This window comes from Acomys minous (genome assembly GCF_964271855.1).
Source record: "Acomys minous genome assembly, chromosome: 6".
Lineage (NCBI taxonomy): Eukaryota > Metazoa > Chordata > Mammalia > Rodentia > Muridae > Acomys > Acomys minous.
In genome coordinates, this window is record NC_140487.1 from 69,917,025 (window position 1) to 69,989,113 (window position 72,089).

At 42.8% G+C, this 72,089-nt stretch overlaps 1 protein-coding gene across 2 annotated transcripts; it reads right to left on the reverse strand.

Moving 5' to 3' along the window:
• Positions 1-14,104: 14,104 nt before the first annotated feature.
• Positions 14,105-52,910, reverse strand: AKR1D1 (aldo-keto reductase family 1 member D1). Of its 2 annotated transcripts, XM_084787618.1 has the most exons (9): positions 52,740-52,910; positions 48,904-49,068; positions 45,857-45,973; positions 27,615-27,692; positions 22,240-22,362; positions 19,572-19,681; positions 18,641-18,806; positions 16,490-16,572; positions 14,105-14,194 (listed from the first exon to the last, which is right to left on the reverse strand). In XM_084787618.1, exons 1-9 carry the CDS (start codon positions 52,830-52,832, stop codon positions 14,152-14,154), a joined length of 978 nt encoding a protein of 325 aa, XP_084643744.1. In that variant the 5' UTR covers positions 52,833-52,910; the 3' UTR covers positions 14,105-14,151. The 2 variants fall into 2 exon arrangements, with proteins under 2 accessions (XP_084643744.1, XP_084643745.1); XM_084787619.1 differs by lacking the exon at positions 27,615-27,692.
• Between the last annotated feature and the right edge of the window lie 19,179 nt (positions 52,911-72,089).

A 72,089-nucleotide genomic window follows, 5' to 3' on the forward strand; every position in this document is an offset into this window, starting at 1 on the left:
GCCAGCCAAACATTGGGAGGAGCTTAGGGAATCCTGCAGAAGAGAGGAAGGGAGGACTATAGGAGCGAGATGAGTCAAGGACACCACAAGAAAACCCACAGAATCAACTAACCTGGGCTCACAGGGGCTCACAGAGACTGAACCAGGGAATCTGTCTGGGCCTGACCTAAGCCCTCTGCATATATGTCATGGTGTATGGCTTGGTTTTCTTGCGTGATGCTAAAGGTGGGAACAGGGGTGTCTTTTACCTGCTTTTGAGACCCTTTTCCTCCTGCTGTGTTGTCTCGTTCAGCCTTCATATGAGGGGAGGTGACAAATATTACTGCAACTTGACATGCCATGTTTGCTTGATATCCTTTAGAGTCTACTCTGAGTGGATCAGAGGAAGGGGGTGGAGGAGAAAGGGACTGAGAGGGGAGGAAGGAGAAAAAAAACTGGATGTAATATATATGAGAAGAATAAGTTTTAAAAAAATAATAAAAGGGTTTGTGTTAGCAAGGTGTGGAAGCCTCTTCCTGACAGATATTTGGGGCTGGATAATTCTTCATTTTAAGAACTGCCTGTCCGGCAAGGGTTGGGGGTGGGGATGAGGGTGGGCTAGAGAGATGGCTTGGTGGTTAAGAGCATGGTCTGCTCTTCCAAAGGACACAGGTTCAAGTCCCAGCCCCCATACGGCAGCTTACAGCTGTCTGTAACTCCGGTCCCAAGGGATCTGAAACTCTTATACAAATACATATAAAAATATGAAATTAAAAAAAAACTTAAAAAATTAAAAATAGACAATTGCCTGACAATCGGAAAGTATTTAGTAATGCTTTTGCCTCTACCTCCTAGGATCCCATTCCATTTCTATGTACCTGCCCCTCAACTCCAGTTGTGACAAGCTGAGACATTCTCAGACATTGCCAAGTGTCTCTGTAGGATGATAGGACAGACTGCTCCTGGGTAAGAAGCAGGGTAGAAAAGGAGTGAAATCACTCACCCAGTGTGGCTGTTCCAATATCAGAGGTAAAAACTAATAACACAGAACAATACAGCTAGAATATCCAACTCAAGACTTTAGAACAGACTATAGATTCTCCCAATCTCATGTGAAAAGCACTGGTCCATGATATATCTGAATTCAGCATGGTTAAAAGTAGACTACAAGCTCAGGAAGACGAAACTCTCATATTAGCAATTAAAATAAAAAATCTTGCAAATGCCTATTAGATATTTACTCTTTGGTTTACTTTTGTTATTTGTGTGTGAGTGTGTATCTATGTGAGCGTGTGATGTGTTTGCACATATGCCTGAGGAGTCCAGAAGAGTATGCTGGATCTATGGGAACGGGAGTAACAGGTGGTTGGGAGCTGTTTGGTGTGGCACTGGGAACTGAGTTCAGGTGCTCTGGAAGAGGAGTAAATGGTCCTAACCAGTGAGCCATCTCCCCAGCCCTCTGTAAAATGCTATTAATGAAATGGATTAATTAAAATATGAGTTTAGAGATCCAAGATGGTGGCAAGCAGTGTGGACCGTGTTTAGAAGCCCCAGCAAACAATTCAGGGAATTGCACAGATTTCTGAACCAGGACCACCGAGGTCCCCACACCATGGCAGCAGGAGTGCTCCACGGTTCGAAGGGACCAGGGTGCAAAAGACCTGTGCACCCCTGCACATGGGAGGAGCACAGATTTTCTTGGATTGGAGCAGCAGCGGCGGCAGCAGCAGTGGTGGCAGCAGCAGTGGCAAGAGCGGCAGCAGCAGCAGCAGCTGTTTGCAGCTCAGAGCCTTCCAGTGGAGGCGATTGGTGTAGTGGCCTGTGGGAGTTGCTGCAGGAGAGGGGACTCTGGGCAGGATTTGGGTCACACGGTGCCTTGAGACCCAAACTGGACTCGGCGGACAGTTCAGCCCCTGAGTCCCAAGTTCAGCTCAGTGCCCAGTGCCATGGAGACATTAGCTCAGCTCAGCAAGCAGTTCTGCCCGAGGCACTAGCTCAGCTCAGCCACAGCTCCCCTGCTGTAATGCAGGCTGGGTGGGGTGCTCAGTTCCACCGGAGACACTAGCTCAGCTCAACGAGCAGTTCTGCTGCTCTGACTCAGGTTGAGGTCAGCACGCAGATTCGGCCCAGAGTCCCTAGCTGGATTTGCCGGGCAGATTGGGCCCAGAGACTCTAGCTGAGCTTTGCGCACAGGATTGGTGGCCCTGAGACTCTGGCTGGACTCTCCACACAGTTTAGGCCTGGAGTCCCGGGCTGAATTCAGTGCATAGTGTGGGTTCAGAGTCCCTGGCTGAGCTTGGTGCACAATTCCACCCCGGAGACTCGGGCGGAGCTCGGCGTGCAATTTGGGGCCAGAGTCCCTAACTATGTTTGGCAGACAGTTGGTCCCAGAGACTCTAGCTGAGCTTTTGGCACAGTCCTGGCTCTAAGACTCTGGTTGGACACAGTGTGCAGTTTGAATCCAGAATTCCTGGCTGAGCTTGGTGGACAGTTCGGGCCCTGAGTCTCTAGCTGACCACAGCATGCGCTTTGGGCCAAACGCCCCTAGCTGAGCTTGGTGCACAGTCCCAGCCCAAAAATTCTGGCTGGACTCTGCGTGCACTTTGGGGCTAGAATCCCTAGGTGAGCTCAGTGCATGGATTGGGCCCAGAGTCCCTAGCTGAGCTCAGCAGATGGTTCGGGCCCTGGGAATCTAGCTGAGCTTGGCGCGTGGTTTGGGCCCAGTGTCCCTGGGTGGACTTGGTAGGGGATCCAGAAGGCTGTGGATACTTTGGCCTGACCTAACGCTCATTCAGAGACCCAGAATGATTGCAGGACCCACAGTACAGGGGAGCTGAGGATCACTGGCTGTGAGAGTCCAAAACGACAAGGCTAGCCTCCTGCCATCCACACCAGTGAAGCATCAGAGCTTCCAGCCTACGGAAATTGTGAGAAAACAAGTGAATCTATCATCGGACTCCCTCCACCCAACTCTGGAAGCTACCCAACAAAAACAGAGATGGCAAGATGTCTAAAGGACAGCATAAAAGCATATGCAAAAAACCCCAGAACAACATGGCGTCTCCAGTTTCCAGCTATCCCAAAGAAAACAACCCAGAGAATTCAAACACAATGGAAATACAAGAAAATGACCTCAAATCCTTAGTAATGAGGATGATAATGGAGGAAACAAATAAAATTCATAATCAAATGCAGGAAGACGCAGCCAAACAGGTGAGAGACATAAAAGAAGCACATAGACTGGAACTGGAAAAATTTCAGGAAAATGCAAACAACCAGATGAAAGAAAGAAATAAAACGGCTCAAGCTCTGAAGACCTATAAAGAGGCAATGGAAGAAACTCAGGAATATACAAACAATCAGATGAAATAAGTCAAAAAATCAGTTCAAGATCTGAAGAGGAAAATGGATTCAATGATAAACACACAGACAGAAGAAAAACGAGAACTTGAGACCTCAGAGAAGAAGGCGAGCAACACAAAGGTGAGCTTTTCTAACAGAATCCAAGAGATGGAAGAACGAATCTCAGGACTAGAAGATACAATCACAGATCTTGAAGAAACCATTAAAGAAAATGCCAAATTGGGAGAACTCCTGACAGAAAACATTCAAGAAATCAAGGACACCATGAAAAGAAGAAATCTGAGGATAATAGGCATTGAAGAAAGAGAAGATATCAGATTCTAAGGCCCAGAAACTATTCTCAACAAAATCATAGAAGAAAACTTTCCCAATCTAAAGAAGGAGAAGCCTATAAACATACAAGAGGCCTACAGAACACCAAATAGAATTGACCAGAAAAGAAAAACTGCTCGTCACATAATAATCAAAACACAAAACATACAGAATAAAGAAAAATATTAAAAGCTGCAAGGGAAAAGGGCCAAGTAACATTTAATGGCAAGCCTATCAAAATTACACCCGACTTCTCAGCAGAGACTATAAAAGCCAGAAGGGCCTGGACAGAGTTCCTGCAAACCCTAAGAGACCACAGATGCCAGGCCAGACTACTTTACCCAGCAAAACTATCAATAACCATTGATGGAGAAAACAAAATATTTCGTGACAAAAACAAATTCAAACAGTACCTATCCACAAATCCAGATTTACAGAAGGTACTAGAAGGAAAACTCCATCCCAAAGGGTCAAGCTACAACCAAAACTACTCAGGAAATAGATAACTATACCATGGCAAAAACACAACTACACAAACGCTCGACGGGAACCAACATCAAAATTAAGACTCTTAACAGTCACTAGTCATTAATATCTCTCAATGTCAATGGTCTCAATTCTCCAATAAAAAGACACAGACTAACTGAATGAGTGCATAAACAAGAGCCAACATTCTTCTGCATTCAAGAAACACATCTCACCCATAACGATAGGCATTATCTCAGGGTAAAAGGTTGGAAAAAAATATTCCAAGCAAATGGTCACAAGAAGTAAGCAGGCGTAGCCATTTTAATATTGAACAAAATAGACTTTCAACCAAAATTAATCAAAAGGGATGAGGACGGACACTTCATATTCATAAAAGGTAAAGTCAACCAAGATGACATCACAATTCTGAACATCTATGCTCCCAATACAAGGGCACCCACATTTGTAAAAGATCTGCTAAAAATGCTTAAACCACACATCGATCCCCACACAATAATAGTGGGAGACTTCAACACCCCACTCTCACTGAAGGATAAGTCATTGAAACAGAAATTAAACCGAGAAATAACATCATTAACCAATGCCATGGGTCAAATGGACCTAACAGATATTTATAGAACCTTTCACCCAAACAAGAAAGAATATACCTTCTTCTCTGCACCCCATGGAACCTTCTCCAAAATTGATCACATCGTAGGTCACAAAGTAGGCCTCAACAGATACAAGAGGATTGAAATAATACCTTGTATCCTATCAGATCACCATGCTCTTAGACTGCAATTCAACAACAACAGAAATAACAAAAAGCCTACGTGTATGTGGAAACTAAACAACTCTCTGCTAAATGACACCTGGGTGAGGGAAGAAATAAAGAAAGAAATCAAGGAGTTTCTGAAATTCAATGAAAATGAAGAAACAACGTACCCAAACTTGTGGGATACATTGAAAGCAGTGCTAAGAGGAAAATTCATAGCACTAAGTGCCTTTAAAAAGAAATTGGAAACATCGCACATAAGCATCTTAATGACACAACTGGAAGCCCTAGGAAAAAAAGAAGCAGAAACACCCAAAAGGAGTAGATGTCTGGAAATAATCAAACTCAGTGCTGAAATTAACAAATTAGAAACTAAGAAAACAGTCCAAAGAATCAACAAAACCAAGAGTTGGTTCTTTGAGAAAATCAACAAGATAGACAGACCGTTAGCCAAACTAACTAAAAGGCAGAGATACAGTATTGAAATCAACAAAATCAGAAATGAAAAGAGAGACATAACAACAGACACTGAAGAAATACAAAGAATCATAAGATCCAACTTTGAAGGCATATATGCCACAAAATTTGAAAATCTAAGGGAAATGGACAATTTTCTTGATCAATTTCACTTGCCAAAGTTGAGTGAAGAACAGATAAACAAGCTAAATAGTCCCATTTCCCCTACAGTAATAGAAGCAATCATTGATAGTCTCCCAACCAAAAAAAGCCCAGGGCCAGATTGTTTCAGTGCAGAATTCTACCAGACCTTCAAGGGTAGCTAATACCGATACTCTTCAAGCTACTCCAAAAGATAGAAAGGGATGGAACATTACCAAATTCATTCTATGAGGCCATAGTCACATTGATACCTAAACCTCACAAAGACTCAACAAAGAAAGAGAATTTCAGACCAATTTCTCTTATGAACATTGATGCAAAAATACTAAATAAAATACTTGCAAAACGAATACAAGAATACATCAAAGATATCATTCATCATGACCAAGTAGGCTTCATTCCAGGCATGCAGGGATGGTTTAATATACATAAATCCATCAATGTAATCCACCATATAAACAAACTGAAAATAAAAAACCACATGATCATCTCCTTAGATGCAGAGAAAGCATTTTATGAAATCCAACACCCATTCACGTTTAAAGTTTTAGAGAGTTGGGGATACAAGGAACTTTTCCCAACATAATAAAGGCTATATACAGCAAGCCAATAGCCAAAATCAAATTAAATGGTGAGGTACTCAAGGAAATTCCTCTAAAATCAAGAACAAGGCAAGCCTGCCCACTCTCTCCATATCTCTTCAATATAGTACTCAAAGTTCTAGCCAGAGCAATAAGACAACAAAAGGAGATCAAGGGTATCCAAATGGGAAAGGAGGAAGTCAAATTATCCCTATTTGCAGATGATATGATAGTCTACATAAGTGACCCTCAAAATTCCACCAGAGAACTCCTATAGCTGATAAACACCTTCAGCAAATTGGCTGGATACAAAATTAACTCAAAAAAGTCTGTAGCCTTCCTATACACAAATGACAAGCTTGCAGAAGAAGAACTTAGGAAAACCACACCCTTCACATTAGCCACAAGCAATATAAAATATTTAGGAGTTACTCTAACTAAGCAAGTGAAGGACTTGTTTGAAAAAAATTTTTCAAAACTCTGAAGAAAAAGATTGAAGATGACATGAGAAGATGGAATGATCTTCCTTGCTCATGGATTGGGAGAATTAACATAGTAAAAATGGCCATCTTACCAAAAGCAATCTACATATTCAGTGCAATCCCTATCAAAATACCTACACAATTTTTTAAAGACATTGAAAGTTCAATTCTGAACTTCATATGGAAAAACAAAAAACCCAGAATAGCTAAAACAATCTTGTACAATAAAAGATCCTCTGGAGGAATCTCCATACCTGATCTCAAACTGTACTGTAAAGCAATAGTAATTAAAACAGCATAGTACTGGCACAGCAACAGGCTGGTTGATCAGTGGAATCGAATCAAAGACCCAGATATGAATTCACACACATATGGTACTTGATTTTTGACAAAGAAGCCAAATCCATTCAATGGAAAAAGGATAGCATCTTCAACAAATGGTGCTGGTCTAACTGGATTTCTATGTGTAAAAAAATGCAACTGGACCCATATTTGTCACCTTGTACAAAACTCATATCCAAGTGGATCAAAGACCTCAACATAAAACCAGAGACACTAAGTCACTTAGAAGAAAAAGTGGGGAAGAGCCTGGAACATATTGGCACAGGAGACAACTTCCAGAATAGAACACCAACAGCTCAGGCCTTAATCTCAACAATTAATAAATGGGACCTCATGAGGCTGAGAAGTTTCTGTAAGGCAGGAGACACTGTCAAAAGAACAAAGCAACAGCCTACAGACTGGGAAAAGATCTTCACCAACCCTGCATCTGACAAAGGTCTAATATCCAAACTTTATAAAGAACTCAAGAAATTAAATACCACCAAACCAAATAACCCAATTGAGAAATGGGGCTTGGAACTAAACAGAGAATTCTCAACAGAGGAATATCAAGTGGCTGAGAAACACTTAAAGAAATGCTCAACCTCCTTAGTCATCAGAGAAATGCAAATCAAAACAACTCTGAGATTCCATCTTACACCCATCAGAATGTCTAAGATCAAAAATTCAAGCGACACCACATGCTGGTGAGGATGTGGAGAAAGAGGAACACTCCTTCATTGCTGGTGGCAATGCAAACTAGTACAACCACTTTGGAAATCTATCTGGTGCTATCTCAGAAAACTGGGAATAGGGCTTCCTCAAGGCCCAGCTATTCCACTCCTTGGAATATACCCAGAAGATGCTCCAGCACACAACAAGAAAATTTGCTCAACCATGTTCATAGCAGCCTTATTCACAATAGCCAGGACATGGAAACAGCCTAAGTGCCCCTCAGTAGAAGAATGGATAAAGAAACCGTGGTACATATACACTATGGAATACTACTCAGCTATTAAAAACAAGGAATTCCTGAAATTTGTGGACAAATGGATTGAGCTAGAAATGATCATAATGAGTGAGTTAACCCAGAAGCAGAAAGACTCAAATGGTATATACTCACTTGTATCTGCATACTAGCCAAGGGGCAGTCCTATGAAAGCCTTCACTTACCAGGAAACTGGGACAGAGGGGAGGACTTCCTATTGGGACTCTAGATGAGAGAAGCATGGGAGAATAGCAAAGTAGAAGGATTCAGAGGGTCCTAGAAACCTACAAGTAGAACATTATGATAGGCAGATTTGGGCCCAGGGGTCCCGCTCAAACTAAGGCAGTAGCCAAGGACAATACAGGCGGTAAACTTTAAACCCCTACCCAGATCTAGCCAATGGACAGAACATTCTCCACAGTTGAGTGGAGAGTGGGGTATGACTTTCACATGAACTCTGGTGCCTCATATTTGACCATGTCCCCTGGAGGGGGAGACCTGTTGGCACTCAGAGGAAGGATAGTAGGCTACCAAAAAGAGACTTGATACCCTATGAGCATATACCGGGGTAGGAAATCCCCCTTAGGAACAGTCATAGGGGAGGGGAATAAGAGGAAAATGGGAGGGAGGGAAGAATGGGAGGATACAAGGGATGGGATAACCATTGGGATGTAACAAGAACAAATTAATAAAAAATTAAATAAAAATAAAAAAATGAGTTTAGAAAATACATAGGAACAAAACTAAAAACATGTTTATGAAATCTTAACAGCAACAGTACGTAGAAAAAAATTCACTAAGTTCAGTGTCTATATCATAAAATAAAAAAAATAAACTTGAAAACACTGGTCAAAAGGCAATTTAACCTATAAAGTTAGGATACTATTGATATGCTGAGAAAAACAGATGAAAAATGATAGAAAGAGAAAATGAAATATTAGTGAATGAAAACACAAAACAGATAATATTTTTCCTTTCTTTTGCAAATTTATTGTAAATGAAACCAAGAAAGAAAACAGAAAGGAATAAAAAAACATAATTAAGCACAAATTAATTGAGCAAGCAATAAGAATAAGAGTAAGAAAGAAAAAAAAAATGGGCATGGTATAGGAAAATTAATAGTCCTTAAGGAGAAAGAACGGAAGTGTTGAGAATCAGATTTTTGTTCCGTCCACAAGCTTTTATTGTATTGTGCTACATTGTTGTGTAACCCCAGAAGCTAGCTAAGCACTCAAAATATGCGCTGGATAAATTAACAACTATTCTTTTCCTATTCTATGTAACAATAGTATATTGTGAGAAATAGATGAATTTGCAAAATTGGTCTTTGATGAAAAAGCCTTTCTATGCACAGTGATAAAATTCTGAGGCAAACATCCATAACACATTTTTACATTTCTTTTTTACATATGTATGTATGTCAGTATGTATTTATTGTGAATATATATATTTGTATTCATGTGTGTGGCCATTGTGGAGGTGACAAATGCCTTTCCTATTCCTCAATTCTCCACCTTATTTTTGAGGCAGGGACTCTCATTGAATCTGGAACTTGCTAATTCTGCTAGACTAGTAGTTGTCCAGAAAGGCCTGGGGCTCTTCTTGGTTTGGCTTCCCAGCAATGGGATTTGAATGCAGGGTTGTACTGCTGTGGTAATGGCAGGTGAATTCAAATCCTCATGGTTGTGTGCCAAACACTTTACTTACTGAACTCAAGCAAATGCTCATCACTTGATCTGCATGTCAGGAGCGTGGGTAGGTATAAATGTGAAAAATATCCCTGAGCTGCATGCTGCAAATTCATAGACTCCATGTGCTTTGCTCTGTGTGTAGATATGTCCCAGTATGTTGTGACCTTACTATGAAGAACTTGCATGTGGTTTAACTCAGAGGCAGGGCTGTTGCGTGTTCTAGCATTACTCGCTTTTACTAAGTGCTTTCTTGTGAGTTTCTTTGCTTGTTTCCTGTAAGGAAATTTCATGCAGTGTCCTCAACACTATAGTGCCTCTGCTTATAGAGCAGGTGAGTGTGTAATGTGACCCTGAAAGTACCGTTGTATCTTTCCATCTCTGCCCCAGGTCAGCAAGAACGCAAGAATGCGGATTCACTTTGAGGTGTTTGTAAAGATCACCCAGTGTTTGAAAAGAGGAAAAGGAACTGAACTGTGCACTTTGGGTGCTATGGAGCACTGTCCAGCAGGTTTTCTCAGAGCCTACCCGGTTCCCAGGAAACCCTGTGTGTGCATGTGTGTAGTTCATTTGGTTCTATTTTTTGACATGGAGTCTCACTTCGCAACCGATGCAAGCCTCAAACTCACTGAAATCCTCTTGCCTTGGGCTCCCAAATCTTCGGATTACAGGAATGGGCCGTCATACCCATGTAGTATACCTGATGTTCTGTTAACTATTTGTGGTAAGGGACCCCTAGGTCTACCCTCAGACTCAATGACTCTTACAGTAAGTCGTAGAACAGAGGAGAGCAGCCATACTTGTGGATATGGCTAATGATAATGTAATGCAAGGGTATAGGCTATAACCAGCCAAGGTACAAGAAACATAGGCCAGAATCTATGTGGGAAATTAGCCACAGGCTCCTACTGTTTTCTCCCAGTGGGATTGCATAGATAGTGCTTAATTGCCCTAAACAATCATGTATGACAATTTATACACACTACTGCCAGCCAAGAAAATCCATCTGAGGGTTGAGGTCCAGAATTCTTGTTCTAATCAGCCACTTAGGCATGCAGCCCTAGTATGGCTGAGCCTGATCTGTATCCAGACTCTGTAGGACACACTAAGACCATGTGGTTGAAAGTTCTCACGTCATCACTTATTACCATAAAGTATCCAATGTCCCCAATGGCCCAGATACAATGACATTCTTGTCAAGAATGCTCTCCCAGTGTCATCTTGAGTGGGTAAAGGACAGATTTGGGATGTGTGCTGTAGGAGCATCCTACTTCTCCTGAGTCAGCCACCCGAGAGAAGCCTTACACTTGGGGAGGACAGTGGCTTCTCACTGATGAGCTGGTGGTGATGATCACGGTGATCATTTGGCAAAGGGTGAAGGATCTTCATGCATGGAGAAGTGATTAAATCTGGTAGGAAAAGTAAACTCAGAGATCTCATGGCTTTGCAGTTCTTGAGAACACTGACCCACTTGTTGATGCTTGGTTTTAAACTCTCTTTTATTTGGGGTACTGATGCCTCTGTCTCCCTTCCACCAACCCCTTAACCCTGAGTATGAGAAAGAACGTTAATGGGGAGAGGGGGCACAGACCCCTTTACTTCCACTGGCTGTTTAGGGTCAATTGAGTTTGGGGTGGGGGCAGGCAATACCAATCTCAGTCAACAGTAAAGGCAGCAAGCAGTCTCCCCTGAGCCACTGTGTTGAAAGGTCTCTCTCCCTCTGCCACTCCAGTCTGGTATATCTAAACTGCTACAAGCCACATGCCACCAGCTACACCTTCTCTCTCTCTCTCTCTCTCTCTCTCTCTCTCTCTCTCTCTCTCTCTCTCTCTCTCTGCATTCTCCTCTTTATCTTCCTCAGAGTACTAGGCCACATCCCTCTTTTTGCTGCATGATGTAGGCCTTACCAGCTGGCAAAGACCACACCCCATACAAGACAATTATCGGCTGTGGACAAACTAAAGCCAAAACTAAAATCCCACACTTGGGATTGAAAAATATATATATTTACAAAGCATAACTGAGTTTATGAAGAAACCAGAATTTTCATTACTTCCATTTCCCTTACTTCTTTTCCTGTTCCTTCCGCCCTTCTCCCTTTTCTCTTATGCATGAATGACTCTATCATATGCTATTAGGCACTAAGTGATATCCCAGCCCTGCTTTTATCTTTGACGTTAAGATACAATCTCATTAAGTTGCAGGCTGGCCTTGAACTTGTGTTTCTTTTGTCTCAGGCTCCCCAGTAGCTGGGACTACTGGTCTGTGCCATTATGCCCAGCTTTATGGTAGTTTTCTCATCAGCTTGCCTGATTCTGTCATGGATGTGATATTGAAATCATTGGTATGTTTTCATGTTGTGTTCATATGAGAATGATTCTGCTAAACTTTTAAAGAGTTTTGCTTTGACTGTTTTCTACCATTTATGCACGCAGCTGGTGAACCTTGCTTTTCAGTGCTGTACTTTTGTGGTGCGGGGGCTCTGAAGTGACAGAAGCAGGATGCAAAAATCTAGAACTCTGCTTCTCTGAAAGCCCTCATCATGAGATACCAGAACTAAAATTGGATTTCAGGGTTACTGGGGCAAAGGTTAAGAAATAGGCCTATAGGAGATAATCTGGCCAGCTGCAAAGAGCAACCCTACTAGAGATAACGTTGTCTAGTGACTGATGGGGGAGGGGGGTCCCACCAGAGATAGAATTGATAAGAGACCCAGTTTTACAGCCACATTCCTTCCTGCCCACTGGAGATAAGGTTAATAAGAAACCAGACACTTCCCTGGACAAGGTAGTGGACAAAGAAGATAAAGAAAGCTAAAGCAGGGCTGTCTTGGCACCTTTTTCTGTAGCTTGTCACTTTAGACGTTAGACCTCTTTATGTTATTCAACCAATAGATGATTGCCAAGCTAGGACCCCTCCTGCTTTGGGATGCTTGGAGGGATAGGAACCTATAAATTTATCCTCAGCCCAGAGATCAAGGCTCTCTCTGGATGTCACTGTGTTGGAGTCCGGTCAGAGCCTGGCTCTGAGTCAATCAAAGGTCCTCATGTGTATTGCATCAGTATCGAGTCCTGGTGGTTTTCTGGGGTCTCGTGATCTGAGTACAGCAATCATGGCGATCTATTATTTTGTCTCTGTCACCTCATTATACATCCTGCTTCTCATGAACAAAAGTAAGAGGCTAGAGCAGAAGACGTTTGCAAACTTGGGGATTTGGTATGCAGGCGTCATGCGTTCAGGGAACATTCATATTCAAGGACTTGGGCCCCAGGATATATGTAGAGTTAGTGTCAGATTTGACATGATCAGTGGATGGACAACTCAGGGGTAGGGGCCTCAGGTCTTAGGTATATAAGTATATTCAACCTTTATCTGTCTTCATAATTATGGCCCAAAAATGTACACACCAAAAGTACTGACAATGTGGGGCCATTTTCCATGTCCTCCTTGCAGCCTTTCCCAGGGCACTGTCATTATGGATGACACTGCATCATGGATGTCTCTCATAATAGCCAAGGTAGGCAGGTCAAAAAAGATGCTGGGGTGCTAGTGTGTAGGGAGACCACAACAAACTATCATCAGCAGCAGCAGCATGGCTTACACTGTGGAAACTGGTTGCTTTGGAATCCCCAAAGCTAGTTGTCAGAGAGCAAAGTGTTTATAGGGCTGAGGGTCAATTCCTCCTGAAGGAAAAAAAAAAATCTCTTGCCTAGTTTCAGATGTGTAGTAGCAATGTTTGGTGTCTCCTGACTCGTGGGAGCATCATCCTGGCTGCTACCTTCATCCCCATCTGGCTTTCTCCCTGTGTGTTGTCCGGATGTCTATTCTTTAAAAAAAAAAAAAAATCAGGACTTCAGTCATTTTAGATTAGGGGTTATCTTTCTTCAGTCTGACATCATCTTCATTATTCATAGATATCACAACCTCTTAAAAATAATGTCCTGTTCTGAGGTGCTAGAAGTTGAGGGTGCAACATCAACTTTGGGCAGGGCAGGGAGAGACATACGTTATAGTGTAGTAGATGACACAGGACAAGAATTGACTTACAGAGGTTCCTGTCAGACTATTCTTCTTTCCTGACTTCCCTATCTTCTGTCTCCAGCTCTTGTTCCTCCGTTTCCTCTATGGTTGAGGCAGAACGTACCCTTTTTTGATTCAGGAACATGTCCCCTGGCAAAAGACAGGCTCTTTTTTAAAGTATCTACTTCTTAGAAATGGTTTGACAAAGACATCCAGCCTAGCCCTGGGTCCACGTGGCCCCTCATGAGGAACCCTAAAGGGCTCTGACAACAGGATGCATATTTCTCATTCTGTACCTTTGTCTTTCTTCTCTTCTCAAAGCTCAACCTCTGGCCCTTTCAATGTACTTTGATGAAGATGCTTCCCCCTACCTTAGAAACAGAATGGAGATCATGTGGTGGGACAAATCATCATACTTTATTAATTCCTTCAAGTAAAATATTTTCCAGAGAACAGCATCATTAACATTAACAGTGGAACAAAATGATTCACGGTGATCACATCTTTAAGTGATTAATGTCTCGAAAATGTTTCTCTGTAGAAGAACTTTCCATGTTCAGTATTCATCATGGAATGGGTATTCAGGGTGGTCGCTCCACCTGCCAAGACACGCCCCCCAAGAGGAAGACAGTTTGCTCTAATGGTGGCACAGTTGGGTCATTCTCTCCCTGTGTTACTTGTTGTCGCTTGCCGTTTGTTTCCCTGTATTTCCTTCTCATCTCTCCTTAAGCAGCACCTTTCCACGATGTGGGCACGCACATTGTAGATATGGAAAGGCTGGTTACAGCTACATCATCAGAACAAAACAGGACAAGAGTCTTGCCTGCCTGTGCTTGCATTCAAAGTGTTACTGTTTGTGATAATGACAATGATGACCCTATTTTGTATTGTTTATAATAATAAACATGATGATGATGATGATGATGATCCTGCTTTTTAATTAATAAAGGTGAGAGTGTCTACAACAGTCTGGAGTGTGTATATTTTGATCATGGATCATAGCCAAGATTTAGCCCTCTGCAAATACTACAAAAAGATATGCCAAACAGTGTCAGAGGTCAACAAAACAGCATCAGAGAAGAGTTACAATTCAGTACCTTTCAAAGATACAGGTTGAAAAAAAAATGAATGGAGCCTAATCTTTGTATCACTTTGTTGATTTTCTAGTTGTTTTCTGCAAGAATGAGTCATTTTTCTCTAGTATTAAAATTGGTAGTATTTCAAATGTAAATGAAATAGTGTTATAGTAAAAGAAAATCAATAGAACGGCAGATTCAATCCCTATTATTTCCTCTTAATTGAATGATATTTTTCGGTAGAAATAACATATCTTCAAAAACTATTGATTAACTTATGGCTTAGTTTCCAGCATGACATTATGTATGCCTCCACTTTCTCATGTGATCCTAAACTGGGTGGTATGTTTTAATGCCAAGCAGTATTCTCCCTGGAAAATTCACATTAAGGAGCTGCTTTTTAACAGTAATTTTAAAAAATCAATACTACTCTGCCCAACATACTTTCTAACTCATGAAAGGTAGTGAGATAAATCGTGGTCCAACTCTATGCATTATCTTAATGGGTGCTGTGCAACTCCTTGCTTAAAGAGAGGACCAAACAAAGTTGTGGACAACATGATTTGAGAAAACAAAAAGAGTAATGGGAAATGATGAACAACAACAAAGTCTGTACGTACCAAACACAGATTGGCTATCTGCATATACGTCACACTAGCTTTAATATCAAAGACCTGCAATGTTTAGGGAACAGAGGCTACTTCAGTGCCTTGGCTGAGCTTGACAACATCCATATATACAGTGTGGAAAAGTCTCATAGAAAAGATAGCTAATAGGTGAGGCTTGAAACTCTAAATTATTTAAAAGATTTATCTTATTATTTTTATGTGTATAGGTGTTTTGGCTTCATGTACCACATACATGCCTAGTACCCGATGAAGCCTGAAGAGAGTGTCAGAGTCCTGAGAACTGGAGACAAAGATGATTATAAGCCACCATGTAGGTCCTGAGAATTGAACCCAGGTCTTCTGGAAGAATAACCAGTGTTCTTAGCCTCTGATCCATCTCTCCAGCCTTTTTTTTTTTTTAACTTATGTATTTACTTTTGAAAACAGGACCTTCAGTAAGTAGTTCTGGCTGTTCACTAGGTAGACCAGGCTAACCTTGAACTCACAGAGACCCACCTGCTTCTGCCTCCTAAAGGCTGGGATTTTAGGTATGTACCACCATGCTCAGTTTATTTACTTAGTTTTGGTTTTGTGTATGTGTGTGGGTGTGAATTTATGTGTACCCAGTGGATGTAGGTGTCTTTGCTGGCCAAGGGAGGGGTTTGGACCCCTTGGAGCTGGAGTTATTGGTGGTTGTGAGCTGCCTGATATGGGTGCTGGGAACTGAACTCAGGTCTTCGAAAGAGCAGCAAGTGCTCTTAACCACTGGGCTATCTCCCCAGACCCAAAGTTCTAAATCTTACAGGCAAGAAAGTATTTGACTAAAACTTTAGGTTCATGGTTCTCAACCTGATATTATTTTTACTACTACACAAGCAGATTTTTTAAAAAAATGAATTTCCTTCAATTTTGATATTTCTTTGATATTTAGTTAGAAGCAAATGGTGTTATTTCAGAGGTTTTTTTTTTTTTTTTTTTTTTTTTTTTTTTTTTTTTTTGCTGTAGCAGGTGTAGCATGGACAGTTAATTGTCCTTGCCTCTGTGTCTCTGTTTCCCTAAGTGTCATCTGTTCACCCAGGCATGTCTGATATTCAGAACCCAGTGCTCATCCCTCACCTTGGTGTTCCTATGGGCACAGCTGATGGTTCGCAGGAGCCTAACTGGCACCACGTGGCAAGCACTACCTGATTAGTGATCCCAGGACACTTACATGAGCAACTGCACAAAGCGGACATTCTTGTTCAAGGCTTCGATGTCCTTCATCTCTTCTTCAGTGAGAGAAAAGTCAAAGATCTGAAATAGTGGGAACAGAGGAGAGACTATTTATGAAGAAGGAGTGGAGACAGTAGTGAGACGCAGCATCTCTGTGAGTGTCTGAGAGAGCTGGGCTCCTGTGGGGGGGACAGTGGGGGGTAGCAAAGGGGGGGATGGGGAGACAGCTTGACCTTCTTCCCTCACCTTTGTCTTGGAAGCAATTCTGCTTAGAACCATTCAGAATCAATGAGCAGTATGCACTTAAAAAAAAAATCTAATGTTCCACGTGTGAAGAATTCTTATGTTTCATGTAAAACATTAGTTTTTAAAATATGGACTATTGCCTTATACACTGAAAAAACTATTTCCTAGTCCTTAAATTTGTTTTATTCTTTTGATTTGTGTTTCTCTAGTGGCTAAGGATGTTGAACATATCTAAGTGTTTCTTGGCCATTTGAGATTTTTCTGTTGTGAATTCTCTGTTTAGGTCTATATCTGGTTTTTAAAATTGGGTTGTTTGGTTTGTTGATGTCTAGTTTCTTGAGCTCTTTATACATTTTGGGTGTTAGCCCTCTGTCAGAGATAGAGTTAGTGAAGATCTTTTCCCATCCTGGGACTTCATCCAGCAATGATGGGAGCAGACGCAGAGCCCCACAGCCAAACATTAAGCAGAGCTAGGGAGTCCTTTGGAGGAGGGAGGGGAAGGATTGGAGGAACCAGAGGGGTCAGGACACATCAGGAGAACATGCTTCGCAGAGTCAACTGCGCAGGACTCAGGGGAACTTGCAGAGATCGGAGTGCTGTAGGCGTCTGACCCAGGTCCTCTGCACATATATTACAGCTGAGTAGCTTGGTGCTCTTGTGGGAATCCTAAAATTGGGAGCAGGGGCTGTCCCCAACTTTTTTTGGGCCTATTTGCAGGACCTTTTTCCTCCTACTGGGCTTCCTTGTACAGCCTTGATGTGATGGTGTGAGCCTGGTCGTATTGTAGCTTGTTATACCATGTTTGTTAGATGTCCCTGGGAGGTCTGCTCTTCTCTGAGGAGAAGAGGGTGAGGGAGGGAGAAGGTGTGGGGAGAAAGGGGTAGGAGAGGGAAACTGCTGTCAGGGTATAATATATAAGAGAAGAATTTAAATAAGAGAATAAATTTGCTTATTCTTTTTATCCAATAATAATTTATTGTTATATATTAATAATATGTTATATACTAATATATAACAATGTATTCTATATTATGATATATGATTATTATGTTACACAATACATTATAATATAACAATTGTATTAATAATTATTATTATTCGTGGGTTTTTTTGAGACAAGGTCTTGCTTTGCAGCTCAAGCTTGTCTGGAACTTGCTAGGCATCTCAGGCTGGCCTCTGCCTCACAATCTTCCTGCTTCAGCCTCCTGAGTGTTGGGATCACAGGTGTGCGCCACTATTTCGGCTTCTATTGCCATTTAGGACTCTTTTTAGGTTTTATTACAATTATTTTCTCTCTCACATTTATGTATTTAGTGTGTGTATGCATGGATGCATGCATGCACGCATGTGGGTACACAAATGGAAGTCAAAGGATAACTTGCAGGAATTGATTCTTTCCTTCTACCCTGTGGCCTCTGGAAATTAGATTTTTGCTTGTTTTGTTCTGGGTTTTTTTTTTTTTTTTTTTTTTTTTTTTTTTTTTGAGTCAGGGTTTCTCTATGTAGACCGGGCTGTCCTGGAACTCACTCTGTGTAGTCGAGGTTGGCCTTGCGTCTGTCTTTGGAGCACTGGGACTAACGGTGTGCGTTACCATGTCTGGCTCCTATGAGTTCTTTTATAAGTGATGGAAATTCTGCCAACCAGTGCCTTTACCCTTTGAACCAGCTCGCTAGCCAGTTGTTATTTTTTCCTAGCTTTTGTACTTTGTTGTTACGGGACATCTGATTCTTGTACACAGAAAACCTAATTGTTAGCAAAATATAAAAGCGCAGAAGGGAGATGCCTGGGACGGAGGATGTCAGGAGCTGCTAGAAGTGGGTCATCACAACACCCAAGAACACTCTCCAGGAGCAAGACAGCAGACACCGCCATCACTCCACATTTCCAAAGGTAATTCTCTCACCTGAAAGTTTTCTTTGATCCTTTCAGGAGTAAAGCTTTTAGGAATGACAACCACCCCTCGCTGGATGTTGAAACGCAACCCAATTTGAGCTTCTGATTTGTTGTACTTTTTCCCCAGTGAGGTTAAGAGCTTGTCCTTTAACAGAGGTGGAGGAGACATATTCACCCTTGGGGGTGTGGAGAAAAGAAAAACACATGTCATCTGTAGATGAGAGGCAGGGGTTCACCAATCACCCTGCTGGTGTCCTCATTCACTTGGTCACTGCTGCCAGGACACTCAAGTCACCTACGGTTAATTTCTCTGAATGTAAATCATGGAACAAAAAGTTGCATGTAGCATAGAAGACAAAGAGAGGCAGGTGGGTGGGGCTGATTCAGAGGGCAAATAATATATATGTATATACATACATACACACGTGTGCTTACACACACACACCCCTCTCTTCGTGTGTGTGTGCGTGCGTGGCGGGGAGAGTCTTACAGAGAGCTTGGTCTACAGTAGAAAGGCAAAAGGACTGGAATAGAGGAAAGTAGCTCAGCTCTTGCAATCAGGGTAGACATTTTCCTAAAGCTCACTGGGTTCCATCAAAGCCATTGCCAGTGTGTACCAAATGCAACAGCTTAGAAGCTCTCAGAACACGGTGGCAGAAACTCTGCCCAATAGTGAGTGCTTCAGCATCCCCTGAGCATTTCTTACATATCAGGCAGCAACAGGAAATGCCATACATTTAATGTAATTAACAAGTGAACCCCTCACTAAGGAAGGTGTCACCAGTTCTTATTTGTTTATGGGGATCTTGACTTGAAAGGCCATTTTTTTTTTGAAAAAAATCCCACAGGCAAACAGAGTCCTCCCACTCAACTAATTCGCACTGGTTTTGCGCCCCAGCCACATAGGAGACAATTCTTGAGGAGAATGCGGTATTACTTACCACAGTGGGTTCCGACAGGTCCCTAAGGGGCTATATGCAACAATAACAATGTCATGCTGCTGGCAAAATTTCAAGAGTTTTGGTTGGGTGAAATATGGGTGGCATTCCACCTGTGTGGTCATAATAGAGAGTTGCATTAGAAAGCAGAGAATAAGAGGAATGCCCACAATCAAATGCAATTTCACATAGCTTTCAAAGAGCTATTCAGGGGCTGCTGCAATGGCACAGTGGTAAAGGCTCGTGTCACCAAGTCTTGTGACCTCAGTTCAACCCCCATGGTAAAAGGATAGAACCAACTTCTGCAAGTTGTCCTCTGACCTCCACACATGCCACGTGTCACATACACACACACACACTAATAATAATAATAATAATAATAATAATAATAATAATAATAATAAAGCAATTGAAGAATTTAAAAACCACAAGTATAAATAGTTACCCAGAAAGGCTGAACCAACACGCTCTTATTGATAAGCTATCCCTTATGGAGAGGGACATTGTAAAACACATGAAATAAAAGTATGATCATTTTTTGTTTTTGTTGTTGTTGTTTTGTTTTGTTTTGTATTTTGTTTTTTGAGACAGGGTTTCTCTGTGTAGCCTTGGCTGACCTGGACTTGCTTTGTAGACCAGGCTGTCTTCGAACTCACATTGATCTGCTTGTCTCTGCCTCCTGAGTGCTGGGATTAAAGGTGTGCGGCACCACGCCTGGCTAAGTGTGATAGGTTTTTTTTTTTTTTAAAGGATTTATGTTATTTTTATTTTATGTGTATGAACATTTTGCCTGCATGCTTGTGAGTGTGCCACATGTGTGCACTGCCTGCGGAGGCCAGTAGGCAGTGTTGGACTCTCTAGAACTGGAATTACACATGGCTGTGAGCTGCTGTGTGGGTGCTGGCAACTAAACCCGGGTCCTCTACAAGTCTGACACCAATGTGTTTGCATGCAATAGAAAAATCACATTTAAAATAAGCCTTCTCTGACGGGGAACTGAACATTTCCTCTAACTTTAACATTCTTGGGAGTAGTTTTCTGTGAATTCTCATCTGTTTGCTTTGTTAATTTTCTGTTAAGTATTAGAGGCCTCTTTCCCCCCATCAAGTATTTTGATTCATTTGTATTCTTCTTTTAATTCGCAAATATATGGATTTTTTAATATTTGAAAATATTAAAAAAGTGATATAATATTTAAATTTTTCAGCTTCTGTTTTTGTTTGCTCTTTGATTCTAGCTGTTTTTTTCACCCTCAGTTCTAGAGACTTAACCCAGGGCCTTGGGCAGGCTGGATGAGCATGCTACTGCTCGGCTACATCCCACTTCTCCTTCCAGTGTTTTTACGTTCATCCAAGTTTTTGTTTTCTTTTTTTTTTTAAGATTTATTTATTTATTTATTATGTATACAGTGTTCTTCCTGCATGTACACCTGCACACCAGAAGAGGGCACCAGATCTCATGATCTCATTATAGATAACTATAATCATTATATACATAATCACATATATATATAAAATCATTATAATCTCATTATAGATAACCATCATCATGTAGTTGCTGGGAATTGAACTCATGACCTTTGGAAAAGCAGTGTTCTTAACCTCTGAGCCATCCCTCTAGCCCCCAAGTTTTCTTTATAATTCTTCCATGGCTTACTTTTGTATCCATTGTTCCAGAAAACTAAATTCTTCTCTTGTATTTACAAAAGATTTCTGCCTTTTAACAACCAGGAAAAGCTCTGGTTGTTTCTAAAGAGCTAACCATTTTTCTCAGACCATTGAAAGATTCGCGCCTTTGCTACTAGTTTGTGTTGTTTAATTTTTAAGGTAGTTTTTTTTTTTAGTATACCTTTTCCAGCCTTTAAGTATTTGTTTTCTTTTATTAATTTTCATCTTGGTTCACACTCCACCCTTTATATATTATTCAGTTTTTGAGATAGGGTACTGATATTTGCTGGTCTCAAACTCCTGGCCTGAAGGAACCCTACTACCTCAGTTTCCTGAGCCTTGTATTATTTTAAATGTTCTATATTATGTCTTGATTTGGCAAATCTCATTTCCTTCTTATTACTTTTCTTCTTCAAAAAAAATTTTTTTTTACATTTTTACATTTTTTTACATTTGCCTAGATTTGAACTTTCAAAATGGCTTGTTTTGTTTTTTTGAGATCACTCTTTTTTGTTTTGTTTTGTTTTTTGCTTTTTGAGACAGGGTTTCTCTGTGTAATAGCTTTGGTTGTCCTGGAACTCTCTTTATAGACACAGCGCTCTACCTGCCTCTGCCTCCTGAGTGCTGGGATTAAAGGCGTGCACCACCACGCCCGGCTGAGACACACTCCTGCTTTGCAGCCCAGGCTGGCCTCAAACTTACCCTTCTCCAGATGTGCCTGCCATGCCTTTTTTGAGACAAGGTCTCACTCTATAGCATCAAGGCAAGCCTTGGACTATACAGCTTGGACTGGCACCTAACTTTCTGCGTAACCCAGGCTGGCCTTGTATTGGGCCCTTTCTCTTAAGATACGTGAATTGAAAGAAGATTAGCCTAGAGTCTTAAGCTATGATTTCTGTGGAGCACCAGGAAGACTTCCTGCTCTAAAATCTAGAAGCCTTGTTATCATTTAAAAACTCTACTGGGTACCTCCTCTCAACACAGTGAAAGCCACTCTGCCCTACCTGGTTGGTGACTGGCTTGTACTTGAGTCCTGGCTTGTTCAGGATGAGCTCCAGCTGCCTGCGGTTAAAATTAGACACCCCAAGGGATTTCACCAAGCCAGCATCTTTGCAAGCTTCCAGTGCCTGTAGGGTAAACACCAACAGTCAACAAAGACATTCTCAGGAGGCAAGCATGAACATGTGCATGTGCACCCCCACCCCACCCCCACCCCCAAATAGATACATAGTATAAAAATCAAAAGAACAGAAAATGCATTTTGGTAGATTCCAATATATGCCCATGCTAGTAAGAATCATTTACACTATTCATTTATATAAACACCTTCAGTGGAGTGCTGATAAATATTTATTTAACATGCAGCTATCCAGGGCAGGGAAAACAAAAACAGCCCGATTTATGGGATTTGTCAATTCCTGTGCTGTCACTTTATCATTAAGCTGTATTCAAGCTAGCAGAGTGACATCCCTGACCGTGGATGCTAGAAAGAGATTCACAGAGTCAAGTTTTGCAAACTGGTGTGAGCTAGTTTCAGCTTACCACTGAAAAGACAATCTTCCGGACACTGACTTGCCCTGGCCTTCCTTTTGCAATCTTGACATCCTATTCTATAAATCTATTTCAGTTTCCCTGCACTGTTCCACTGATTCAGGTGCTGTGTTGTATAATCTCTGTAACAATGTAACAATTCTTAAATTTATTCTAACTCTTTCAACTTCTTTTTTAATTAATTATTTTTATTATATTTTCTTCTTAAAAATATTTTATTAATTTATCCATATTACATCTCAATTGTTATCCCATCCCTTGTATCCTCCCATTCCTCCCTCCATCCTGCTTTCCCCCTACTCCCCTCCCCTATGACTGTGACTGAGGGGGACCTCCTCCCCCTGTATATGCTCATAAGGTATCAAGTCTCTTCTTGGTAGCCTGCTATCCTTCCTCTGAGTGCCACCAGGCCTCCCCATCCAGAGGACGTGGTCAAATATGGGACACCAAAGTCATGTGAAAGCCAGTCCCCCACTCTCCACTCAACTGTGGAGCATGTCCTGCCCATTGGCTAGATCTAAGTAGGGGTTAATTAGTATTTTTAAATTTATTTTTTGATGGGTCTGGAGAGATGGTTCCTAGAGGGCCCAAGTTCACTGTCCAGCAGCCATGTCACACAGCTCACAGCTGCTTGTAACTCCAGCGCTCTGCTGGCCTCCATAGGCCTCCACGGATGGCATATGCTCACATAAAAACAAGGAAAAATCCTTAGAAAGTAATTGAAATTTTCATACATGTATACAATGTTTCCTCATTATGTTTCCTTCCTTTCTTTTTTTTTCAAAGTTCTTTGAAAGCATTGCAAATATTTGTATTTGCATATAAATTTTAGCATTAGTTTTAAAAAAAATTTTATTTCAGTGAGTGTTTTTTGTTTGTTTTGTTTTAACCAGGATTGTATATTGAGTCTTCGGGCAAGTCTGGTGAGAATTAACATCATAACATATTGAATATTAAGAGATGTGGTGTATTTCTCCATTCATTTAGATCTTTGATTTATTTAGTTATGCATTATAGTTTTCAGCGTTGAAAGCTTATGCATATTTTATCAAACTTCTAACTAAATATTTAATATTGTTTTTTTAAAGATTCAATTCTAATTGTGTGAGGATAGCATATGGATTGCGTGTAGTTGGTTTTATTTCCTTTTTGTCCTATGAATTATTGATATGTGTTTCTCTGTTTTTAAATATTTGATGCTTTCTCAGATATCTTTTGATTCTTAGTTTCAGATTTAATTCCAGCTTAATAAGACCACACACTTTGCATAAGTGGAATATTTAAAGCCTTAGAGATGTTTTGTGGATGAGAAAGCAGGTCATTGGGTCACATTTTTTTGTAGGTACTAAGAAACTGGCATTCTGTTTCAAGGTTTGTTTTATTTTGTTTTAGATTTACTCATTTTTATTTATGAATATGAGTATTTTGCCTGCAAGTTATGTATCATCATCACATGTGCAGTACCCACAAAGCCCAGAAGGGGGCATCAGATCTACTAGAATTGGAGACAGGTGTTAGGTGCCCTGAGGAGGCTGCAACCGAGACCTGGGTCCTCAATAAGAGGAAGCAGCTCTCTTAACCTCTGAGCCCCCTCCCCAGTGCCTCTCCTGCATTTTGGTGGAGTGTCCTGTGAGAGCATATTATGTCAAGAGGTTGAACATACATGAATTTCATAAATCTCACAGAATTTATGTGTAGTTATTATCTTAAGTAGTAAGATGGTTTTGAAATCTTGACTTATAAACATGGACTGCTCACGTTCTCTGTTCTGTTGTGAGTGTAGGCTTCATGCCCAAACATCTTTCTAGGAGCTTTAACAGCACCCCCAGGTTTCTTTGAATTAAGACTAACCTGGTCAGGTGTGGTGGCACACGCCTTTAATCCCAGCACTCGGGAGGCAGAGGCAGGTGGATTGCTGTGAGTTCGAGGCAAGCCTGGTCTACAAAGCAAGTCCAGGACAGCCTAGGCTAATACAGAGAGACCCTGTCTCTAAAAACCAAAAAAAAAAAAAAAAAAGGGAAGACTAACCTGGTATATTTTTTCTATAGGTTGTTTTTTTTTTTTTTTTTTAAATCAAAGTGCTTCTGTCTTTTATTTAAAATTGTGCTTCATGCACACATGCACGCATAGTGGGACTTGGTTTCCTGCATTTTGGCAAGCTGTACCTTTTCACTGAGACACTTACAATGCACATATTCTACGGTTATTGACATCACTAAGTCTTCCAAATGGGTATTCATTTTCTCTTTTCCATCATTTGTTCCCTTCTTTCCCTGCCTTCTTTTTTAGCTATTTACTTTTTATCTTTATTCTCCCTTTGTCCTTTTACTATTGTATTTACTATATTCTGGAAGGTTTAAGTTTTTGTTTCCCTTCTTTCCCTCTCTTCTTTTTCAATTATTTACTTTTTTTTATTCTCCGTTATTCCTTTTTACTGTTGTATTTACTATATTCTGGAAGGTTTAAGGTTTTTTTTTCCCACCTAGTATTTCTCCTTAGTATTCTGAGACCTCATTATAACTATTGCAGAAAACTTGAAAGAAATGTGCTGTCTTTTCCATTAGAGGGTTAAATAAGACCAGGGAAACACCATTTTAAGACAACTCTAAAAAAAAAAATACCATTTAGCAAAAAAGAAAAAAAAAATCTCTTCTCAGGTCATAATTTTCCAGAAATCTACATATATGTTCAAGTTTACATTCTGTGTAAGTCTGGGTTATGCTTCTCAACTGCTCATTGGCTTTTAAGTCAGCCAATTGTATAAGAGTGTAAGGCTGGGCCTGACTGTGTCCATCAGATGAGGCCCGGGACCCTGCGGGTTAGGACTAAAGCTGATGTGATTCCTTACTTGCTTTAGTACCTGTACACCTATCTGCAGGAGGAACCTTTTCTGCATTGCTGAACTATCTTGGATTGTGTGGTTGTTTTCTTCAGGCCCCAGGGCCCTATTCCCAGCACCGGGCAGGCATGGGTTTCTTTCTTCCTTTTCTGTACTCTATGACCGGCTCAGTATCTTTCCGTCTCTAGATACCGCTGTCTTCTCTGGGATTCTAATTTTACTCTTTCTATTGCTTAGCTTTTCCTTTCATGTTCAAGTGGCTTCTGTTTTGTTTTGTTTTCTCTTCTTCATACTAGGACATTTCCTCATTCTGATTCTTAAGTACTATATCTTTTCTAATTTTTGACTATTTCTAATATCACTTCCCATGTGTTTTTAAGTGTTTCCTTGTTAGTATTTTTGCTTGTTTGCCTAAGTGCTTTTGTTTTTCGTTGTCGTTGCTTTTTATCTGTGTAGCTGATTATTGCTTTTTAATGTCTTTTATTACAAAGTTTCTTGTTCTGTTTACGCTGGGATATATAATTAAGATATGCTTCTTCTGAAGCAAATGGCTTGCTCCTTTATTTTTCCAAGCAGGCCCTTTAGAAGGGTATTAGGAACGATAGGCCATATGGCCAATGCTCAGCCATCTTGTCCAAGTCTGCACCTTTAAGTCTCTGTCTTTCCCCAAGCTTACCTTTCACCAGAAACTAGCTGATCCTGTTGTGAGTCAGCAATTAGACTAAAGACAGAGATGGATAGAGCGACCCTGTTGTGAGTCAGCAGTTAAGGACAGATAGGGATGGAGCGACCCTGTTGTGAGTCAACAGTTAGACTAAAGCTAGATGAAAACAGAGCCAGATGCCCTGTGTGGCAGGATGTTATGACCCTGCCTGGAATTCCCTATGTTTTGAGAAAGGCCTGCAGTTTGGTCACTATAGCAATATTCTTCCCTGCCTTCTGACTTATAAAAGCTGCTGCCCGACTAATAAACTTTGAGAGCTTGATCAATCAGACTTGCTCTCCTTCTTTGTGTCTTGCATTTTCAACAGGTGAACTCCATCCCGGAGTTTTAGTTGAACCCCCGCAGGCCGGGGCAGAAGGGAGTATCAGGTCCCAAGTTCACCACAACAATAAAGCAAGTGCATGACCTCTTGGATACAGGCCCTGGCTATCAGAAAACCCTCTTCTAACCATTCTAGACACTTCTGTGCCTCAGACCCTCAGCCGTTACCCCCAGGAGGAACTAGAGCTTCACACTCATCCTTGTTTCCTTGGCAGGTGGAGGTGAGCCCAGGGAGAGGTAAACTGTGTCAGAATAAACCTTCTGTGCTACCCACCACAGACTAGCACGGGATATCCCTACCCTGCACATATACACAGCAGTGTTCTCATATTTCTGACCTTTCCACTCTTGTACTTCCATGGAAAGAGCCAGTAGATAGTCTAGAAATGGAAGTGGAATCATTTTTAGCTTTACATGGACTACTGTGAATTCATTTTCTTTTAGACGTCACATTAATTTTTAAAACTCAATTTTAAGCTAGTGAGTTATCTCATTTATGTTTTAAAGTACTATTTTAGTAGAACATGTTCTCTGTATTTCTTTTTACATTCTTGGGAACTGCTATCTTCAATACGGAAAAATTAAGAATTCTTCACCACCAAGGCTGGCTGACATGGCACAGTGGATAAATGTGCTTGCTGCCGAGTCTGATGACCTGAATTCAATCTCCAGGCCCCATATGGCCCCACAAGGTATGCTTTGACCTCCATGGTATAAGTGTACAAGCACACACATAATTTCAAGACTAAAATTAGGACTTATTGGATACCTACAGGGGGAGACTTCATATATCTGTACGTGTGGATAGAAATTCTGTAACTTGCTATTAAATGTAAAGGGTCAGCTGTCAAGGCTTGCGCAGGAATCATAGGGGCCATAGGTTAAAATGCAGGCCTTTCTCAATAGCTATCCACCCTTTACAATAGATGCCCATGTGAACTCACCTCCCAAGTGGCACACAGATTTGATTTATGGTATAACCATTTGCCATTTTCGTCTCTAGGATAAATTTCCTTTCCAGGCTGTAAAACACAAAACATTTATTTATACCTAAGAATTAAAAATAGAGAATTTAAGTTGCTAACATAGTAAATATTATGACCTTGCAATTCAAGTTTACCAATTCATATACTTTTCCAATAAATATTATAGTACATATAGTGTTGTGATATCATATAAAACATGTTCATGTACATAAAATTATATACCATTTATACATTATGATATTATTAATAATATATGATATGTAATTATACAATCACAGAACATGATATTTTATCATTGTGGGAGTCCCTGCAAGTGTCACAGCTGGCAGGAAAATGGTCCAGGTGAGGTAAGAATGACACTCGACTCAGCCCAACTTAGCCAGTGCTGGGCCAAACTTCTTGGAGTCTGACATCACTTGGCTTATTTTAGCCATACTTAAGCACACCACAATTTTGGAATGCAAAGAGTCACCCTGTTAAGGGAGCTTACTAGGCATGTGGGCTGTCTAGGAGGTGATCTGGTGTTTGCAAGGTCTTATACCACAATGCACCCCCAAACTGCTTCTAGCCTCTGACATGCTGTCAGGAACCATTGATTTGGGGAAGTTCAGTAGACATGAGAGATCTCTGGAGGTGATCCAGTATTTGCAAGGTCTATATCGTGATGTACCCCAGAATTGCTTCCAGCCTCTGACTACCCTGTCAGTTATGCTTTGTTGCATCTCTCTAAAATCTGGCATTAGAGCCAGGCATGGTGGCACATGCCTTTAATCCCAGCACCCAGGGAGGCAGAGGCAGGTGGATCACTGTGAGTCTAAGGCCAGCTTGGTCTACAAAGTGAATCCAGGACAGCAAGGACTACATTCATGGCCAGCCCAGTTTACAAAGCAAGTCCAGGATAGCCAAGATTACACAGAGAAACCCTGTCTTGAAAAACCAAAAGTAAATACATCTGGTATTGATGCAAACTGTTACTTTCTGGTTATTGACCAGCTCTAATTGAGCAAACTTCCTACAGGATCTTGTTGAAGATGTATTGTTTGTTATTCAGGTGAATTAACCCCTGATTATAGAATTCCTGATTTGATTAAAATAGTTTTAAAAGTTAAAGTTAGTTTATGGCTGCAATAAATACTTTTTGTGGACCTCCAGATGCCTCACTAAGAATAGCCTTGTAGCAGATTTGTGGCTTCAAATAAGGCTCCACTCCAGATGGCACCACGAATCCTGGTATTTCACCATCAATATAGGCAAGTTTGTTTAAACTTTCCATGAACCTAAGTGGAATGAAGCTCCCTAGATATGTCTGAATTTACTGTTTCTTAAAATGAAATACAGATAAAATTATTGTCCTGAGATTATAATGAACCAAGAGATAGCCAGATAATGTACAGTTAGGTCCATCCTAATTGATAAGGCATATACTCTTATAAGTTTCAGACCCTACTAACCTTAGACCCTGTCAACCTTTGTCATTCTGAACTCGCTATGAACTTATGTAATGGATACATAGATAAGATATATTTAGATTTAAAACATGTAACCTGTTGTATTTTAGAATTCATCTGTTTTTGTGATTAATTGTACTCTTTTGACTATGAGGTAATTCTCTATACTCAGAAGTATAAGTGTGCCCATCTACAATAAACGCTGCTGAAAACTGGGAAGCCTAATTTCATCCGCCTCTTCTCTTGAACCTTTTCTCTTGAATATATGTGTTGAGATTGGGAAAACTGACTTCAATTGAAGTCGAGATGTCTAATTTCATCACCTTTTCTCTTGAATGTATATGTGTGAGTGGTTTATTTTCTATCTCTCTCGTACTTCTTATTTCTCTGTAGATTCGCAAAAAGGTTAGCAGACTCAAGGCCATCAGCCTTCTACGGCTAATAAGCCTAAGTTTACACCAGCTTATTGGAGATCTCTGCAAAAAGGCCTATCTACAGATCAAAGAGCCCCCTTTTACGACCCCAGGGCAGTTTCTAGCCAGAAGCTGCTTTTACAGCCTCAGCCATAGGAAACTTGTGGTCAGTTTAAGTTCTCCTTGCTGCCACAGTATAGCCTGTCCCTAGAGAAGAAACCTTAGCCTCTTTTTCCCCTTCTCTCCTTTCTCTTTCAATCCTGATCGGTTGCCTGAGCCATCAGCTCTGGCCACCCAAGAGATTAAGGAAACTGGAAGGGCATCCACATCCAGCACCAGAGACCCTACCTTGGACCACCGCCGGGCATTAACATTGAAAAAAGTTTTCTGATGACAATGAACTCAGTTCTAAATTACAACAAATGTAAGAAGTATTTACAATGAGACTCTTTACAAAGTCAACATGGCCTTTTCCATAAAGGTGCGCCCCACCAGCTCAGAAGCAATGCCCAAGACTTCAAAGTTTGAGACAAACAAAACGTAAGTTCTAGGGAGTACGGGTGAAGCCTGCCTCTACAGATAGCAAACAGTCACCAGGTTGCAAACTACATCCTTTCCCAGCATTCCAAGAGGAAGACAGGCAAACATCTCCTTCCTTTGAAGAGATGAGCCTGAGGGATTAACTTTCCTGGCTTCTCTGGTATTTATCTGTATGCATAGGGACCTCTGGCCTTCGACACCTTCCCACTTCTCACTTTTTAAAGAAAGAAAATAATAATGCCTATAGTAGAGGACATGATTGAATTCATTGTCTCTATGGCTAGTCTAATTATATAGGTATGCATAAGAGAAATGAAAAGAATAGCTGAGAGAGGACCGAGGAAAGGGCAGAGCCATGTTAGCATGATGGCCATTTAAAGGTTAATTGAGCGACTTTGTCTCTTTATACAAATCATTAATTTGACTACCAATAGTATTAGAAAAATCTGATACATGAAAGCAACACGTGCCAGGAAATTTCTGACAACCAAGATTATGATTGAGCAAGAAATAGTCTATGGTGGCTAAATTTTGTAAAATTGTGGTCCTCAATGAATTTCTGCTAATATTTTTTGCTGTAATGTTAATGGCTTTACTAATCACATAGGCCACCTTTGAGACTTCTCGGTGTATATCTGTAACCATTCCTGGGACTGGCAATAAAAGAACACAACAACAATCTTTAGCATGGCAAGCAACATCATACTGTCTGCTCTTAGAGGTGTGTTTTTTAAGGCCCTGACCAAAAAAACACTTAGATTTTGTATTGACAAGCTGAGAGTGGATGTGCAACACAGCCAGTAAACATAATAGCATCCTTTATCAGTATCCTTGTTGTTTCCCCCAAAATCTGTTGATGAGTTAAAGCCTCTCTCTCTCTCTCTCTCTCTCTCTCTCTCTCTCTCTCTCTCTCTCTCTCTCTCTCCCTTTCTCTCTCTCTCTCTCTCTCTCTCTCTCTCTCTCTCTCTCTCTCTCCTCTCTCTCTCTCTCTCTCTCTCTCTCTCTCTCTCTCTCTCTCTCTCTCTCTCTCTCTCTCTCTCTCTCTCTCTCTGTCTCTTTGTCTCTCTCTCAAGTTATTGGTAGGCTTACTATTTCATCTTGTTAGGGTTTCTGTTGCTGTGAAGAGACCCCATGACCACAGCAACCCTTATAAAGGAAAACATTTAATTGAGGCTGGCTTACATTTGAGGAAGAAATAGTGACATTGGGCCTAAGCATCTGAAACTTCAAAGCCCACGGCCAGTAGCATACATCATCTAACAAGGCCATGACGCCTAAGAGTGCCCCTCTCTATGGCACTATGGGAGCCATTTTCCTTCACACCACCACACATCTCCTCTTGACGAGTTGGTCCTCCACTTTCAGGTACTTCACTTGTCTCCGGGGCCACATCCCAGAGACCCATCAAGGCAGAAGTCATGGGGTCTTATTTATTTGCTGGAAAGACAAAAGCATAATCTTGCCGTGATGTTGGGACCCTATTCACTGATGAGATTCTCGATTTTATTATTTAACACGTACTTCAGGAAGGACAGCTATCAGCTTCAGTTGTCATGGGAATCTCAGAAAGGACATGTGCAAAGACCTGTTTGACAAAGTCAAATTTTAGATATGACACAATGGTGTTCTTCTGGGCCTCATCCCACACCTGAGGCATGAGTCAGGGAAAGACATAGTACATATCTGTAGTGAGTTTTGAGCATAGATTTCCACACACATGACAGCAGAGAGTGCCCCAGTCACAGACAGCAAGCAGTCCATGTCAAGCTGATGTCCACTCACCATTACATATGCACTAGAAGCTTGGAATGCTATAAAATAATTCCTTTATACTGTGTAAAATAATGCCTGTACGAGTCTGGGCCCTGGGGTCCTCCGCAAACTATGGCAACAGCCAAGGAAAAAATAGGCAGTAAACCTCGAACCCCTACCCAGACTAGCCAATGGACAGGACATTCTCCACTGTTGAGTGGAGAAGGAGATATAACTTTCACACAAACTCTGGTACCCCATATTTGAACATGTCCCTTGGATGGAGATGCCTGGTGGCACTCAGAGGAAAGATAATAGGTCACCAAGGAGAGACTTGATACCCTATGAGCATATACAGGGGGAGGAGGTCCCCTTCAGACACAGACATAGGGGAGGGGAGTAGGGGGGAAGTGGGAGGAAGGGAGGAATGGGAGGATACATGGGATGGGCTAACAACTGAGATGTAATATGAATAAATTAATTAAAAAAATAAAAATAAAAAAACACATATTTAAAAAAAAAATAAAATAATGCCTGTAATAGAGGGTGGGCTCCCGTGAGCCTGCTTTAAACTCTTTTTCTTGCCAGAGTCTGGTCGTTTGTCAGACTAAAGGCAAGCATAAAACTAAAGAACAACCAAAATCTATTTATTTAACAGTGGTCAATAGCTTTTAAAGGCTTAAATTTAAGATAAAAAAAAATTTGAGATCTTTAAATTTCAGGGAAATTTTAATTTTGAGTTCAGGACTCTCTCCTGTTAGGTAACACGGCATCCAGAAGTACCTGAGAAACAATTGCAGAGAATCCTGAAAGAGAAAACAACTGAGTTTTCCCACGTCATCATGACAGTTTATATCCGGCTGATATTGCAATGAAACCAAAATGTGAGCGCTATCAAAGCATAACAGTTTCATAGAAGAAGAGCTTGCTGGACAGCTTTAGTTTTTACTACATTTTGTAGACAGTCTAGTGTAACAGATTTTTAGGCTTGTCCAAATGTAATAGGTAGAAACTTCCAAATAACCTAATTCCTGCTGTGTCTACCCTCCTTTCCCATGGGCACTCAAGGGTCTTCCCTCTGGACTTCTGTCTTCCTGGTCTCCAGTGACACAGTGGCCTGTCCCTCCAGGGGCCTCCTTGTGGCTGCCCACACATCATCCCAACAGGAACCCACTCATCTCCACCCGCTCTGGGAGGTGCCTGGAGTTGAAGGTGTCCTTTCTCTTTCCAAGATCTTGCTAACATTGAACAATGGTTGGATTCTTTCTCCAATAATTCCTCTGTCTACATGAAAGAGTTCTGGCACTTATCTCAAATCTATGGTTTAACCTGGCACCATCTCTGTGTCATGTAGTCCTCTACACTTCCTAATGACGTGTGCAAGGATTTTTAGGAGGTGGCCAGCCAGTGTGTTGGTAGGACCCACCTGGCAGATCCTGAGACTCCAGGGTGTCATGATGCAGTTCTGTTCCAGGACTCTGGCTGAGGCTACCAGCAGGGACAGGAGGACCACCACGGGAGGGACATTGTGATTCCCTGCCTCCTGGGAGGCATGGAGACATTTTCTTTTCTTTCCCTCTCTTCTTTCTTTCTTTCTTTCTTTTTTCTGAAACAGGGTTTCTCTCTGTAGTCTTGGCTATCCTGAACTCACTTTATTCATCAAGTTGGCTTTGAACTCACAGAGATCTGCCTGCCTCTGCCTCCCCAAGCGCTGGGATTACAGGCATGCACCATCTCATCCAACTTGGAGACAAATTCTAACAAAGTGGTTAACTTTAGTAGACTCTACCAGGTTACCCTACAAATGGACATCTGTCAATTTTTCTTTAGAGATTACAAGAGGCCGTGACTCAATAAACGCGCCTTCCTCAACCTCTCCAGCAGGTGCCACAGCAGTACTCGCCTCTCTGTCTCTCTCTCTTTTTTTTCTTTATTGGCTTCAGACATTCAGCAAAACAAAAGGAAGCTCAAAAAGGTTGAGGATTGTCCTCAAACACCTTTGTTAAGATGGTTTTCAAGGTCTTGACACCCAAGACAAAGTATTATAGTTGTCCCAACAGGCTCAGGTGCAAAAGAACCTTATCCACCATGCCCAAGCCTTGGTGGCATCCCTAAGGCCAACAACATCTCTCTGAGACAAAGTCAGTTCCACTGAGAGCCTAATTTCCATATGACCAGGAAGGCCACTGGTCCGGTGTCTGTCTTAATCCCCACCCACCAACAAAGGCAGGAAATCAGAGTCCCCCAATGGGAGTTTGACCCCTGTTCACACCATCAAGACCCAACCTCACCATTGGAGGCATCTCAAACTCCTCAGGCCTTTGAGCTTCTCAGTTTGGACGAGGCCATTACCCTATGCAAGCCTAGGGTAAAGGGGACTCTAGGTAGTGGATAAGTCCACCACTTTCCTAATGGACATGCTTTCTTCACAGTTCCTTTACACCATGACTCATATTTCCTCTTTGCTTTCACTTCGGAGGACCCTGACACATGGTTTTTGAGGCAGCTCACTTGGACTGTACTCCCTCAAGGCTTTCAAGATACCCCCTCCCCCACTTCTTTGGCCAGGCCTTGGCCTGGGATTTATCCTCCCTTGACCTCAGCTCCAGTATCCTACTCCAGCGTGTGGATGACCTCTTACTTTGCAGTCCTCTCCCTTTCCCTAGCCCAAAAGGCCACTTCTCAACTCTTGAACTCTCTTGGCTTCTTAGGATACTCCTTCCAAAGCACAGCTATGCTCTCCCACAGTTGTATAGCAGGGGTCCAGCTTAGCCCAGGTAAGAAGACCCTCCTCTCTGACTGGGTGCAGGCCCTGAGGGATCTATAGCCCCAACTATGTAAGATCAAATTCTTTCATTTTGGAGTCTGGTGTGGTTCTTTAGACACTGGATCCCCAGCTTTGCTGTCACTGCTAAGCTGCTATACCAGGCAGCCAAGGAGAACCCCCCCCCCCAAGGGCCTCTCACCCACCTGGATATAGTTCACCATTTTTCGCTTAAAATTTTTTTTACATATACATTTATATTATTACACATATATACAATGAGCTACCTATAGCAAGAAGAACCACAAAAACAATCAGGAATTATATAAATGTGACATTCAGAGTGTTTTGGCTATTTGTATTTGGCAGCCTTGAAGAAAACATCTTTCCTATCTTGGTGCATCTAAAATTCTGAATGTAAATCAATATCTATCATATCTCATCTCTATCAACTTAAAACATCTATCTAGACCTAAAAACATCTTAAACCCTAAACAACTAAGCTTAATTGTAAAACTAAACTATTTGGTCTTCAACCCCATCAGAGACCTGAGAAGGAATAAAAAATTACCTGAGTAAACCAAAGTGCAGGTTAACAGTGTCCTAAATGAGAAGATGACAGAGACAGTATGCTGCCTGAACAGTCACACAAAACTATAACCTTGGAGCATCATCTTCAGCCTTCTGGACCAATATATCTGACAGACATATTTTTGAGGCAGGAACTACTGAGGACTTGCTTAACCTGTCTTGGCAGAGTTTGGCCATCGATTCTATCTGCATCTAAGCTTGCCCATTTTCAGGCAGAATTCTGTCTGTGTCAGAAACAAGGACATTTTGCCCAGGGACTTGTTTGCCACATTTGAAGCCTTCCCCATAAGGAAGTTCTTTGATGCTCATCATCTTGTTTAAAGTAGGCTTGGTGTTGCCAGGAGTTAACCTGTCACATCGTCAATGAATCTTTAAAATAATAAAAAAACATCCTTAAATGCCATATTCTGTATGTATCTATCTGTTAAACCTGGGATGTATATTCCTGTGATTAAAAATAGACTAGTAATTGTCATGACCATGATTTGATCAACTAATAATTAAGTTGTATAGCTTACTTATCCTAAACATCCTGCAATAGCACTTTCAAAGTATTGGAAGTAAACCTTATATTATCATTGAGTTGTATGGGTACAATACCACACATTAGAGTAGAAATTTTACATTGATATAGAATTCAAATTTAAGATTATTCTTCACACACAATATATACATATATATACATATATACATATATATATATACACTCTGGGAAGATTTTTTTTTAACAGCTTCAGCCTTGGCCCTTCCAGACTCTACTCAGCCCTACCACATCTTCACCAGTGAGAGACTGGGGTTAGCAAAAGGTGCCCTGGCCCAACCCATTGGGCCCTCCCACCAAGCCGTTGATTTTCTGTCTAAAGAGTTGGACTCCACTGTGTGCAGATAGCATCCATGTCTGTGAGACTTAGCTGGGGCCTAACTTACCTCAGAGGCCCTCAAGATCACCTCACTCTAGCCTATTACTGTATCCTACACACACACCACCTCTCTGTTATTCCTGGAAAACTTCCAGGTCACCTTGGCCTAAACATGGCAACCCTTCTTCTTGTTCCATCCTCCTCCAATACCCCTTCCTACTCCTTCCTAGAGGCTGGGGGAGGGGGGAGGGGAGGCCCTATGTTCACTCCTACCTGGCTTCCTAGACCAAACTTTGGCAAACCCACAACTCATCCTTTTTGTGGGTGGAAGTTCCCTTATAAAAAAGTCAGTAACCTGCCAGGTGGCATAGGCAGAGTACCCTTGATGGTGAGGAAATTCCTTTCTTATAGCTTATACCCACTCTGATCCACGGAAGCAAAGTCATTTCTCCACCACTAAAGGCACTCCTGTTGTGTCAATGGTCCCCTCATAGCTCTTGGAGGCCCTCCAACTCCCAGTAGAGATGGTCAGAACTCACTGCTGGGAGCACCAAACCTCTAGGGATACAGTGGCTCTGGAGAGTGCCAGGGCTGACTCACTGGCCCAGGGTCTGGCTTCAAGCTCTTCCAGACCCATGGGGTACATCCTTTTCCTGACATCTTCCTACAAACATCAGTATAAGCTTTGTGTGTGTGGGGGGGGGGGGGAGACAAATTTCTTGACAAAGGGGCCACACAGGTAAAGGATGGATGGCTTTACCTAAACAACCGCCTTATTCTTCCTCTCAGACAGGCACTTTCCATCATCTCTGACATCCACCAGAGCCTACACATAGGCCCCAAGGTCCTAGTCCAATTTCTAGAGCCCCTTTTTGATCCCACCAACCCCCCAGCCCATAGTTATAGGCACATGCTTCCAGCTAAACGTGTACCAAGATCAACCAGCAGGGGGCTCTCCAGACACACCAGCTCCGAGGACACCAACTTGGCAAAGACTGGCAAATTGACTCCACACACATGCCTACCCACAAAGAACTCCACTATTTCCTAACCTTTGTTGACGCTTCCACAGGGCGCATCGAACTGTTCCCCACCTCCAGGGAAACAGCAGACATGGTAGCCCAGATGTCCTTAAACATATCATGTCTCAGTTTGGCGTGCCAAGGACCATTCAAACAGACAACGGTTCAGCCTGCATGTCCAAGGTCATGGAGCTCCTCTCTGAAACCTTGAACATTTCCTAGAAACCTCATGTTCTGTACTGTTCACAGTCATTGGGAAAGGTAGAGAGAGCCAACGGCCTCATCAAATAGCAACTCACCAGACTTTCACTTGAGCTTAGCTTATGCTGGCCTTCCCTTTGCTCCATTGCTCCTACTTGCCTCTGAGCTACCCCATGTTCTCCTACAGGCCTCAGCCCTGTTGAGCTCCTGTACGGAAGGCTGCTTCTCCTCAATCACCATCTCCTGGCCCCAACTCCCCCAGCAGCACTTACCCTATCTTTCTCCCTTACGCTCCCTTCTCCGCTGGCACACTGACAACTGACACCTATCTCCCCACCCCCATGTCAGGGGACTCAACCGATGCCAACCGCTTCCCTTTTACCTAGGGGATTGGGTACTTCTAAAATAATTATCTTCTAAGTCTTTAGAGTCCTGGTGGATGGGACCCTACGCTGTGATTCTCACCACCCGCTTGGCTGCCAAACTCCTAGGACATCAGTGTTGGCACCATCTATCCTGGCTCAAAAGCCTCCAGCCCAAGATGGATGGTCTGGCCAGCAGCTGGCACCCACCACTCCCAGGTTCTGCAGGGATCCTCAAAAAAACAGGTCTGAATGGTCAAACCTGACTACATTCACTTTCTTTACCGCTTTCCTTTTCTAGGCCACGTTATTTTTCTGTCACCACAGGCACTAGGCACAATGACACCCCTGCCAGGTTACCTCTTTGTTTACAATTGTCTCAATCCTGGCCCAGCTGGGAGAAACTGTGCCAGCTCCAACATGCTGCTGATGTTTGTATGTTCAGGAAACTTGGACTTCTGGATCTGGTGAGACCCACAGTGACATCATAGACCAAGCAGACAGGCCTCCTAAGGGATGCCATGATGTTAGGCCCATCCCAGTATCTCTTTTGTTTTTAAGGTACAGAGGGGTATGGCTCCCCCATGCTTTGCTTTACCTATGACCACATGGACAAGGCCTGTTGCACCCAAGGGGTTCAAAGAATATGGGGGTTGCCTATGGAGTTCTTATAAGAAGAACATCCTAAGTTGGTGCAATCAAAAAGCACAAAAAAGACTGCTGACAGGCCAAACCTCTGGCTGGCTACTCTGCACTAAAGAGCAACACTACATTAATATCCTCTGCCCTCTGCCCTCCAGAACCTAGCAAACCACCCAGACCATACAACAAGAGAAGAAGTTCCTCCAACTACACCTGGGAGACTCCTCCCAATCTCAAGTGAAAACTAAAAGAACTGAACCTTTCTCCTGGCTGGGCCTCATCCAGGAAGGAGCAAGCCTACTTAACCTCACTAAAGCCTCCAACTTCTTTCTCTGTGCTGTTCTGAGTGAATCCCTCTGTTTGCAATACCTAGTCTGTTCATAAGGCCAAGGGCTGACCTCCAACCAAGGACTACTACTATACAAGCCTCTTCCGGATCTCTCCAGACACTCAATTCCCTTTCTGCTCCTTGGGACATTGCTTCCTTCTCAATACTACTAATATAACTCTGGTATCTGCCTGGGCATCCGCAGGGTTTTTTTTAATTTATATTTATTTTTTATTTTTTTATTTTTATGCATTGGCTCTCTCTATATATAAAAAGAAACCTTGTCCCTGATGGTCTCTCCCCTATGTATCCCAGGGATGTTGCTACTGGACCTAATGCTTTATGAAAAGACTGAAATGGCCAAGCTCTCTTTTCCTACTGACACCTCCCAGCCTCAAGCACCCTTTGTCTGGATACGCTGGGTGGTCCCAGTTTTGGCACTGGCAGGTATTGCTGTCGTTGCCTCAATAATAGCAACCGGCTTAAGCTCAGGCATAGTAGGATACTTGGCAGTTGGAATCCAATGGGTGTCTGACCATCTCCAAAGGGCCGTTGATAGCTCAGCGATGTTACTGGATTCCCTCCAGTACCAGATGACTTTGGTGGCCCAGGTGGCCATGCAGAGCCAGAAAGCATGAGACTTGGGGAAAAAGTGATGTTACTATATCAACGAATCCAGTCTTGTGGAAACTAATATCAAGTCACTCGGGAAACTGCCTGAAGAACTTCACCAACACAACCAGGGCACATCTCAGTCCACTCTTTCTGGCAGCCTTCACTCTTCCCATGGGTAGCCTGTGTTCATAGGGTCAGTGGTAATAATCTGTCCACTGTTTCTTGTAGAATGTTGCCTCCTACAGGAACGCATCTGGGAGGATTCCAGAGTGGTCCTTCACCAAATGCTCCTACATCACTACATCTCTGTGCCTAGTCCCGACATCTCCTTCCATTATCCCAGCTCAGCAGGAAGTAGTCAGACTTGAGTTGGTGCCCCTTAAAACACTGGACAAAGAGAAAACTTGGCTCTGGATTCCAAAGTGACCACTGGGCACAAGACACATCTACTGAACCCCCAAGCCCAGGCAATACTTCAATACCTTATCAAACACATCACTCCCTCCCACCCGTCTCCTACAAAAAGCCCCTAACTCAGCCCAGTTGTGAGATTTCATGGACCTCCCTACTGTGGAGACCATGAACTCTCCGAGGAGCAACTAATCCCTAAATAAACTTGCCTTTTGCTTTTTAATTCGGCTGCACTGGATTTATTGCAGCAGCAATGAGAAGCCGTTCATTAATCATCATCAGTGTGGAACAAATAATTGACATGTATCTTATTTAGTGGCACAATAATTTCTATAGGCTCTTTTCCGGTAAGTTAAAGACATGTCCGTTCCGTCACTATTAAGCCTATAACTCCCTGTAAATAAGGAGCTACAGACCGTTGTGGAGAATTATAATATGCATAGATTTTTGTAATATGATTACCTTGTTGGTATGTAATTTCAGTAAGAGATGAGTAAGAAGGAAGGATGAATAACCGATCAAGAAGTAAGAGATTAATTCTATGAGCAACTGCTTTAGCAGCAGCATTATTTACTAAGCTAATAACCTATTCTGCTTCAGAGGCTACATTTCTTATAGAACTTAACCGAGATCAGAAAGCAAGTTAAAGAGCAGAGCCAAATCCTCAGTAGTGAAAGGCAGATAGGGACCAGTTGACATGGCTTAAAATTCTTTTAAGTAATTGAGGCTACATTGTGTGGGAAGTTTTATGAGAGGCTGATGGCAAACTTGTTATTGAGTAGTAATATCTCCTAAATAACTATAAGGTGATTGCTTTTGTATTTTATCTGGAGCTATGCTTAAATTTTATTCCTTAGTTTTATTTACCATGAAAGTTACAGTTGTGTAAGTGTTGATTTGGCTGGCAGAGAGGAGAATGCCCTCCATACACTCGCTGACAGAGCAGTTCCTCAGACAACGCCAACAGCACCGGATGAGGTACTTTCTCTCTTAGTTACAATTGTTCCTGTGCTGGAAACTGGGCCTGTTTTAATTTTTCCCCACAAAGGAACAATTGATCTGTACTGAGTTATTTACCCTGTGAAGGAAAACAAACAAAACACACACACACACACACACACACACACACACACACACACACACACACACGCGCGCGCGCGCGCGCGCGCGCAAAGATAAAACTAAACTCGGGCAGCCACGAGATAGCTTGGGGTAGTAGAGCCCCGCCCACTACTCCTTGGAATTTGCTCTGCACTGCCAGGTCCTGACAACGGAACAGGCTGTGGGGGAGGGGTTGGGGGGGGGGGGTCAGAGGGAGAAGGGGGCCTATGGCTTTGAGTTCTAGCCGGATCCCACAGGAGGATGAGCCCTGATCCACCAGGAAACCTGAGTTACCAGAATCTGCTTTGCCTGCCCTGCCAATTACTGCCAAAATGTGTCTCACTGTTTTGTTTTTTTTTTCAAATGCACCTGAGAGGGTTTAAGCAATCCATTACTGTGCTCCAGCTGGTAAGATAATTCGCAGGGATTTTTAACTCTCCTTACATGGACTCTTCTTTAGTTCCTATGTGTATAAAGTTGTAGAATTGTTGTTGCTCTGTATATTTTGAACCTCTGGATCTTAACAAATATCTCAATAATTTTACAAAATGCTTTGTTTCAAAAGACTGAAAAGAATCCATATTAATTTTCACTCTGTCATGTATATCATTGTGACCCCTTGGGTGAGAGGCCTAAGTTTCTTTTCTTTTTCTTTGTTTCTCTCTCTCTCTCTCTCTCTCTCTCTCTCTCTCTCTCTCTCTCTTTTCTTCTTCTTCTTCTTTCTTTTTTTAGTTTTTGGAGACAGGGTTTCTCTGTGCAGCTTTGGCTATCCTGGAACTCACTCTGTAGACCAGACTGGCCTCGAACTCACAGCAATCCACCTGCCTCTGCCTCCCAAGTGCTGAGATTAAAGGCATGCACCACCACGCCCGGCCTGAGGCCTAAGTTTCTTAAACCCCAAATTTCTATTTAAAGAAAAATGTTCTTGCCTTCTCCAAGGGTTGTTAGCCCCACATTTGGGTGCCAGCTGGCAGGGAAATGATCCAAGTGAGGTAAGAATGACACGTGGTTCAGCCTGACTCAGTCAGCTGCTGCTGAGCCAAACTCCCCACTGGGTGTTGTTGTTGTTGTTGCTTTGCTTTGTTTTGTTTTTTGTTTTGCTTTGTTTGTTTTGCTATATTTAAGCACAGGACAATTTCGGGAAAGAGTTTCCCGATGACAATTGACTCAGTCTCAAGTGAAAAGCAAACTTAAGACATGTTTACTTTGAGACTCTTTACAAAGCGCAACTTGCTTCCTCCATAAAGATGCGTTCTGTTGCCTCAGAAACAGGGCTCAAGATTTAGGGCCTGGGGAGAACGACTGAGGTAAACTAACGCTTGTGGGAGTCAGGATTAGCCTGGCCTAAAATATCATAGAAGTCATTTAGGGTGTTGTAAAGTACAAGTGGCATCTCTCATAAGGATGGATTTAAAGGACTTAGAAGAAATGCTCAAGATTTGGGGGGAAAGGGCCTGGGATAAACAAAACAAATTCTGGGGGTTATCGGTGAGGCCTGACTCTTCAGATGGCAAAGGGCCACCAGTTGTAAACTACACCCTTTCCCAGCATTCTGAGAAGAAGACAGGCAAACATCTCCCTCCTTTGAAGAGATGAGCCTGTGTGCTTAACTTTTCATGGCTTCTCCGGTGCGTATCTGTGTGTACAAGGCCCTCTTGCCTTCTCTGTATAATTAGTCAAGTATAGTTAATACAGTTACTCCCTTGTGGTACTTTCCAGGTAGTTTTGTTTGTTTCAGTGTCCTTGCACATTATTTGCATGATCTTGTCTGACATTTGTTTTGAGGTGGATGTTTCCAGTCTTTAACAATAGCCATGTGTGCCTTCTTGAGAAACTAACGGTGGCTGAGAATGAGGGCTTTTGGAGTCAGGGTTCTAGCTGTCTATCCTGTCTGCAGTTCGAGGCTACAGAGTTCTTCCTCTTTTAAGAAACCCAAATCGTGATGAAGAGTGAAGAGAAACTCCTCAGTGAAGAAAAGTGCAGTCCTCCGCACAAGATCTGCCAAGACCACCCCTTGCAACATGCCAACATGGATGAAGGAAAATTTCATAAGGCTTAAGCAGTAGAGAGGTACAAGCAGTCAGTGGCCGCTGAGGAAGGGAGAACCAGGTTTTTTGTTTTATTAGTTTGTTTGGTTGGTTGGTTTTGGTTTCTGTGTGAGAACCCAGTCCTAAGTGATTAACCCAAGACTCGTGCAAATAAGGCAATAATAATTGGAGTCAGTAGGTTTCACACACACATACACAAACACACCATGAGTGTATATAGATATATGAAATTCTCAAAAAAAATGTAAAACATTGAGAGAGGGGGAAGAAAGAAGGAGGAAGAGGAGGAGGAAGGAAGGAAGAAAGGACAAATGCAGTTGGTAGCTAGGATAGCCGCTAGGTCCTAGGCACAGCATGAGGTTTCTAATCCTCACTAATCCACCAGTGGGTCTGTTCTTTTTTTTTTTTAATCTTTTAATTGATGTGTGTGTGTGTGTGTGTGTGTGTGTGTATGTGTGTGTGTATGCACGCGCCCGTGCATGTGCATGTGCATGTGTGCGTGTGTGCATATGTGTGTGTGTGCGTGTGTGTGTGCGTGCGTGCGTGCGTGCGTGCGTGTGTGTGTGTGTGTGTGTGTGTGTGCCTATGCCATGGAATTTCTATGGAAGTCAAGGGACAACCTGTGGGAATTGGTTGGTTTCCTTCTACCATGTGGGCTCTAGGGATCAAACTCAGGTCACTGGGCCTGGCGCAGGTGCGCCCACCTTCTGAGCCATCTTGCTTGGGTTTCTCAGCCTCCGTTCCCTGAGGTGACAAACTTCTGTGCACTATAAATTACTCAACCACAGATACTGTCATCCCTCACAAAATAGAGAGAAAAGGAGATGAAGCAACTCCCCTATACCCGTTTTATTCTTCAGTTTATTACTATGTTTTTTCCTCCTAGCTTCTCTCCTTTTTTAGGGCTCCCTTTGGTTAAAAATACTTTCCCCATTGTTGTGCCTTGAGGCTCAGGAGAATTACCAGGACCTCAGAAGCTTCGCTGGCCATTTTCACAACCTTCTCTAGGGTCCTCTAAGGAAGGTAAATGCATTTATTTGCTGTTGGGCTTTTAAGATGCCCAACAAAATAAGGTTTTGCTAAAGCTGAATCTTTCTGGTTTTGGATACAATGCAAGATGGCAGAAGGTCATAGCTGACCCTTGTAGAGTTAGCTAAGTCAGTGTCACCTGAGGCAGGAAGGTTAAGAAACAGGGAACTTAAATTGGTACAGGACAAGTCACTAAATGGCAGCGGCTGATCCAGATTTCCTCTCCTTTCCATTTGGAATTCTCAAGAATAGTTGAAGAAGGCAGTGAGCCTGCCACAGATTGAGATCAGGAGGAACATGCTGGAATAGCCTGGGCCCTGATCCTGTCATTCTTAAAACAGAGTGTCCCACAAGGTTTTAGCTCAGCTTGGCATGGTGTCCCTGGGGAATAAAACCCAGCATTTTGAAGTTTCCCAGCTCCAGCTGTGCCTATAACAGACACATGTAAATCAGCCTGCTATGAATGCTATGTTGCCAGTGTCCCTGATGCCTATCTGTGAGTAATAAAGTTGCTTCATTGAGTAAGAATGTTCGTTCCCTCCAGTCTTGTACAATTAATGCAAACTGTAGCTCAAGGTGCATTGGGTGTCACAACTCTGTTCCAGGCCAGTGGCTAGTATGTCTTGTACTTGCTTTGCAGTTGAGTCTGAGGAAAATCATAGGCCTCTGAAGGCAAGAACTTAGGCCACAACTGCCTCGCTGGACAAAAGCACACAATCCAGTGAGGTGCAAATGGGCCAGGAAACGCATTCTTTGTCTTGTATCCCTATTTGTGTTATTTGAGCCAGAGAATAAGTGGAGGCCACTAAACTGCAGGGCAAGCAGATGAGAACAAGGTAGGTTGCTCTACTCCCAGGTAGAAACACACAGGCAATGATTAGATACAGGAAACCCGGACCCTGTGAGGTTTCTAATTTTAATTACTCACAGAGCTAACTGAATGTGCATTTACTGAAAACCTATCAAACTTAAGCTATATTGTCTTGTTTGTTAAATCATCTCTATATCCTGTTGCTGCCCTGTGTCAGGGAGATCCCGCAGCTTTGGATCTGCAGGAGTGGCCCTTGGTGCACCCAAGCAGTTTATAGATGGGGTGGATGTTGGGGTGGGAAAACTCAAAGCCCTAGATCTGGGCCTGGGTGGAAGCTGAGTTGGTCAGCTTGGCCACTGTCCCAGGCCCATGCCACGAGAGCCAGCTCTCTCTCACATACACCACTAGGGACAGCTCTACTGTGCTGCCCAGGTGAGGTGCTGGGCCCACTCTCCTGAGTGCTGCAGCCTGTGAGGGGCAGGGACAGCTCACCTGTCAGCCTCAGTTGCAGGGTGGAGCATCCCTCCTTTGCCCAGGCCAACACACAGCAGGCTAGGGGTGGAACCATTGCTACTTCTTGGGGCCAGCTCACCCACCTCCCCTCCACCATAGCCAGCTCTACTGTGCTGCCCAGGTGAGGTGAGGAGCTCAGTCTCCCAAGTCCAGTTCTGTTTCTTGAGTTCTCTTTCTTTCAAAGTTTAAAGCATTTGCAACCCAGCAGCTGCGTATATCAGGGTGCTAAATAAACAGTGTGTCTATAGATGGAAAAAGTTCCAAAAAGGACTGCGTTTGTGTTAGAGGAATAAGTGACAGCTCACTTTAGGCTTCACAGATCTGACCTCTCTTCTGGTTGTCTTCTGTTGGAGGGAATGGGAGGTGAGAGAGAGAGAGAGAGAGAGAGAGAGAGAGAGAGAGAGGGAGGGAGGGAGGGAGGGAGGGAGAGAGAGAGAGAGAGAGTGAGTGAAGACTTTTTATGGCTCTGGGGTTAAAAGCTGGATATGTCTATACACTGGTCCTCTAAAATGTGGAGCACAATGTTATTTTGATGGAAAACAGCTACAGTTGTTGAAACATGTATCATAGAAATGGCATTTTGTTAAGAGACTTGGGCCCAAACCTGTTAGCATTATTTGTTGGATTTTTTTTATCAGGCAGACAAGACCATTATCCTCCATCTACGGTAGCAAACACTACAGCGTTCTGTGCTACTAAAGAATGCTCAGCCGAAAGCAGAGCCCTCCACTGTGGGCACCTGAGCTCACCTTGAATGCCATGGGTATCTCAATGATATAAAGATCCACGTAATCTAGCTTGAGGGTCTTGAGCGTCCTTTCCAGGGCTGGGCGGACCATCTCTGGGACATGCTCTGTAGCCCACAACTGGAAAGAAAAAAATCAAGGACAGTGAAATAATATCCTCCTACTTCCATATTCACATAGCATCTGTTTCTTTCATGTCACAAACCTGTGTTTACACCTGAGCATAGGGAGACTTGATGGGCCTCTGACATCACCATGGCTGTCCACTGCTTTTCAGTCTCATTGGGTCTTATACTTCAGGGCAATTTTGTCAACTTTTGCTAAGGCTTCACTCTGAGTTCAAACTGTTGCATGGTGGATGAGTAAGGTCAGATTTTTATTCTAATGCAGAAATCTGAGTGGTAATCACAAAAATTAGTACGTCTTTTTGTAGCATAAATTTTGCTCAAGGCTCTTTTTTTTTTTTTTGCAGGAGGGACTGTTTATATTTAAAAATTGAAAACTTAGACTCCCCCAGTTTTGTTCTTGTCTTAAAAGCACAGAAAATAAAAAACCAAACATAGCAGCACACACCTGTCATGTCACCGGCTTGGTAGGTTGTGGCAGAAAGGTCAAAAGTCACTCTGTAGTCCAGAGTGAGTTCTAGGGCAGATTAGGCAATTTGGCAAGACTTTGTCTCAAATTAAAGTTTACAAAAGGATAAGTCGGTAAGGGGAGGGCGGAGGGAAGGGGCTGGTGAGGTAGTTAAGTCAATAAAAGGCTTAAGTTACAAGTAAGAGGACCTGAGTTTAATGCCCTGGCCCTATGTAAAAGAGCCAGTCTTGATGGCATATGCTCCAGCTAGCCTAACCTAATCAGTGACCTGTGCCAAAATGCAAGGTGGATGGCTGCTGAGGAATGACAGCTGAGGTTGGCTCCGGGCCTGCAGGTATGTGAACATGCACACATACATATATACACTGTTGGGTTCAGGGTAGAAGCCGAGAAAACTCACTTCAGACACAGAAGCTTAAAATAAATCTTTATTTTCTGAGCTCAGGGAGGCGGCCAGTTTGCGATCTGAAACGCAGCCCTGAGAGGAAGTTGTACAGTGTATTTAAAGGTGAACCCCACAATTAGCTCATACAGGGGTGTGGATGGTGGAACAGGGTGGTCTGGCTCAGGTAATTTGGCTAATAAGTTCTAGCTAACCTTGAAAGTGTGCCTGGCAGTTGGGGCAGCTGGGCTTGTGGTTTGGGGGAATTTTTGCTGATTTATAAGGCCACAGGTTATGCTGATCATAACATAGTTTATGGCCAACCTGGTCTTGTATAGACATTCTTTATGTCAGCAACAAGCTGAGATGATGGGGCTGGTGGGCCTGAAGTAAAAATATAGTTATATTACTCAAAAGGAGCAGGCCTCAACAGAGATGAGTGTTTGTTAAGTTACTTAGGCTGTCTTAACTCCATCTGTAGGAGGCAGGCATGGAGCAGTGATCCTCCTGCCTCAGCCTCCTGAGTAGCCTGGATTATAGGTCCTGTTTAGTCGTTTTTGTTCTTGTTCAATAAAGACATACAACATTAGTTTTGTGCTCAGTACAGCTGAAGTGCCTTGTAAATGCTAATTCATATGTTTACGAAATGCTTGGTTTCATTTTTCCCATCTTACAGAGGGAAACCAAGGTTCATAAATGCTAAGCACCTCCCAGCTGGAGCGTACAGTTATTTTTGTAAGCACTTTGGTATTATGTTGTGGGGGAACATCTTCTGACTTGGATAATTGTAATGACTGCCACCACGGTGATTATGGACGGGCGTAGCCTTTGAAATTGCAGGTAAGGCCCTGATTAAATGCTTTCTGTCATAAGAGTTGCCATGGTCATTGGTGTCTCTTCACAACGGTCACACAGGCATGGTACTGGAGCAGTAGCTGAAAGCCTTAACTGATCCACAGGCAGCAGACAGAGAGTCCTGGGCCTGGTTCGAGCTTTTGAAACCTCAAAGCTTACCCCTAGTGACACACCTCCTTCAACCAGGACACCTCTCCTCAAATCAAAGCACACCTTCTACTCCTTCCAAACAACTCAACAACTCGGGGGGGGGTCATTTTTATCTAAACCACCACCGAAACCTATCCCCAAAGTCTGTGCACTCACTCACTGTCGCACAGTGCCCTTGGGTGTTTTTCAAAGCTGCAGCGAAAACAGACCGTGATAGGCCTTGAACTCAGTTACAGTGGCCTGCTGTTTACGGGTGGTCGTATTTTGCTGTGTGTGCTTTCTTATGTCTAACTGATGTGCATGTATACACAGGTATACTTTTCAGCACATTTCAAAGATTAATTTATCCCCTTCCTCCTCCCCTTCCTCCTCCCCTGTGTCCTCCCCTGTGTCCTCCCCTTCCTCCTCCCCTTCCTCCTCCCCTTCCTCCTCCCCTTCCTCCTCCCCTTCCTCCTCCCCTGTGTCCTCCCCTTCCACCTCCCCTGTGTCCTCCCCTTCCTCCTCCCCTGTGTCCTCCCCTTCCACCTCCCCTTCCTCCTCCCCTTCCTCCTCCCCTTCCTCCTCCCCCTTCCTCCTCCCCTTCCTCCTCCCCTTCCTCCTCCCCTTCCTCCTCCCCTTCCTCCTCCCCTGTGTCCTCCCCTTCCACCTCCCCTGTGTCCTCCCCTTCCTCCTCCCCTGTGTCCTCCCCTTCCACCTCCCCTTCCTCCTCCCCTTCCTCCTCCCCCTTCCTCCTCCCCTTCCTCCTCCCCCTTCCTCCTCCCCTTCCTCCTCCCCTTCCTCCTCCCCTTCCTCCTCCCCTGTGTCCTCCCCTTCCTCCTCCCCTTCCTCCTCCCCTTCCTCCTCCCCTGTGTCCTCCCCTTCCTCCTCCCCCTTCCTCCTCCCCTGTGTCCTCCCCTTCCTCCTCCCCCTTCCTCTACCCCTTTCCCCATCCCTACTTCTTCCTTTATTTTTGTCAAGTGTTTGAGGTCACGTTTAGGGCCCTGTGTATGATAGGCAGGGGATGTCTTACTGAGCCGTATCCCCACTTTATGTCACGCTCACTGTATCCACATGGTAAGAAGTGACTCACCTTGCCACAGTAGAAGATGTCTTCCCTCTTGACCTTCCCCTCTGCTACCTTTTCTGCAATGGCCTCTCCAACTTCATGCTCATTGTGGTAGAGGAAGGCCCCGTCAAAGTGCCGGTATCCCTCGTCAATGGCTATTTTCACTGCCTCACGGGTCTTCCCAGGGACCTTATGTGATAGAGATGGTAAGTGTGGGGAGAAGAGAAATGGGTTTTAAAGGAGATCTTATGATACTTTGTTTTATAGCTCACACAACACTTCCCAGCTCCATGCTTTTGTGGTTGGGAGATCATAGAGCTAGGAGAAACTGAAGAGAACTGCGTGCTTCAGCGTTCCATCTACCCACCTCAGCTTGTCCTTGGCACGCCACCTTCAGAAATGTGATCTCATCGGTATTGCCCAAGCAGTGTGCAGAATCAAAGATCTGGACGTAAAACTATAGGCGTTCACATCTCAGCTCCGGACCCTGGCAGTCTAATCAGGAGTGGTGTATTCAACCTCTCTACACTCAGTGTTCCTATCTGTCAGTGGGCTGAACCGGTACTGATTTTTTAATATGAGGATTATGTTAGAAAAATGCATGAAGACCTGGTGCATAGTTAAGTGTTCAGAACACTTTCAGCTATGGTTTAAATTTTACTTATATCTCCAAACAGTCTGATGGACACGTCCCTCTCACAAATGTGTCTACTAGATTAGTCAGTACTGATTGAACATGCTTCATATACTATTATAAGGCTCTAGAGTTGAGTAAGCAACGGTCTTTTCTTTTTTGTTTTTGTTTTTTTATATACATTTATTTGATTACACATGCATAAAACAAACTACATACGCTAGGGGAGAACCACGTGGCAATCATGAGTTCTATAAATGTTACATACATAGTGATTTGGCTATTTGTACTTGTCAAACCTGAAGTAAACATCTTTCTTGTCTTCTTAGGTCTAAATTTCTGAAAGAAATTCAGTATCTATCATATCTCATCTTTAGTAACTTAACTCCTTTATCTTGATCTAAAAAGATCTTATCCCCTAACCAACTAAACTTAATTGTAAAACTAAACTATCTGGTCTTCAACCCCCCTCAGAGACTTGAGAAGGGACAAAACTTAAATTCCTGAGTGAACCAGCAGTACAGCTTAGCAGCTTCCAAAATGAACAAAATGACTGAGACAGTTGACGGCCTGAGCCGTCACCCAACATTCTCTACAATGCTGGAGCCTCATCTTCAGCTTTCTGGCCCAATATCTCTGCCAGACTTACTCACAAGGCAGGAACTATTGAGGACTTGCTTATCCTCTCTTGGCAGAGTTTGGCCGTCGACTCTGCCTGTATCTGAGCTGCCCATTTTTAGGCAGAATTCTGTTTGTGGCAGGAACGAGGACATTTTGCCCAGTGCTTGATTTGCCACATTTGAAGCCATCTCCATCAGGAGGTTCTTTGATGCTCATAATTGCAATGATCTTTTCTAGTAGACTTGTCAGGTTACTGAGGAAGAGAGGGAGTGTCAGTAGTTACAACTGAGTGTGATAAGTGCTATAGAGTTGAGGACAAGGGGCTGTGTGTCAACATGTGTAAGCTAGGGTGTGGAGAGTGGGAAGAGGTACCCTTTCATCCCCTTTGATTTGATCCTTAAGTGTTTAGTATAGGGGGCTGGAAGATGGCTCAGTTGGTAAACTGCCTACCATGCTAACATGAGGGCCTGAGCTTGGATCCCTAGCACCCACATAAAAGCCAAGCATGATGGGGAGAGTCTGTATCCCCAGTGCTGGCTTGTGGAGCAGAGTCAGGCAAGTTGATCCTTGGAGCTCATTGGTCTGACATTGTACCAACTGGTAAGCTCTAGGTTCAATGGAAGACCCTGTCACAAAAATTAAGACAAAGGGGCTGGAGAGATGCCTCAGCAGTTAAAAATACTGACTGTTCCTCCAAAGGATCTGGGTTCAATTCCCAGAACCCTCATGGCAGCTCATAACTGTCAGTAACTCCAAGATCTGACACCCTCACACAGACATACATGCAGACAAAACACCAATGTACATAAAAAATAAAAATAAAAACTATTTAAAAAAATAAAGCAGAGAACAACCAAAAAAAGACACTCAATGTCAACCTCTGGCCTCCACACACAGTTACACTCATGCACACATCCACTCACATACACACACATACACACACACACACACACACACACACACACACACACCAAGTTTAGTAGCAGACAAATGAGCAGGTACAAAGACAGGGTGACACAGGTAGAGGAACAGAAGACAATGCAGTCAAAGGTATGGAGGTGAGAGAGATGCTACGGAACTCAGGTTGTATTCTTTGTTTTGTTTTGGATCTCTGTGTGTGTACATGTGTGCATTTTATATGTATATATCGATTTGTGTGCATACACTCACCTGTGGATGTGTGTGTGAAGGTCAGGATCAATCTCAGGTGTACTCTCTGTACAACTGTGGAGGACAGGCAACCTGTGGGAGTCAGCTCTCTCCTTCCACTATGCTGGTCCCAAGGTTTGAATTAAGGTCTCTTGACTCAGGTTATCAGTCTTGGTGGCAAGTCTCTTTCCTCCGCTGAGCTGATTTGCCAGCTCCGTACTGCGCCACTATGTTTTTGTTTGGTTGGTTGATTGGTTTTGCTTTGTTTGAGACAAGGTCTCTCATTGAATCTGGAGTTCTAGGTTTTGACTAGACTGGGTGACCAATGAGGCCTTGGGATCTGCCTGTCACTGCCCCACAGCCCTGGAGTTAGAGGCACATGCCACCATGCCTGGCTTTTTTCTGTGGGTGTCAGGGGTCGGGTCTTCATGGTTGTGAAGCAAATGCGCTACTCAGGAGCATCTCCCCATCATGATTTGCATGTAGTGAGAGTGGCGGCTGATGAGCTGGGCTGAAAGTCAGCTAGCATATAAAGGCTTGCAATGCAGGGTGACAGATCTGGAGTTTATTGTTGATAATGAGTGGAAGTGTGACATGACCACAGAAAGACCCCGAAAGCTGCTTCTCTGACACCCTCGCTTTGAGTTGGCAACCCAGTCACCACGAAGTGACAAGTTTTGCGCCATCATGCTCAACACCCTGAGAGTTGGCATTACCACAGAACCAAAGCGACTCTGGTAAGCCACCGTAGCCCCGGACTTCAGTGAGAGAAGGGTTGTTCTAAGCAGAAACTTTCTGTGTGGTGATTTTTATTTTTCTGATTTCTGTTTTCTGGTACTGGGCACAGTTCTAGAGCCAGATGCTGCTTTCCCTGCTTCCACGGTTGCTAAGGAGTCTACATTTTTCTCTTAGAGTTTACATGCCCACACAACAAGACAGTTCTCTTCATACTGGAAGCATCTACAAAGTTATATTTAAAAGTGAGTCTAGCCTGCAGCCCACAGACCACATCTACACAAGGGTGACCATGAATGCATCTCTACACAAACTCACAAACTTACTTTTAAAATGTTGTGACTTTATTTTCAATTTCTTAAGGCATGAGCCCTATAGGTGGTGACGCCGTGTTGCAGTTCAAAAATCTAGAATTGGATATGTCTGCCTTGCAACCTATTCATCAAACACTCTCTAGACTGAACTAAACATTTTCAAGTAAAAATTTAAAAGTAACTTATAAATCATAAATTCACAAGTCCCTGTCCCTCACTCCACTCTGGTTGTAAGCCTTCAGTTGATTTTTAAGGAGAAAGAAAGAAAAACAATTTCAGTTTTTCAGAATAGAAAAACTTTCAAATGTAAGCAGATAAAGTTCAGTCTTTGATTTAAAGTCTGTTACACTCACACACACACACACACACACACACACACACACACACACACACACACACGGACTTACCGGTCTAGGATCTGAGTAGGTACCAAGCCCAATGACAGGAATGGTGTTGCCATCGCTCAGAGGTAGCCGGTGGTCTGTGGCACTGAGGTTCATCGTGGAGAAGGGACCGGAAGCATCTAGTTTTAGCAGTGATTCCGAACAGCACGGGAGATGCGTTATTTGAGAAGATATCCTAGGGCCGATTGCATAAAAAGAACTGAGCACTAGGAGGAGGAGTGGGGCAGAGAAAAAGATAAACAAATAGATTTCTCAATTCCCCGTGTTCCCCTGGAACATGGAGTTGTCAGCAGGGCTGTTGTTTTTGAAGGTGACCATCAGCTTGAAGGGAACCTCTTGATGCGTTGTACTTGGTGTACTTCAAAGGAAAAAAATGTACTTGGCTTCTTTCTTTTTTTAGGAAAGCCATCTCTCTGGCTTCTGTCAGGGGGGTTTATTGGCAAATAACAGAGTCATCCTAAACTTCCTTAAACTATAAAGAAATTAGCTCATATCGGCTGAGAGGTGGCAAGGCTGGCTCTCTAGTCTCTAGTGATGGGAACACTAACTAGTCCACTGTGATAGCCTAACTCTCACGCTTCGTTAAAGCTGATGACCTCCTTAAACACCATCTCCAAATAGAGTCGTTCATTTATCCCTGAGAGACGCATTTTCAAGGTCCACAATAGATGTCTGAAACTGCACATGGAGGGTGCTGTTTCCTGTACATACATATGTCACACTTTTGTCTTTTTCACTTAAAGGAACCACTTTACAGTTTCTCTTTGGCACTTGAATTACCAGAATCACCGATCTCTTATTTTGGAGTCAAGATGAATACGTAAGATGATCTATTTGAATTTAAGCATGTTAGTATTACAAGAGGCCCGCTAGTGGAGGCGCTCACCTTTACACCTTTAATTCCAGCACTTGGGAAGAAGACAGAGGTGGGTCTATGAGTTTGAGGTCAGCCTGGTCTATGGAGCCAGTTCCAGGACAGCCAGGGCTACACAGAGAAACCCTGTCTCAAAAAAATCAAATCAAATCAATAGTACAACAATCAATCAGATGCCTGAGGTGGCTACCAAGTAATTAATGTGTTATCAGCTCTTCTCACTCTATAACACAATATCCAAGTCAACTGCTAAGGAAGAAAGGCGTATCTTTCAGCAATCAGTACTTTGGGCCAGTGGCAGCATGTTGTATGATGGTGGGAGCATGGAGCATACTCCTGCAAGGTGGCCAAACTGGAAAGAGAGAGAGCTCTCTTTAGCGACCACGCCTTGCTTGGCAGCAAGAGCAGCTGCACCCTTTCCTAGCCCAAACTGCAAACTCTCTAATTCTACCTGTTCTTACTACAAGCATGGCTGAAAACAACCAGGGACGGCCAGGCAGCAGGCCAAGTTTTTCTCTGCTAGATAAATCAGGCACCCAAATTCTCTGAGTGCAGCACAGGTGGCTTGTCCTCTGATCCCAATGGGAACAAGGGCTTTATTGGGAACAAGATGAAAGGCCACCTCATCTGGAGAAAAAAAAATTGACTTATGTTTCTAGAATATCTCCTGTATGTGCTAGCACCTCCTTCTCTGGGTCTGACCCTCTGTCTGCATTGCGTCTCGGACCCCTTTGTGCTGATCCTCCCTGAAATCTGGGGAGCTTCTTGATGTGTGAAGTCTTTACCAGTTATCTCTTTTATCTTCCTCCCTCTTCTCTCCAGAAGCTTCTGTCACGTCATGTAGGCACCAGTACTGGTCCAGCTTGACACTGCTTTGTGTTTGCTGGGCTTAGGCAGTTTTCTTCTACAGTGAGTTTCTGTTATAATGATTTCTATATGTATAGGTGATTTGTCTGCATTTATGTTTGTTTATGCAGTATTTGAAGAGGCCGGGAAAAGGCACTGGGTCCCCTGGGATGGGAGCTGCAGACCATCATGAGGCAGTGTGTGAGCGCTGGGAATGGAACCCAGTTTCCTCTGGAGGATCAGCCAGTGCTCTTAACCACTGAGCCGTTTCTCCAGCCTCTACAGTGAGGTTTTGTTTGTTTGTTTTTTTAACTTTATTGTGATTTTCATTCTTAAAATTCCAATTAGGGGTGGGGTGCTAGCTCTGTTGGTTTCGTTCTAGGACATGATGGTGCCCATTTGTTATGTCAGAACTGGGCGTGTAGAGACGGCAGGACCCCTAGGGCTTGCTGGTAAGCCAGCCTCACCTAATCACTGAGACCCTGAGATCCTTGGAAAACAAGGTAGATAGCTCCTGACAAAGAACATCTGAGGTCGATCCCTGGCCTCCACTTAAATCTCTCTCTCTGTCTCTGTCTCTGTCTCTGTCTCTGTCTCTGTCTCTGTCTCTGTCTCTCTCTCTCTCTCTCTCTCTCTCTCTCTATCTCTCTCTCTCTCTAAATGACTACATTTTAAAAGATTTATTTATTTGTGTATTTTATGCATGTAGGTGTTATAGCTGCATGTACAGGCTTTGGATTCCATGGGATGACAGTTATAGGTGGCTGTGAGCAACCATGTGGGTGCTGGGAATTGAACTTAGGACCTCTGGAAGAACAGTCAGTATTCTTGAGTGCTGAGCCATCTCCTTTTTTAATTTTAATTTTTTATTTTATGCGCATTGGTGTTTTGCCTGCATGTATGTCTGTGTGAGGGTGTCAGATCTTGGAGTTACAGACAGTTGTGAGCTGCCTTATGGTACTGGGAATTGAACCCAGGTCCTTTGTAAGAGCAGTCAGTGCTCTTAACCACTGAGCCATCTCTCCAGCCCCAACTAAGCCATCTCTTGAGCACAATAAGTACATTTAAAAAATATATAATTAGGATAAATTTTGATTTCTTTGAAGACATTTCTTTTTTTATTTTTATTTTTAAATTTTATTTTATTAATTTATTCATATTACATCTCAATGGTTATCCCCTCCCTTGTATCCTCCCATTCCTCCCTCCCTCCCATTTTCCCTTACTCCCCTCCCCTATGACTGTTCCTGAGGGGGACTTCCTCCCCCTGTATATGCTCATAGGGTATCAAGTCTCTTCTTGGTAGCCTGCTATCCTTCCTCTGAGTGCCACTGGGTCTCCCCATTCAGGGGACGTGGTCAAATATGATTTCTTTGAAGACATTTCTTAAGCAGTGCTCACTGGATGACTTATGTTCTCAGGCCTCTCTGCAGAATCCTGTGTTTGCTCTGGCGTTGAGGAGGCTAGATACTTTTGTCATTGCTGCTCTGAAGATATCACCAACCAGAATACCATCTGGGGTGTCTCAGCATTGGTATCTCTTCTTTTTTACCCAATGCATTTGGGTGCTGGATTCTCCTCCTTGTTCACTCACATTCAGTATGGACTTAGATCATGTTGAGGACTTTCTGAGTATTAGGTTTGTAAGTCTGGGTCCTTCTTAAGTGTTATACACTATACATTTTGTGTACGAATCCCACGGACACTAGGTGTGCTGACACACGCCTGTAATCCCAGCACTCGGGGAAGCAGAGGCAGGAGGATCTCTAAGAATTACAGGGTAGCCTGCTCTACACAGGACAGCAAAGTTGTACAAAGAATGCCTGTATTGGAAAAAAAAAAACACCAGACAAACAAAAAAACAAATGTCACTCGTTTCTCTCTATGCACTTTGGTTCCCTGCCTGCTCGGCTCTCAGATCCCGATGGAAATTTTCAGTCTATCCCGCGCACACAGCACTGATAGCCAGGCTGAGTCCGTGGTCCACCTGCTGCGACTTCTCCAAGACATCTTCATGCTGAGGATCACATTTCTAAACCCTCCATTGCCTCATCTCCTTGTTACTCTCTAGTGCTTTTCTTTCCTTTTAAGATTATTTCAGTGTGTGTGTGTGTCAGAGAGAGAGAGAGAGAGAGAGACAGACAGACAGACAGACAGACAGAGAGGATGCAGGTGCCCACAGAGGCCAGAGGAGAGCATCGTGTTCCCTGGAGCTGGAGTTAAAGGCAGTTTTGGCCCCTGATGTGGGTGCTGGGAAGCAAACATAGCAACGTGCACTCTAGTTTGGTTGGTTGGTTGGTTTAATAACCCTGACTGCAGTTTCCTCATCCCCAACTCCTCCCATTCCCTCCCACCCCAGCTTCCCTCCCTCCCTCCCAGATCCACTCCTCCTTTGTTTCCCTTCAGAATATCCACTGAACACAGCATAAAAAGATACAACAAGACTAGGCACAAAACCCTCCCATCAGGGGTGGGCGAGGTAACCCAGCAGGAGGAAAAGGGTCCCGACAGAAGACAAAGAGTCAGAGACACCCTTACTCCCACCCTTAGGAGTCCCACAAAAACGCCGAGCTAACAACCATAACCTCTATGAAGGGGACCTAGCACACACCCGTGCAGGCTCTACGATTGCTGCTTCAGTCTCTGTGAGCCCCTATGAGACCGGCTTAGTTGAAGTCTGTAGACTCAATTTTCTTAACCAAAATATTTTATTAACAACTTATTGACTGAGCCTACATCGATTATAACCAGATTAACCAAAATAGTAGGAAATGAAGATTATTTGACACAACAGCAAAACCTTAAGGATATCAGTCCCGAGGAACAATTCTCCGATCGGGAGCCACAGGATTTCTTCCACTCAAACGGGGAAAGGGGGGGGGTTAATAAGACCTCAGAGCCTCAGCAGGAGCCAGAGCTCTGAAGCCTTCCCTCAAGTGGATTTCTCTAGGAGCGTCTTGAAGGGTAGCGATGAACAGCCAAATCTATCCCAAGTCTCCAATCCACTCAGCCTCCAGTTCTGGGCTCATTTATATATCTCCTCCCAGAGTCTGTTCACAGGATCTTTTTCATCTGGTAGCAATTAAGCTCTTGCACGAGGTGGTTGCTCTTCTAGTGAATTAACATCACCTGTTCTCTTACTAGACCATTCGATCCCACACTTGGGATCCTAAAGAACAGGTTTCTCTCCTTCAGAAGTCTGTGACACTTGTTCTCCTGGAATCTTCCATCACGATGGCTCCTACATCTCTTCTCCCTCTTCCATGGGGTTCCTAGAGGTCCAAGGGGAGGGACCTGATGGAAATTTCCAACTTGGGCTCTCTTTCCCCCCTAATGGTAGCCTCTGTGTCTCTGCATCTGCGCCCATCAGCTACCAGAGGTAGCCTCTTTGATGATGATTGTGCTAGGCACCCATCTGTGCGAATACAAGAACATCAGTAAGAATCACTTTATTGATCTTTGTTGCTATCATAGGTCCAGCCTCCAGTTCTAGTCATCTAGGAGGCGTCAGGCTTGGGCTCCCTCTGGTAGTGTAGGCCTTAAGTTAGAGCCATCTTTGGTTGATTACCCTCACACGCTCTGTGCCTCCACTGCCCCAATACACATTGCAGGCAGGATAGATTATAGGTCTAAGGTTTTGTGGCTGGGTTGATGTCCCAGGCCCACTTCTGTGGGTGTGGCTGGTTCAGGCTCCGAATCCTCCCTTACTAGGAGTCCTTGCTAGGGTCACCCTTTTAGAGTCCTGAGAATTTCTCCTGGACCAGGCTTTCATTCTCCACCTCCCTCATCCTTACCCCTGCCCAGCCAAATGCCTTCCAATTCTAGTCCTTCCTCCTCCCCGTGCCTGATCTCTCCTGTTCCCATCCCCACCTGCCCCCCCACCCAGTTCACCCACAAAATCTCTTCTACTTCTCCTTCCCAGGGAGACACATGTATCTTAGAACCGTCTTTCTGGGTCTGTGGATTGTAGCACGATTACCATTGATTTAACAGCTCATATCCACTTATAAATGAGTGCATAACATGTTTGTCTTTCTGGGTCTGAGTTATGTCACTCAGGATGATTTTTTTTTCCCAGTCCTGAAATGACATTTTTTATTTTTAACAGCTGAGGAACACGCCATTGTGTAAATGTACCACATCTTCTTTATCCATCCTTCAGTTGAGGGGCATCTCTGTTGGTTTCCAGTTTCTGGCTATTATGAATGAAGCTACTGTGAACATAGTTGAGTGAGTGTTTTTGTGGTAGGATGGAGTACCCTTTGGGTATATGCATAAGAGTGGTGTAGCTGGGTCTTGAGATAGATCAATTCCATTTTCTGAGGAGCTGCCATATTGTTATCCATAGTGGTTGTACAGGTTTGCACTCCCACCAGCAGTGGAGGTGTATTCCCCTTGCTCCGCATTCTCCCCAGCATGAGCTGTCACTTGTGGTGTTCATCTTAGCCCTTTTTACAAGTGTAAGACGGAATCTCAAAGTGGATTCGATTTGCATTTCCCTGATGCCTGAGGATGCTGAACATTTCTTTAAGTGTTTCTCAACCATTTTGCTTTCCTCTATTGAAAATTCTCTGTTTAGATCTGTACCCCATTTTTAAATTGGGGTTTTTTAAATATCTAGTTTCTTGAGTTCTTTATGTATTTTGGATATTAGCTCTCTATTGGATGTGGAGTATGTGAAAATCTTTTCCCATTCTGTAGGCTGTCATTTTGTCCTACTGATGTTGTGCTTTGCCTTACAGAACCTCTTCAGTTTTGTGAGGTCCTACTTATTGATTGTTGATCTTAGTGCCTGTGCTGTGCCTGTTCAGGATGATGTTTTCTGTACCAACATGTTCAAAGCCATTTCCTACTTTCTCTTCAATCAGGTTTAGTGTGTCTGGTTTTATGCTGAGCTCTTTGATCCGCTTGGATTTGAGTTATGCAGGGTCATTAATATGGATAGAACTATTTGCATTCTTCTATATGCAAGTTAGATACCCATTTAGACCAACACCACTTGCTGAAGATGTCTTCTTTTTTCAATTGTGTGTTTCTGTCTGGCTCCTTTATCAAAAATCGGGTGTTCATAAAGATACGGATTTATGTCTGGGTCTTTGATTTGATTCTACTGATAAATGTGTCTCTTCTTATTCTTCTCCTCCTCCTCCTCCTCCTCCTCCTCCTCCCTCTCTTCCTACTCCTCCTTCTCCTCTTCCTTCTCTTCTTTTTTTTCGGGGGGGTTTTTTGATACAGGGTTTGTCTGTATAGCCATGGAGTCTTGGAATTTGTAGACCAAGCTGGCCTCAAATTCACAGAGATCTGCCTGCCTCTTTCCCCCCAAGTGCTGGGATTACAAGCATGGGCCACTGCTCCTGGCCAATGTGTCTATTTTTATGCCAATACTATGTGGGGTTTTATTACCATTGCTCTGTAGTACAGCTTGAAATCAGTGATGATGATACTTCGGGGAGTTCTTTTAGTGTTCATGATAGTTTCAGTTGTCCTGGGTGTTGAAGGCCAGCTTCAGCTTTTCTCAATGAGGGCTTCTACTGATGGTGGCAAGCGTAGGCCAAAACTGATTGTAACTGGTGGAGGGTCAGAGCTGGAGTGAACTGCTACCGATGGTAGCCAGAGACTAGGGAAAAGGAAAGAAGGAGAAAAGAGATGGTACACACACACACACACACACACACACACACACACACACACATACACAAAGCAAAACAAGCCCTTATGAACAGGTTCCAACAAGTGTCAACTACTTCACACATACATACATACATACATACATACATACATACATACATACATATGCATATTCACACATTATTGGGTGGATGGAGCAAACTCCAAAGGCTCCAAGTATTCTTATAAACATTTTTGTGGATGGAACAAAACTCCAGCAAGCAAGCTCCAACAACTCTATTTTTTTCTCACAGCTTATATATCTGAGCAAAACCTTTCAAACAGTACAAAAATCACAACGTGGTTACATTCTATTTTTTTAAGTGAACTATTACAATGAGTATACCTAAGAAAAACAGGTTCCTCAATACCCTCACATGATCAAATATTTTATGCATTATGCATGAAAACAAATTGTTCCCAAGAACCCACATACATTTGTAATTAAGCAACTTGTTATAGATTAACAAAGTGTAAGCAAGCATTTTTTTTTTTTAGCCAGTCTTTCTTTACTAGCAGGCTGCGAAGAAAGAATCGATTATCTTTCAAATTAATCTTATAAAAAATCTTAAAAGAATCACAAATCTAAACTTTTATATTTAAGAAAGTCATTTCTACCTTAAATCCACATCTACTCATTAATAATTTTCATTAAATCATATCAGCAGGCTGAGGGCAAAGTAGGTACACTAAGTTAATCATCACCAGGCCAGCTTCAGTGTGATAGTTACGTCAGCCAGTGCTAAGCGGGGTATTGTTCTTGCTTCATAACTTCAAAAAGTCCCCAGCTCAACTATTAAAAGTTTACTGTTTGCCAGGCGTGGTGGCGCACACCTTTAATCCCAGCACTCGGGGAGGCAGAGGCAGGTAGATCACTGTGAGTTAGAGGCCAGCCTGGTCTACAAAGCAAGTCCAGGACAGCCAAGGCTACACAAAGAAACCCCGTTTCAAAACAAAACAAAACAAACAAACAAAACCAAACAACAACAACAACAAAACAAAGCCCTTTTGGCCTGTGTGCTCTCTCCTTCCTCTAGAATCTTTACAACTTCTCTGGCTTTATATTTTTCTCTGCCCCATTCTACACACTGGTGCTAAAACAAAAACATGTTTATATCCAATTAATAGTATACAAAACCGGACGAGGGGGCTGTTTGGTTCTTGGTATTATTGTTTGGCTGTTCATTGCTGCGCTTCGACTTGCTCCAAGAGAGCCTGCTCCAGCGAAGGCTTTGAGGCTCTGGGCTCCAGCTGCTGTTCCAGGTTCCAGCAGCAACTTTGGTGGAATTACTGACCTGCTGAAATCCTGCTAACTACACCAAGGGAATCGCTCCCAGGAACTGAATTCAACAAGGTCTACACTTCCTGTTCCCCTAAGTCTCCTTTCTCTCCTGTCTAGGGTAGGTGGGTTGGAAGGGAGGTATAAGCATTTAAAGAACCCCAAATAAAGTAGGTTTGAAAAAGCTGGAGCCTACAGGTGGGGCCAACATGCTTCGGGCATAATGGGTAACTTAACTCCTAATGTTGTGAAGGAAGATACAGGTTTTCAAGATATAGCAATGCCCTTTCAGGGTGTCAGCAGAATTGTAGCTGCTGTTGCAAAGTTCTTTTCTGCTTTATACCCAGAGGGAAATTTTTTGGTTTTTTCTTGGTCTTTTTATTGCATAACATTTTTTTTTTAAAGGTTGGAAGAAAGACAGATAAGATATGAAAACTGGAACTGTCAGTAAGTTCTATTGTTTAGAAAGGGTTGCAGAGTTGGCGGTACAACTATGCAGGTGAAGGTTGAAGCATTTGGAAAACAAAAAGCACTGTTGGTAAAGGAACAACACCTGGCAACTGAGAGCCAGTGATTCCCACAATTACTGCCGTGTCCTGCTCCACGTGCCAGGTGGTCAGGATCCCAAGGATGGGATGGGGAACGGACTTGTGAGAGAGCAGGTGATGTTTATTCACTTAGAAATTGAACCACTTTGGTGGCGGGGGGGGGGGGGGGGGGGGGGGGGAGAGACACTTGGTTGTTACCAGCTGAAACACATCCTAATACAAACTCTGAGAGGAGATATACGTAGATAGATAGATAGATAGATAGATAGATAGATAGATAGATAGATATGAGCCCACAAAATGAGCGGGAGCTTTTAGGGTCTTGGCTGTGTTTGGCTGTTCTTCGCTCCACTTGGAGATGCTCCTAGAGAGAACCACACCAGCAAAGGCTTCGAGGCTTTGGGCTCAGGCTGAGGCTCTGGGTTCCTGTTGCTCCAGGTTCCAGGAGCAACGTTGGTGGAATTGCCGGTCTGCTGAAATCCTGCCGAGTGTGCCAGGGGAATCACTCCCAGCAACTAAATTCAAAAAGGTCTACTTTCCTGTTCTCATTAATCTCTTTTCTCTCCCATCTAGGGTAGGTGAGTTGGAAGGGAGGAATACACATTAAAAAAAAAAACAAAAACAAATAAAGTAGGATTGGAGAAGGCAAAGCCTACATATGTGTGTGTGTGTGTGTGGTGTGTGTGTGTGTGTGTGTGTGTGTGTGTGTGAGAGAGAGAGAGAGAGAGAGAGAGAGAGAGAGAGGGAGAGAGAGAGAGAACTTTAAATTTGGATTTTATACCAATGTATCAAAAATAAGCTTATTTTTGCATCAAAACACAAAATTCTATACCAATGAATTAAAAATAACCTTATTTGAGAGTAATAATTAGAGCCTTAAGTTGAGGAATAGATTCAATAGTCTACCCTTTGTCCTATCACCTCTCTCTATATTTTCTATATTCCCCTTTGTTTCTTTTCAACCCCTAACTCCATACCTAATAAAGAAACAAAGATAGAGAAGGAGAAGAGATAGGGGAGAAACCCTTTAGTCTATCCTTGTTTTCTATCTGAATAAGACCATTAAAAACTTATGACCAACTCCCAATGATAATAAATATCCATAGTCTAAGAAAACAACCAAAAACTTATCCAACCCCCCTTAAGGAAAGTGGAGCATAATTCTCAAGGTTGTTTTTCATTGATTTTGGGACAAAGAACATCTTTTTGGGGGCTCAAATAAAATTGGAAAAAATGGCTAAACTAGCAATAGCATTTGTGGTCCAGTTCTTAAATGTTGGGAAATTTCAGGCTTAATATAAGTCCTGTTTGGAACAATCTGAAATACTGGATCAATTGAGATCAGTAGCTTTCTTCAAAGCTCTCCTGGGAGCCAGCTCTGATGAGGGACATCAGTTGAAGCCGGAACATGCAGGATTCTGGAATAGATGTGTCAGCTTCTAGCATGCTGGAAGATCAATCTTGTTAGGTTTGATCCAGCATTTCGGTGTCTGGTTCTTTTGTTCTGAAAACATATAATTTCCCACAAGCATTATACAGTCTACAGTCCTAAAATTATAAATGTATGAGATGTGCAGGATGCATAGATCAATTAAGGATAATTTTCTGCCCTTTGTATGAGCAGAAGAAAAGGCATCTGTACATGTCATGGGATATGGCAGCCAACAAGAATTATTGGCCATGCAAAGACATTTGTGATCATGTTGAAATCAAAACAAGGTTCAAACAGCCTCCTCCGGGCTCTTGGGCATCTGTTGTATTAGGCCAAGCTACTACCAGTCTCTCAAGAGAAGGCCTCACATTTACAGAGACAAGCTGGTTGCCCTGAGCAACAGAGAAGGCATTACCTTTTAAATAAACTTCATATAAATTCCTTTCTACCTTCAATGTTTAAGCACACCCTAGGCACCTTGCATCTATTTAGAGGCTTCGGCCTAGGTTTCTACATTTGTTGTGGCTACTTTTGTCTTTCCTTTTTTTCCATATGGAATGGGCAGTTAATGCCTTAATAGCCAAACTTTATATAAATTCCTTTCTACCTTTAGAATTTAAGCATATCCTAGTGTCTTGTACCTGGGCTTTTACCATATGGAATGGGTTGTTATGTCTTTATAGCCTTGTGTTTTGGGGACCTTATACTGATTAATATAATATCACTTTGGGGCCAAAATATGTATTGGCATCAGTTTTCCCATGATAGCTCCATTTCCTAAGGAGACTTGTTGGCCTTTAGGGCAGTATGATATCATTTCTCCTCATATAAACCTAAGATTGATATGTATCTTCTAGATCAGTAAGGACATTATTATCCATTATTAAGGACAAACTTACATGGTCACTTTAAAAGAAAAAAAAATGTGTCCTTTTGAATCCTAGACTTCCCAGGAGTGTAGCTGGGTGCAATAGCATGTGCCAATGGCAGCAGGCTTATGGAAGCATCAGTCTGTGCTGATGACAACAGGTGATTTTTAAATGACCTTTCTTCCCCCGCACCCCCACCCCCACCCCAGCAAGGGCTTCAAAGAGCAGCTTATTGTATCAGCAGGGCGTTCCCTGGCCTGAATTCACTGTATAAACCAGGTTGATCCCGGAATTCAGAGATCTGCCTGTCTCTGACTCCTTTGTGATGGGATTAAAGGTGTGTGCTATCATCACCCTATTCAACTTTTTTAAAGCTCTCAAATCCAGTTAAAATCTTTAAAAGAATATCCTGTTTTAGCAAAGCCAAACAATAAACATTGTTCTTCTCTCTCCATTTCTCAATTTAGGGAAAAACAAAAACTTTTGAGCGAAAGTCAAGCAAAGAAACAAAAATTTAAGTTTTGGGCCAGTTGTGCCATCTCAGACCACAGCAGTGAAGCTCTGTCCATTATTCCTTGGGATCTAGGAATTGTTAAAGTGTCCTGGTGGGTCCTTCCCGGAAATACTCAACAAATATCTCTCATCTAGAGAGTTCTGAGCTCCACAGCCACCATCAATTCTATCAAGAAGAATCCTGTTCCTTCCTCCCTTTCTCTTGCTTGTCACTTAGTATCTCATCCCTTGGCTTTCTTCCCATTTTCTCCATGGATTTTTGTGGAGAAAGCATGAAAAACTGTGACCACCATTAAACACATTGCAACCAGGTACATTGACAACAACCAAAACAAAGCTAGAAAAGGTCCAAGTGCCTCTGCCATGGCGCTTTCCATTTTAGGTGCAGTTCTAGGCCTAGCTTTGTCCAGAAGGCCTCCAGCCTCCCAGTTTCCTCTCTCCAGCTCATCACATTTCCATAGCCATGCTGCTCTGTGAGGGCTGAATTCACGGGCAGCAGCAGGCAGCAGCTTCTGTGAAATGCATTCGTTTTGGGTTTCCCACTCTTCAACTAAGGAACTGACTTTCACCTAGAATTTTTTTTTTAGGGTATAAACTTAGCTTTAAGCCCCACATTGGGCACCATTTGTTGATGAATATTAATAATTAATATTCAGTCATATGTTTAGTAAAACCTTATTTATTCATTAATCAATAATTTCCACCAAATAACCACACATTGTGACTATGATTCATTCCAAATTAAGCATAAAGGTGAACATAATAACTAATCTATTATCCCATTATCAATTTATCTGCCTCCCATTCAAGGTCCCCAGTACTTGAGTTATTATCTTCTTGGGAATCAGTCCATTCTCCTCCTCTCCTCTACCTCCCTCAAGCCCCTTGACCTCCAGCCTCACAACCTCCAAACTTCACCCTCTCTCTTCTGCCAAATCCCAAGCTTCAGCATCTTTTACTAACCAATCAACTTTAAGATAGGTGGACCAAGGTTTACAGAACAAAGACAGATATACCAAGAATGTGCTCATTTGAACAGGGACCAAATCTTGAGGGGCAATAACTAAAATTAAAATACCTAGCATCAAACAAACCTCCAATAGTACAGTATGCCAACTCTATTCTGCTTTAAATTAGAATTTCTTAAGTTCTTAAATCACATTTCTTAAGTTGATTTTTAATGTATTACTTGTTAATGTACATTTAAATATCAGGTTTCTTTTCTTATCAGAAATGGCTGAAATTACCTTTTGTATAATCATATTCTGATATTTTATTTTTCTTTTCTTTCTTTTGTTTTGTATTATTTTTGGTTTCTTTTAAGACAGGGTCTTGCTATATAGCCCTGGCTGTCCTGGAATTCACTATATAGACCAGTCTGCCCTCTAACTTGCGGAGATCTGTCTGTATTTGTCTCCCAACTGTTGGTATTAAAGGCATGCTCTACTATGTCTGGCTTGTATACTGAGTATTTTCAAATTAATCTAAACACCAAGTGTTATTAGAGACTGTTGTTAAATACTCACATGTGTGAGTCCAGTTAAAATACAGCATTATGATTATTAGTAAAAACCAAACACTAAGTGAGTGGTGCATGGTAACACACACTTGCAGTTCCATAAGAAGAAGGCCGGAGGCAGGAGAAGCCAGGGTTCAAGGCTGACCTGGGCTACACAAGACAGTATCTCAAAACTTGATCTTAGGCAAAATGCCAACAAACAATAGACCCTGTCTCAGAAAAATCAAGAACCAGACAAAATAACAAAGCAAACCCAACCGAATATTAATTATGTAAACTTACAATTAAGTTATATTCAACACAAAAGAAACGAGCATTGCCAACCTTAGCATTTCCTAATTATTTTGCTGAAGTACATTACTGTCTCTGTTCAGGAGGTTGTTGTCAATCTTGCTGAAGGTGGAGGTCTTGAGTAAGCCTGTGCTAACATGCAGCTTGGCCACCTTTGTCTGGATAGGTCTCTCTAGAAGCTGGGAACAGCCATAGCACGAGCATAGACATAACCAACAGAGAGGGACAAATGCCAAGAGCCCTAGCTCTCACCACAACAGCTCTGTCAGAACACTTGACTGGACCACTGCTGGTGGGACCACAAAGAGAACTGACCTTAAGGGCACAGAGCTCTCAGTGCGGTGCCTGTGCCCTCCTCCTGCTGTATTCCCAGTCTATAGACAGTCCCTGGGAAACTGTGAGCTCTTAGCCTCTATTTGCACCTGTGCCTAGTGGATCAGTCTCTCTTATGTGCTGACTGGATGAGTTTTCTGGAGCAGGTGAAGGTGAGGCTTTATGAGGGGCCTGTTTAGCCACCAGTGGGGCGGTGTCTGCCATACATCGCAAAGTAGGAGAGATGCTTCAGCTAAGCATTGCTACTTCGGCTCTTCCCTGTTGTGTTTTTGTGGGTGAGTAGCCACACATACATTTACTTAATGAGGGTGGCTCTCCAGCATAGCACAGGGATGCCTGTTAATTGGAAATTAACTCTTAACCCTAGCCACATGGAAGAATCACTTGGTGTACTTAAAAAAATACTCTGGTGTCCAGGAACCATTCCCTGATTTCATTGCTTGAACTAAGTACTACTTATATTCAATAAAATAATTGCTTATGAATTATACTCTCTCAAGTAGCCCCAAATTTGCAACTGAAATAATGTAACAAAGAGGTTTACTTTTCAGTTTACTTATGTATATTACATGTCCTCTAATTTAATTTTCAAAACAATCTTAACTGGTGATGTGTCCTGGATTTGTTGGTGTCTACTCGAACAATATGTGACTTATTTGGAAATAGTCTTTACATACACAGTTAGCTAAGATCAGTTTATACTGAATAAGGGTGGACTTCAATCCAATAACTGGTGTCCTTAGGACATGAGAAAAGAGAGCCTGAGAGAGGAAGACTACATGCCAGGCACTGGAGTGAGGAGAATGCAAAGCCAAAGAATTTGAGAAGAGATGGCAAAGATGGCAGCTGGAAAGACACAATGGGGTTCTTGATAGAATCATGTGTGCATCTGTGTGTATGTGTGTGTAAGTGTGCTTGTGTGTATGTGTGTGTGTGTGTTGTGTGTGTGTGTGTGTGTGTGTGTAGGCCAGAGGTCACACTGACCTCTCTTCATCTCTCCATCTTTTTTTGTTAGGTTGGTTTTGGTTTTTTAAGACAGGGTTTCTCTGTGTAATAGCGTTGGCTGTCCAGGAACTCTCTTTGTAGACCAGGGTGGCCTTGAACTCATAGAGATCCACCTGCTTATGCCTCCTGAGTGTTGGGATTAAAAGCATGCACCACCATGCCTGGCTATCTTATTGAAGAAAAAAAAATAGGGCCTCTTATTTAACCTGGAGCTCACCAATTTGCCAGACTAGCTGGCCAGCAAGCCCCAGGAATTCTATCTTCACATCCCTGGTGCCGTTATAGGCGTGCACTGCCACACTTTACCAGCAGCAATGGCTAACTTTACCTGCCTACTGCCTACTTGACAGAACCTGGAATCACCTGAAAATCACATTTAAATGAAGAACTGACTATATTAGTTTGGCCTATGAATATGTGTGTGGGAGACTGTCTGAAGCTAATTGATGTGGGCAGATCCAGCCCACCATGGGAGGCACCACTTCTTCAGTAGGGCTTCTAAATTATATAAGTGCAGAGAAATTAAGCTGAGTGCAACCAAGTTAGCACGCATGCGTTCAGCTCTCTTTGCTCTTGGCTATGAATGCAAGGTGACCAGCTATTTCGAAGTTCTCGCTTGACTTCCCTGAAATGTACTGCAACCTGGAGCTGTAAGCTAAAATAAATCCTTTCTCTTAAGTTGTTTGTTGTCAGGGTATCTTACCACAGAAACAGCAGTGAAAGTAGGACTCTGACTGAGACTCCTCCCTAAAATTTCCTGAGGGAGTGATCCTGCTGACAGTTTACTTATATACTTGCAGTCTCATAAAAATGACAAATTGAAACAGGTCTTAACTAACAGTCCACTGAGACCTCTATGTGTAATGTGTGCATAGTGCCAACTAGATGCTCTTGCCTCAATGGATGGAATGCTAGAAAAATCTTTCCTTTTGATGAGGTCAGAGATAAAAGTTGATTTAATTTATTTGGTAGCTAGTAACAGTGACAGTTTCTAACAACAGCTTTAGTGTATAATCTGTTGGTTTTGGTTTTGGTTTTTTGGAGACAGGGTTTCTTGGTATAGCCTTAGCTGTCCTGGACTCTCTTTGTAGACCAGACTGGCCTTGAACTCACAGCCTGCCTCTGCCTCCTGAGTGCTGGGATTACAGGCGTGGGCCACTGTGCCTAGTGTTTTGGATATAACTTACATCAGGAATGTTAAATTTAAAAACATCGTTATTACTGGGAGAGGGCATATGTGTGTCCATGTGGAAGAAGTCATAGGATAGCTTTGTGGGGTCAGTTCTGTCCTTCCACTTGTGTGTGGATTCTGGAAATTGAACTCAGGTTCTCAGGTTTGCATAATGAGTGCTTTTGCCTGCCGAGTCTTCTCTGTGTCTTATGCCAGGTATTTTAGTTGGCGTTCAAACCCCTCTTACTCAGTAATTGGCCAGTGCTGCAAGCCAACAGCCAATAAGAACATTCAGAGGAACAATGAGCTTTGTTATAGAAACTTCCAGCAATCCGGTATATCACATTCCACGAGGAAGAATGCAGGGAGACAGAGGAGCTGCTTGAAAATGGGGAATTTGAGTTGTTGGGAGGGAAATTCAGGATACAAGTCGATTTTGCATGTTTGTGCCCACTTAGTGTGAGGGCAAGTCCCTAATTGAGTGTTTTAATATTTTCTCCCTAATAATCTGAAGATGCAGAAGTAGCTAAAATAAAAAGAGGACTTAGGGTTTTGTTTGTGGTTTTGTTTATTCTGTGGAGGTGGTGAAGCATCCTCATCTGAGGCTGGCATTATATTAGATCAGTGTTGGGACCCTATGTCTATTGCTTCAACCCAACCAGGCGTTAGCGCTCAGGGCCGCTACTGAGAAAATGACCTGTAGCCCTCAACTGTTGGTGTGCACCAGCATTGAGGAGCTTGTCAGTCCAGAGTCTGGGGTCTACTTCTTCTCTTGGGGTATCCAGGCACCAATGTACGCATGTGCTAGGCTCAAAGAAATGAAACTTATTTGGGTGGGTGTGTCTGGAGGATGCTCTGAGTCTGTCAGAGCAAGCAATGCCTGGAGGGAGAAAGCCTTCTCTGACACAGCTTTCCAGTGTTACAGTCTTTTTTAGCATCACAGCTCTTCCAGCATTACAGCAGCTCTTTATAGGGGGAGTAAGGGCTATGCAAACCCTGGGGAAGTGGGGAGGGGTTTTCGAGTGAGTGAACATCATTGGCTGGGAATGCTTCCTTTGCGTGGAGAGGGATTCTAGGTGCTAGGCTGTGTGACTGCCTTGAGAACGGAAAGGGTGGAAGGTCACAGGGCTATATGTGCCAGGGCATGCAGGCACAGAATAGGGAGGGAGCAATCCTTAGTCCTTGAGATTCAGATTTTTCAGGGTTTGGACATGGCGTCACCTCACTCTACCCTGTTTTCCCAGTGGCACAGTCCCTGTGTCCCACAGGAGTTTGAAAAAGGAGGGTTGCTGTAAGGTTAAGCTTCACTTGGACTGGACAGTAAATCTCTTTCTCAAAAGCAAAATGCCACCTTAGAACTTGACTATTACATCAACTACTTATTCATAGTGTCTGATAAAGTCTGACCAATCGACACTGAAGGCAGGTTGTTCTTCCGTCTTCCTTCCAGAAGACAAAGTCTTCAAGTTTCAGGTAATTGAAAGTTTGCCTTCCTGGCTACTTTTCAAGACCCTGATATGGTTCATAGCACTTTGTCATCAGGACTTGTTGCCTGGCAGAGTTAGACATGGGGTTAGACGTGGAAGAATGTTTTGTGGAGGGGCGTGTCGCTACAGACCTTGGAATTGGAGGGAGCTGTATCTAAGAGGTGATGGGATACCTCACTTAGACTCAGGATGCAGGATTTATAGCATCGCTGAAACACAGAATTTTAAGAATTCCTTTATTATTGTGGCATTGTTTTCCTCACTAAGGATTGAAAAAGAATAATGTGAAGGTTCTGACATAAAGCCTTTAAAGTTCTTCAGTAACACTCTGACAAGAAAAAGCTTGGATCTATCCTAAAAATAAAGAGGTATTTAAAAAAAACTTAATAGAAATATCAATTGTACCAATATCTTCCTTTTTAAAAAATATGATGTAACTGGAAGATGCAGATGAGGGCAGCTGTCTTTGGAAGCACCTTGAAGGCTTGTGTGCCAGGGGTCACTTTGGCTTAGTGGATCACAGCTCTATAGGTTCAGTTTGGGTGAAGTATAAATTATCAATTCTTTCAAAAAAATTTTTTTTAATTATCAAAAGGATCTGAAGGACCCAGTTCAGATGCCTGGGATCAGGTCATTCCAGGTGAGGGATAAAGTAGCCGTGGGAGGCAGAAGTGTAATCTCAAGTGTAGGTCCTTCACTCTCTATCATCTGAATGTGCCGGATACACTGTTCCTTCCTGTTGTTGAACCACCACTGGCTGGCATGTGTAACTACCTTGGTACCAGAAAGCCCCAAACTTACACCGGCTTCCTTAGAATATAGTGTATGATCAGCCTTAGTCCCCCCAAGTTCCATTCCAAAGTGTGGGCAAATTATAAGTGTAATGATAAGTATTAAATATTCCTGACAGACTTAGTTAGTATGTGGTACCATGACACAGCCCTCGGACTTGTGGTTACACAGGATTGTTTACCTTTAGTTAGTAGAGTATCAATGTCGTGTTCCAAGCCATTTCAGAAATTAAACATTAGGCTGACTCAGCTCCACTGAGACTAACACATATTGTAAATAGAAGCTAGTCAAAGGTACAGACAGGTTACAGGTCATTTCCAAACACAGGGAAATAATCAAGAGCGCATTCTTTTCATTTTGTTTTGTTCTGTTTTGTTTTTCAAGACAAGGTCTCTCTGTGTAGCCTTGGCTGTCCTAGAGTCACTTTGTAGACCAGGCTGGCCTCGAACTCACAGCGATCCGCCTGCCTCTGCCTCCTGAGTGCTGGGATTAAAGGCGTGCGCCACCACATCCGGCTAAGAGCTCATTCTTGCTCAGGTAGAGGAGGAGCGTTGATAGATTCATAATATACTGGACAGTGATACGGAAAGCAGAGCTAAGCGATGCACCCAGGGTCTTTTATTTGCTTCCTGAAGCATATTATACTTTCCTCTGAGTGAAGTGACTATTTAAGCCTAAACTTCTTGGGAACTGGGAGAGAAGCCTTTTATTTAACCAAGGGAATCCT

What these genes read in the sequence shown, in the direction of transcription:
- AKR1D1 (XM_084787618.1), bottom strand. Translation starts at nt 52,832, where the DNA reads ATGAACCTCAGTGCCACAGACCACCGGCTACCTCTGAGCGATGGCAAC. An exon ending in CCTACTCAGATCCTAGACCG is followed by an intron (nt 49,069 to 52,739) that starts GTAAGTCCGTGT and finishes CTATCACATAAG; the next exon opens with GTCCCTGGGAAGACCCGTGA. An exon ending in CGCTTTGTGCAGTTGCTCAT is followed by an intron (nt 14,195 to 16,489) that starts GTAAGTGTCCTG and finishes GTGTCTTGGCAG; the next exon opens with GTGGAGCGACCACCCTGAAT.